Source organism: Liolophura sinensis, chromosome 3, assembly GCF_032854445.1.
Source record: "Liolophura sinensis isolate JHLJ2023 chromosome 3, CUHK_Ljap_v2, whole genome shotgun sequence".
Lineage (NCBI taxonomy): Eukaryota > Metazoa > Mollusca > Polyplacophora > Chitonida > Chitonidae > Liolophura > Liolophura sinensis.
This window is the reverse complement of record NC_088297.1, coordinates 17,566,266-17,638,354: the sequence shown is the minus strand read 5'-3', so window position 1 is coordinate 17,638,354 and position 72,089 is coordinate 17,566,266. Positions and strand designations below refer to the sequence as shown.

The 72,089-nt window shown below is 41.0% G+C and overlaps 3 protein-coding genes and 1 long non-coding RNA gene across 5 annotated transcripts; 2 read left to right on the top strand and 2 right to left on the bottom strand.

Moving 5' to 3' along the window:
• The first annotated feature begins 7,166 nt into the window (after positions 1-7,166).
• On the top strand, positions 7,167-9,968 carry LOC135463435 (uncharacterized). The gene is made up of 2 exons (XM_064740695.1): positions 7,167-7,602; positions 9,883-9,968. Exons 1-2 carry the CDS (start codon positions 7,167-7,169, stop codon positions 9,966-9,968), a joined length of 522 nt encoding a protein of 173 aa, XP_064596765.1.
• Positions 9,969-12,751: 2,783 nt separating this feature from the next.
• Positions 12,752-17,393, bottom strand: LOC135463434 (gigaxonin-like). Its single transcript, XM_064740694.1, has 3 exons — positions 17,260-17,393; positions 14,221-14,368; positions 12,752-13,553 (listed from the first exon to the last, which is right to left on the bottom strand). Exons 1-3 carry the CDS (start codon positions 17,391-17,393, stop codon positions 13,236-13,238), a joined length of 600 nt encoding a protein of 199 aa, XP_064596764.1. The 3' UTR covers positions 12,752-13,235.
• Positions 17,394-32,437: 15,044 nt separating this feature from the next.
• LOC135463660 (solute carrier organic anion transporter family member 4C1-like) lies at positions 32,438-71,068 on the bottom strand. 2 transcript variants are annotated; one of them, XM_064741027.1, is made up of 12 exons: positions 70,764-71,068; positions 44,804-45,032; positions 43,413-43,691; positions 42,721-42,885; positions 41,678-41,774; positions 39,431-39,552; positions 38,547-38,795; positions 37,321-37,516; positions 36,677-36,824; positions 34,873-35,042; positions 34,043-34,107; positions 32,438-33,613 (listed from the first exon to the last, which is right to left on the bottom strand). In XM_064741027.1, exons 2-12 carry the CDS (start codon positions 45,006-45,008, stop codon positions 33,252-33,254), a joined length of 2,058 nt encoding a protein of 685 aa, XP_064597097.1. In that variant the 5' UTR covers positions 45,009-45,032; positions 70,764-71,068; the 3' UTR covers positions 32,438-33,251. The 2 variants fall into 2 exon arrangements, with proteins under 2 accessions (XP_064597097.1, XP_064597098.1); XM_064741028.1 differs by lacking the exon at positions 70,764-71,068 and adding an exon at positions 47,596-47,986.
• Positions 57,949-63,524, top strand: LOC135464138 (uncharacterized). The gene is made up of 3 exons (XR_010443634.1): positions 57,949-58,685; positions 59,448-59,509; positions 62,367-63,524. It is a non-coding gene; the product is annotated as an uncharacterized LOC135464138 (long non-coding RNA).
• Positions 71,069-72,089: the final 1,021 nt, after the last annotated feature.

Below are 72,089 nucleotides of genomic sequence, written 5' to 3'. Positions count from 1 at the left end.
ACCGGGACTTACGCTCCATTGGCCTTCAGCATTTTACGTTAGCATCTGTTTTAAATCCTAAAGCCAACCGAAATAAGACTTTCCAGGCCCTGGCCAATTTTCTTAGCAGATGTCGTCGTTTTTAATAATCCGTTTTTTTTTTTAATGTTAACATGGTTGGATCGGCCTATCTGTTGCTTTTAAAGTGGTTGTTGTCGTTTTTCTACCCGAACAGAACTGATATGAGCTGACGCTTCTACTGTTTTTTTGTCCAGGTATTGTGTATGTATACTGTTCAGCTCTTCCTGTACTATACTCTGTGTTCCGTATATTTTATAACATCTTGAGTGTTCTAAGGCCCACCTTTCCCAAAATCTCTCTTTAACCCATGTACCTGCCCATCTTGTACTGTAAATATGGATTGTACATTAAGAAACGGTCATCATAGTGAATAATGACCCTCTGCAAACACTTTTTTTTTTTATTCTTTTAGTCATCAAGCCCAAAATTCGTCGGCTATAATGCTAAAATGTCCATAGCACTAGTAATGAAACTTCTTCTTGTCCTAAATAATATACTCTTCCTTTATATACTATCCAGCTTAAAAGCATTTTCAATGACGCCAAGTTTTGGCGCGCATCGGCCCTTTGGGCCGGAAAAGCGCCAGTGCAAATCAAAAACAACACCCCCCCCCCCTTTCACAAAGGTCCGCAGTACATGAAAACGTTAAATAGTCATACATAACACCCCCACCCTTCAGAGAAAGAAAGTTTTGCATAAAACTTTCTTTAACATATTCATAATCATGAATAATAATAATAACGTTTACCACAGTCTTTAAAAACAAAGCTGCAGAAAACCAACTAGACACGTGACAAACAATCAGCAATCACATTATCTTTCCCTTTTGTGTCTAATCTCTAGATTAAATTCTTGCAAAAGCAAACTCCACCGTAGCAATCTTCGGTTTTTACCTTTTAGCTTGTGCAAGAAGGATAAGGGATTGTGATCTGTATACACAACAATGGGGTAACTTGACGAAGTCACGTATACTTCAAAATGCTGTAATGCTAGAATCAAGGACAGACACTTCTTTTCTATTGTCGAATAATTTCTCTGGCACTTGTCAAATTTGCGAGAGAAAAAACATACAGGGTGATCAACGTGATCTGTTTCACTTTCTTGTAACAAAACTGCCCCAGCAGATATATCACTAGCATCAACAGCTAGCTTAAATGGTAAATTAAAATCAGGTGCTACAAGTATGGGGCCGCTGCTTAGCATGGCCTTTAATCTATCAAAAGATCTCTGACACTCAATGGACCACAAGAATTTAGCACCTTTCTTTAACAGCTGAGTTAATGGCTCACTAACAAATAAAAAGTTCCTACAGAACTTACGATAATAACCTGCCATGCCCAAAAAACGCTTTAATTCTCTCTTACAACTCTTATGGCGCTCTTACAACTTGGCACTGGAAAACAAGAGATAGCAACTCCACTAGGATGTACAACATTGAGATCAGTGCTATCTTTGTCTACATATGGCTTTAACATGTTAATGTGACAAAGTTGTCTAGATTTGCGCCGATCAGGAGTGAAAATAATATAATTAAGATCACTTAGCCTCTTGTCTACTACATAGGGTCCAAAATAACGAGCCTCAAGTGGCTTACCACTAACTGGAAGTAAGGCCAATACCTTCTGACCAACTTCAAATCTGCGTCTTACTGTCTTTGTCATACTTAGTTTTCATACTCTTCTGAGAAGCTGTAAGATTCTCTCTGGCTAACTCACATACTCTGTTGAGCTTAGTACGAAAACTTGACACATATTGTAATAGGTTAACATTGTCACTATCACCAGACACAAACTTTTCCTTGAACAACTGTAGTGGGCCACGCACAGTATGGCCAAACACAAGCTCAAATGGACTAAATCCAAGTGACTCTTGTAGACTCTCTTACAGCAAACATTAACAAAGGTACACCCTCATCCCAATCTTTCCCTGTCTCAAAGCAGTAAGTTCTTATCATACTTTTCAGTGTCTGATGGAATCTCTCTAGTGCTCCTTGACTTTGTGGGTGATAAGCTGAGGACTTATGCTGGCTAATACCTAGCTCATGCATAACTTGTTGGAACACACCAACTGACTGTACTGATTTAGGCAGACCAAACATGGTGAAGAACTTAACTAAAGCCTTAATTACAGTCTTGGCAGTATGTTACGGTATTGAAAACGGCAACAGAAAACAGACTCAGTGACTCAATATTACAATGTAAACAATGCTATATATATAAAATGAGACGTACAGTTTTACAGACAGTTCAACAACAACAACATAAAAAAACATACACATCAGTATTACCGGTCTTTAAAAGTTTCCAGTTCACCTTTGCATCCCAAGGAACGTGTTCCAGGAGCTCCAACGTAAAGACCATGGGATAAACACACAATTCACACAAGTTACAAATTGTCCCAGACAGGTACTTCGCCAGGTTAGCGAACGCGAACACAGTACACAGGTTACACAGAACTGGAACAGTCAAGCCTTTGAATGACGTCACACCCGCAGAGCACAACACAGGGTAAATACAGGCATGGAGGTATAATCCACTTCAGATCAGTCACAGCTCCCGCAGAAGCTCACAAACGAGCCGTTCAGAGACGTAGAGTAATGTCACCTTGTGGCAGAACGAACGTCCTTTGCAAAACTGAAAACTTCAGTTTAGAGTCCTTGACGACCTTGTCGGTCAGGTGCGGTCAGCGTGTTAAACAAATTACACAGTCCACACTGTATAGTCATAATAAAGATCCGAACACCAATAAACGTGACTTCCGCAGAAATTCACATAAACCAGACATCAGTACTACTGTGGTACACAAACGGTGCCGGCATAAAAATCTGTCCTCCCAAATGAAACTGGCATCACCAGCTCATATAAATATAATGGACTCGATACGAGAGCGTCGCACACTCTCCTGGCTCCCAGTGGATGCAGCAAAAAAATCTCCTCTCTGCACAGAAAACACGGCTTATATACGTGCCAGGTGGATTCAACTATTTTTAAACACAGAGTTTAACAGCCAATGAACAGCCAGTTAAATAAACAGAGCATTGAACAAGGTGCTTTCGGCCAGGTCCGCGCTGTACATATATAACACGGCCTGTTATGCTTTCAACATATAACACAAAGGTCCGCAGACTAACAGTACATGAAAACGTTAAATAGTCATACATAACAAGTAATATTCCTTAGTGGAATTGCCTCAGGGAAACGAGTTGAAGTACACATTATAGTTAACATATACTGATTTCCAGACTTTGTCTTAGGTAGCGGACCAACACAATCTATTAAGATTCTACTGAATGGCTCACCAATTGCAGGAATAGGCCTCAAGGCTGCCTTGGGGATTGTCTGGTTAGGTTTCCCCACTAACTGACATGCATGACAAGACCTGCAAAATTCAGTAACATCTTTCCTTATTCCTGGCCAATAAAAATGACTGAGAATCTTATGATAGGTCTTATTAACACCTAAATGACCTGCTAACGGCGTTTCATGCGCTATAGTCAGTATGTCTTTACGATAAGACTTGGGCACAACTACCTGATGCTTAACTGCCCATTCATCCTCCAACGAAACATCGGGAGGCCTCCACTGCCGCATCAATATGCCAGACTTGACATAGTAGTAGCATGGGTCAGGTAAAGACTCACCATCTTTAGCTGCATCATTAAACAAGCAAGAAATACTTGGATCACTGTGTTGTTCAGCAATCAACTCAGTCCTACAAAATGGCTGATCACCACTAACAAAATTAGTATCTACTTCCTGCTGGCTGTCTAATTTGGAAGAATCTCCATCCAACATGTTGTTGAGAAAAGTCTCGCTCAAATCAACAGTACTACCCTGGTCCGTACTGACTTTTCTAGACATAGCTCTTGTAACAACACAGGACGGATATAAACCCGCTATCTCGCTTTCAACTGGCTCTGTGACTGAATTCAGAGAAGGCTTATCAACCATTAAGAGATCAACAGTAACTTTATCATGCGCTAAGTCATTTCCCAACAACAAATGAATACCCTCAAAAGGTAATGAAGGCTTAATGCCTACCCTGACAGGTCCAGATATCAAATCTGATGACAAATAAATATCATGAAGGGGAACACTGACAAAGTCACTAGACTCTACACCTCTAATAAGGGCACGAACCCCAGAGTACGACTCTTCAGAAAAGGGCAGAGTATTCATCAACAACAGAGACTGAGATGCCCCAGTATCCCTTAATATCTTTATAGGGGTAGCACCAGACATGTCGCTTCTAAGCGACACTGAACCAGAATTGATAAACGGAGCGAAGCTATCCATAGAGCATTTGGGAATCTTATCCAATCCCATATCAGCTTACTCAGATCTGCTTTTAACTGCTGATGTAACTTCCGGCAATGTTTTGTGCATTGTAACACAAAGACCTGTGGGCTTAGGCTCATTCTGAGCTTCCCGTATCCTTTTCAACTTGTAACATTCACTCATCACGTGACCTACCCGCTTGCAAAAATTAAAAGTGACCCTATTTCGAGGACTACCATTCCAATCTGAACTACGTGAACCATGAGCTGTAGAACCATTGGAGCCTGGTGTAGAACTCTTCTGTATAGAGCTACCTCTACCTGTTGCATGTGACTGGGTATTTCTACGTATAAATGAATTAAATGGCTTACCCGTGTATGTAACCTTATGTGTCAAGGAATAATCATCAGCTAAACTGGCTGCCTCTTCAAGTGTACTAGCCTTCTGCTCATCAACAAACACCTTTACATCATTATGAATACAACGCTTGAACTCTTCTACCAGCACAAGCTGACGCAAACTTTCAAAATCCTTGCCTATTTTCTTGGCTGTACACCAGCGATCGAACAACTGCTCCTTAGCTCGACCGAACTCAACGTATGTCTGATCTCTACCTTTTTCATAGTTACGAAATTTCTGGCGGTAAGCTTCAGGCACCAATTCATAACCCTTCAAAATTACCTCTTTCACATAGTCATAATTGGAAGCATTCTCTACACTTAACTGAGTGTAAATTTCCCTAGCCTTTCCAATTAGCACACTCTGTAATAACATAGTCCAGACCTCTTTAGGCCACTTCAAACTATTTGCAATTTTCTCAAAATGCAGAAAATACTTATCCACCTCTTTTTCCTGAAAGGATGGAACTAACCGAATGTATTTGGTCACATCAAATCCTGAATCCTGTCTACCGGAAGGACCCGGTTTCTCACCTCTCTCTACCTCTAACTTTTTCATTTCGAACTCCAATTCTCTTTCCCTCTCTCTTTCTTGCCTCTCTCTCTCCTCTCTCTGCATTTTCAACTTCTCTAACTGTAACTCATGTTCCCTCTCTTTCTCTTTTTTCCTCATATTCCCTCTCTTTCTCTCTTTCCCTTTCCTCTTTCTCCAATCTCAACTTTTCTAACTCAAACTGTTTAAACTTAAGCTCGGCATCAGACTGACCCTCGAACTCATAATCAGATAATGCAGAACTATCAAACTTCCCTATGTCCACTAAATTTTTCAACAAAGTATACTGCATATCTCTTTTCCTCCATGAAGACTTTACGGACAAACCTAAAAATGTCCCTAACTTAACCAAGTCTTCCTTCTTTAAACTCTCAAAAACATCCTGATCGGGCGCATTAACAAACTGTTTAGGATCAAAATCTCCCATTGTAAATATTTAGCCACTGAATCATTCACCGTTAAAATTAAGCAATCGCTTCTCACTTGTTTTTAACTTCAAATATCCCCTTATTTCCATTATTCCAACAAAAGTAGTCGCCCCTGCTAAGCGTATTCCATCAGGAGTTAGCCCCCTTGTTTACATACATTTGACACCGCACACATTCGTGGATTTCTACTACGAAATAAATAAGGAAATATCCTCTAAGCTACTCAGGCTTTCTGTCTAGCTTTACTGGAGTTACAAACTATTAAAAGACACAACTATCCTTAAATATATTGAACTAAAACTACTGTTATTTCAATAAGAAATCTAACGATCTCAGCTGTGGATAGTAAATTATCCAGTAAAAAAGTTTTTCATACTTTTTCATATACTGTTACAAACATGTAACATGAGATAGCTCTTACTGTCTTAAATTAACTTTCAAGAAGCAAAGCGGGTTCAGGGAAGAAAAGAAGACATCTAAGCCTACAATGACCACTTATTTAATTGACACTTATACACGTAGAAATCACAACCACCAGCCGATGCAGTATTAGACATATTGCATATATATAAGATATATACATAGCAGGCGAGTTGAACACAACCCCGGCTGACAACAATGTAGCGTCACGCGCACAGCTCTGCCGGGCTGATGATTCTGTATGAAACGGGCGGGAGAAAACATAAAAGCCCGCTCGCACTCATCATCCAATCAGTGGGCTGATAATTCCTTTTGTCGTGCTTTCGCCCAGGCCAGGGTTAGAAGTATATATCGCATAACCGCGGATTTGAGTTGGTCAGACTGAGTACAAATTATCGACAGCTTGTATCGACAGTTTATTATTATGGCTCTTTTTTTGGGAGATCTCGACGATGAGTGGGCCACAACCTCAGAGAGTGAGGAATCACCATGGGATAGTGACGACGAAGAAGCTTGGGTTTGGTCTCCCCCGTCCGACCCAACAATCGTCATACCAGAGTCACCAGAGTCACCAGAACAGCAACAACAACCTACTACCCAAAATGTCGAACCGACAACCGAACAACAACACCACCAGCTGGAAAATACAGAACGACCCGAGCAACAGCCCCAGCTGGAATTGAACCCCAACCGGGGAAGACGAGCTGAGCCCTGCACCTGCGCCGGGTGCGGTCGAGTGAGGGAGGGAGTTATGGTGACATCTCCCAGCACCACCACCACCGAACCACCATCACCAAACACCCAGGGCGGGCGTGGGCGAGGTAGATTAGCCGAATTAATAACCCTCGTCCGGGAGGGGCGTTTAACCCAACCGAATATTAATCGGTTCTTCAGACCGAGGAGTTCCCGGGGGCGAGGCGTCGGGCGGCGGCTACCCCGGCGGCTTGACCTGGACGATATAACCGAATGGGAGGATGAATAACGACTACGTGGGAGTCCAAATCCAGACCACGGCGAGAGTGAGCGGTTGATGGAAGTAACACCAACTCCACCACCACCTGGCTGGCTATCCGCTCGTCGGGGTCGGCCCCGAGCTCACGTCCCACCCCAGCCTCGGGGTGGTGACACCCGCCGTGGGGTTGAAGAACCAACAGCGACAGCTCCACAGCCACAGATACCAGTCGAGCAAGCGGGGGAGGTGAGGCCTGTCAATTCCCAAAATTATATCAGCCTAGAGGATAGGCGAGCCTTAGTTCGCCACACTGAGGCTCGATTGCGAGTCGACCCTCCTCTGCAGTGGTTTTTAATCCCCTCGGCGGTGGGAGCGATACCATTGACGCCAGCTCCGGGGTCGATCCCACCACCACCACCACCAACCGCACCACCCACACCAGCACCAGCACCAGCGTCATCAACAACAGCCGACCCACCACCAACCAACCCACCATCACCTGAGAGCGGTGCAGGTGAGGCACTTGCTGCCTCCCCACAGGGGAGGAGGAGGAGACACACATCCGACGGTTTTCCGACACGTGAGTGTCGGATTTGTTATGTAAGAGTGTCCGATGCGTGTCTCTTACCCTGTGGGCATGCAGCGATCTGCCTTACCTGTGCTCGTCGTCTCGCACCCCAGCGGTGCCCATTTTGTAATTTGTACATTTTACGTATTATTCCTCTCTTTTTTTTAATTGTTTGTCAGTCTTGTTTTAATCGTTTTTTATTCGTATTTGTTGTTTAAAAAAAAAAAATGGCTGTTTAAAAAAAGAAAAAAAGAAAAAAATGGCTGTTTAAAAAAAGAAAAAAATGGCTGTTTAAAAAAAAGAAAAAAAAAAGAAAGAAAACAGCAGCACTGTCCAACGGCCCTTTTCAGGGCCACCCAACTCTCCCCGAAAGAGTACTTTCTCAATCTAAGCACTAAAAAAAGAAAAGAAAAAAGAAGCCCCACACCAGACACAGTCTCCCTTTTTATTTTTTTAATCCCAAATCCTCAAAGTCTTCCTAACCTTCTACTCCACCTAAAACTCTGCCTAATTCATACCCGCCTGAAACAAACAAACCACTGTTTTCTCTATTTATCTATCTATATCTACATCCCCTTGTCTTGTGTATTTACGTAATGTATTGGTGTTACTTAAAACTCTGCCTAATTTATACCCAGCCTGAAACAAACAAACCACTGTTTTCTCTATTTATCTATCTATATCTATATTCCATATACTGTTATACTGTACTCTAGTCTACTACACGCTATATCACGCTAGTATATACACATACATCCCGCGGCGTGGAAAACACCCACCAAAATTTCTTGTGTGTGTATAACGTATTGCTGTTACTTATGTATTTCCAATGCAGGCTGGTGGGAGGTAGGCAGGCAGGTCAGTCGGTGCAGCCGGTGCAGGGTAGGGTTGTCAGTATTAGACATATATACATATATTACATATATACATAGCAGGCGAGGTGAACACAACCCCGGCTGACAACAATGTAGCGTCACGCGCACAGCTCTGCCAGGCGGAGGATTCTGTATGAAACGCGCGGGAAAATGTAGCCGAGATGGATATATGAAAACATGCCCGCCAATGATACATCACTTTTAGTGCTCTCACTTAGGCCCGCGCCCTGCGTTTCCCTCCAACTTTACAAGCCGGGGTTGTCCTATAAAAGGTCGATCACCTCGGTGGTACGTCACTCTACAGCGCTATCTTTTCTAAGACTCAGGTTTTGATGTATAGACAGTGGATCCAAAACTGAAGTCAAACAAACTCCGTATCAGTCTGATGTATACACTCGCCTTGTCTACACGGACAATAAACCAGGATTATAATGCTCTACTGGTTTTGTTAGTTCTTTGTGGGTTCTTTCATATAATCAACCCGTCTATAAGGTCGAATATTCCAGCCTAGAGGTACGCGAATAAACGGCCCAGAAAATAAATAACATTCTTGATGAGAATCAATTTTTATTTTAATTTATTTAAAAATTATCTTTTTAAAACACGGAGACCTGATCTTCCGCTGCCTGATATACGTATACAGCAGGCGCTGCTTGATTATGGAGATTGAAAAGCCACCGTATTGCACGAATGGCCGGTTGGCTCAATCGGCAGAGCGAATGACGCGAATGGGCTAATAACGCGAATGTCACGGGTTCGAGCCCCATACCGGCCAGTTGACATTTTTCATTTTTGTTGGTAGGCATTGAGTTTTTTTCATTTTCGTTTCTTTGCATACTATTTCGTTTTAAATAACGACGAGTATGTTGACTTTGGGGATAGTCTTTGAAGTCCAAATGTTGAATCATGTGCATGTATGAGTAGTTGCTTTCCGCATTCAGCGTTGGTCATCTCAGGGTCCGTTTCCAAAAAAATCATGCGCACAATAAATGTACATATATAAATCATGTACATGTACACAGGCCTGCACGTACAACGTATTCAGTATATACATGTATGTAGTTATGAGCGAGTGTATTAATATCCATTAAGAAATGTCAACAGTTCCAGGTAATCGTTCAACCAGCTTTCAATCAGCTTATTTTTTACCTATATGTTGCCTTACACGTTTCTGTGGTCCTATTCTCTGGATTTGGTGCCTTTTCTATGTAAATTGGAATAAAACAATAATTATTGGACATCATAGATCATGATCGTCGGCCTGGCTGAGCCGTGCGCGTGACGCTACATTGTTCCCAGCCGCGGTTATGTTCAACACACCTGCTATGTATATATGTCTAATACTGACAAGCCTACCCTGCATCCGTCGACCCCATCGACGAGACCACTTTTGAAGTGACGAGTAGCAAGAAGACCATTCGCTACAATCTCCCCTAGCAAATAGGGTGCATGGTCTACCAGTATGCCAAACTCCGCATGCTGGAATTTTATTACGATTTCATGGCTCGTTTTTTCGACAAGGCGGATTGGCAGTACTGTGAGATGGACACAGACTCTGCGTACATGGCTTGGTCTGATCCAGACTGGGAATCCCTCGTCAAACCCGAGCTGCGAGCCCTGTACGAGACCGAGCGGGATGCGTGGTTACCCCGTCGCGACCATTACGACCACGATAAGCGCACACCGGGGCTTTTCAAAGTCGAGTGGACCGGTGATGCCATCGTCAGTTTGTGTTCCAAGACTTATTATTGTTACGACGGGGCATCCAACACATCCAACAAGACAAACTCTCCTGCAAAGGTGTGAGCGCACGAGGTGTGGACAAGGCTCTGTACCTCTCTGGGTTGCGCGACCACCAATGCGCGAGTGGTGTGAATCGGGGAATGCGGATGCGGGGCAATACGATGTACTCGTATACCCAACACAAAGACGCATTCACATACTTTTACGGGAAGCGAAAAGTGCTCCCCGACGGGGTGAGCACCACCTATTTAGATCTATAGAACGGTGCTATGGATACTCTACACACCCGGCTCCTGTGCTCTTGTGCTCTTGTGACACTTCCAACGGCCCTTTTCAGGGCCAACCAACTCTTCCCGAAAGAGTACTTTCTCAATCTAAGCACTAAAAAAAAAGAAAGAAAGAAAGAAGCCCCACACCAGACACAGTCTTCCCATTTTTTTTAATTGTACAATTTTTTTTCATGTGTTTTATCATTCGCAGTGGTACATACGTTAAAAAGTTAAAAACGCCTAGCGGGGGGCGGCGGGCCGGCAGCCGTAATAGCCTGACACACTGACCCGACTTGCCGTGCCTGCTACATCGTCATACATTGTTGCCGAGCGGTGCCTTGCCGGTATACCGCAGACGGCCTGGTAACAATGTATGACGCAACAATGTATGACGATGTAACAGGCGGTGACTGGGTCAGTGTGTCAGTGTGCTATAGCTGGCCTGCATGCTGTTGTGGTAGTCCTCATAATAAAAAAAGAAAGAAGTCAAACCACCACGGTATGTGAGTCTCATAGTCTCTTTTTTAATTTTATACAAACTCATGTCACAATTCATTTAAACACATTGTATTACTTTATTTCACTTAATTTACAATATCCCATGAAAATTAATTATGATTTGTTGTTATTTAAATCGGGTACTCATTTACCATCCTTGAGACGATCGCCAATAGTATGGGTCAGTGTGTCATGCTAGGGTTGATATCTATCGGAATGGGTCCTATGTATTATATGTATTATATAAATTTTTAGCGGAACATATGTACATATGCACATATGTAAAAAGATGTGATTGTAAGTGATGGAGAGCCCTAAATGACTGAGAGCACTTATTGGCTGTTCCTATTCAGTCATACGTAACCTGACGAATGGACAGCTCAGTATTGCCCTGGATGTTATGTGCCTCCCTGACATGATGGCGGAGGGCATCAAGGCAAATGTAGCGTTTGTAGCAGGTGTTACAAATGTAGTGATTACAGTGCAGCTTCTGATGAGCCTCCATGTCCGTGTCATTGTTCAGTAACAGCTCGCAAGCCTCACAGTACGGCTCTATCATGTTCTTGAGAATGGGCACCTCATGTTGGTAGAATCTGTGGAGGTGGATAAAACCTCTCATTGTGGGTGACATACCAGCAACAAGAGCAGAGAAACATCACTTTTTTATCTTCAGGAGTGTTCTTTTCCAGCTCGACTTTTTCTTGTCCTTCCTTAGTGTCTGCAAAGATCAGCTCACCTGGGAAATGTTTACGAAGAATGTGCTTCTCACAACTTTCCACAGAACTAAACAAAAAATGACAGAGGATACAGGAGATATGAAATCCCCCTTTGCAACCATTTCTCACAACAGATGATGGTAGTATCAGTTTTTTCCCATCCTTGTTTGCTATTTTGTCCATTGCATCTTTTCCCAGGCTAACATCCCTGTATTTTGAGTTGGGGGCATCATAATTTCTCAATGAATGCGGTGTGCTGTACGAACTTTTGTAATTTTTTATGCCCCGTGCCCGTACAAAGCACGACGCCAAAGCTTCAGTACTTCCCTGGTGATCTGTGTCAGAGGTTGACGGGACAGCAGTTATAGCTGCCGCAGCTGCTGGTGCTGCAGGTATCGTGGTTTTGATCACGCCCTTGCTGATAAGAGTGGCAGGATCTTTAGACTGTTTCACTTCTGTGGTCGTTGTAGCTTGCTGCTTTACAACTTGAACATAGGTCTTGAGCTGGGCGTCGCCGCTGGTAGAAGGAAAGGAGGGGTACTTTGGTAGAGTCTCCTCTTCTGTGTTTCTTACGTCAATAGACTTCTCTACTGCTGTTGTTGTCTTGCCATTCGAGGTGACAGCAAATGGTTTGACGAGAGTAGCACCTGTTGGTAGAGGCGCATGTACAATTCTCACAGACTGGTTATTAGTCTGCTCTGTATCTCTCTTCTGCTTTTTGACAGGCTCAGAATCCACAGGCTCTATGGTTTGAGGTTTAACATAGTGAGTTCTTCCTCGCCTTTGCTTCCTTCGCTTATATTTGTAGTACACAGGAGGCGTGTGCGGTTTAGTTGCTGCTGCACCGAATGCAGCGACCTGCTTAACAAGGCAAGGTAGCGGATTAACTGTGGTGGCCTTCTCCTTGTTACTCAAATCAGCAGTGTCACCTCCCAAGCCTATGGAATCTGAGTCACTGACATCACCAATGTCAGCCAAGAAGCTGGGATCTACCTTTGGAATGACTGAGTTCATGTCTGTGACCTGTTGTACGATGTTGGGACTTGTTCCACTTTTACCAGCAGACTCATTAGACTGGGTGACACTGGCAGCTGGGGACATGTCTGGAAAATCGTCAACAGGCTCTTCTTTAACTTTTACCATTTTGAAATCCTGGGTAGGTTTTACCGCGGTGGAATTCTTACCTGGTTTAGCCCCAGCAAAGTTCTCGGAAGATTCATCAGCTGGCTCTATCTTGTTGGGAACGGGTAGAGGCCTGGCATCAGCCATCCACTTCTGTTTGTGACTTGTCAGTTCTCTGTATAGCTCCACTTTATCCACAGGGGGTGAGATCTTACTTTCTGTCAGGCTTGTGACCGTGGACTGGTCAATGACCGGCGGTGCGGGTACAAAGCTGGGGCCAGGCTTAGGGCTGGACTTGGTACTTGATGCATGTGTTGTAGCTACTTCCTTTGTCTGCCCTACTTTCCACATGTCATTTAAAATGGAGTCTGACTGGTCACACCTATCTGAGAGTCTGCTAGTGGAGTTCCTGGCATGAATGTGGCTTTGAAAAGTGCACAGAGAGCCACCACCTGAGGGATGTGAAGGGTTTTGGCTGCCTTGGCTACACCCTGACACGTCTGTGGGTTTAACTGCATCTTACCACAGTAAAGATAGTTAAGAAGTTCCTTGAGGTCTGCCATAGTAATACCTGATCTGTTCAGATCCAGCACAGCATGTTTTGTGGTTTTCCGGATCTGACTGAGGGCATCACAGAGATCGTTACTCGCCGCTGCCAGAACCAGCTGATGTGCCTGCAACAGAAAACACACTTCTTAAAAATCATCAATGTTACATCTTATCTATTTATTTGACTGGTATTTTATGCTGTTCAATGTTATGACTTATGTTAACATTACCGTGTACTACCAATGCTCAAAGAATAAAGGAGGCGCGGAAGTACAACAAAACAGTTCCCTGTCTGAAATTAGCCAAAAATTTATGTGAAACTTAAACACACCTATCTTGTAATTAAACAGGTGGCCATGTCCTATCATCTCACTGCTGATCTCACATGCGCATTATTTATGTGGCAATGGGATATCAATGGCTGTTTCTATCACAGAAGGGGTGATGCAGTCAATCAGGACTTGTAGATTTATACCGCACAATGTCAAACATGTTGCATGCTACAGTTCTATTTATGACCTGCATAGTCAGCTCATACAGTAAAATGTTTACATCACTAGAACGATGTAATACGTCCCATTTCAAAATTCCCACTGACCAACGCATGATTCACAAAGCAAACTTAGTGTTATGAACACTAAAAATTACCTTGATTACAAATACAGAATGCATTATACTGGCGCAGTATTATAAAAAGTTTAGAATGCTAGGAGTGATTTTGTGAAGCAAGCTATTATAGGTTTACTACTAAATACCACTGGTCGATAAGTTAGAAAGCCTCTAAAAGCTTACTTGCACTTCCTGACCATCGGCCCGGAATGTTATGTCCAGCATCTGTTTGTTATTCCATAGTTTCTGTACATTGGTCGGCAAAATATTCTGGTACTGCTGATTCTCAACACCAGTTGAGGTCAATACCAGCCATGTTGCCGCTAGACTTCTGTCAACAATAAAAACAGTCAATGATTTTACAGTAGACCAGATCTGTAACAGCTTAAGAAAATGGAACATATTGCGCTGTCTAAATCTGTCTAAACCATACATACATAATGACACTAAACACACTGTATTCTGAATTTCCTTAAAATTTTTGGTTATATACCCAGTATGACACACAAATAATGAGTTTCAATCTTTGTTACAATCTCATATTGCGAATATGAATTAGCCCGACCCACCCTCCACCGTTTTTGATAATCATATTACAGCAAAAAATATGCAAATCAAATCTAAGGGTTCCCAAAATGAAGCAACATACAAAATTAAATAAAATTAGACTATATAATGAGCAGTACAAAAACCAATATCCAGTCAGAATCATGGAATGCATACAAGAGGCAAAGCTTGAGGATTAAATTGCTTTTGAAGTCTCCATCTTTTTATACAGCTGATCGAAAAACTATACTTTCACTCAAAACATGACCACATTTTGGTAATAATGTACAGGATGCCACTGAATTACCTCCCCTGAGTTTACCAACATGGAGTCTACCTTAGAAGTTATTTAAGGATTGAATGTAATTTTTTTGTTATGAACAAAAATAATGCTGTGTGAACTGTATGAATGTACTTATGGTCATCAAATTTATTTGCACAAATGAGGTATGAAGATTGCTGGTGGTTTGAATTATTTTTGAAAAGTTTGTATACGACAGATTGAAAATACATGTTTTACATGGGCCTGGTCCTGTATATTTTTAGTAAAAGTAATCTGGACGTGGCAGAGCATAAATATTTTTTGGGGTTCATCATGGTAGGAATGCAAAAAAATAACCAATCAGAAAGCTCGCTATCACCTGAATACAAATGAAAGTTCATTATTTAACGATAAACTTTTATTAGTTATGTTTTTTGTGTGTAGGCATGTGAATCTCTTGGCGTGGCTTTCAATGGATGTCCTGTTTTGTTTTGTTTTTTCCATTCTGTTGCCTAGAAGAGAGTTGTTACAGTAGCAACACAACTGATTGCATCCATCATTAGGGACGGAAATTCAAGGTAGGTACACCTGCACCCACTTGCACAGTCTGGTTCAAGACTACTTGTTGGGTCACACTTCAGAGCAGGTAACTTACACAGTGTCCATAAATACATTCATAAATAATTCCAGGTGCTGATGTGTGTGATAATGGGACTTTGTACTTTGAGTCGTGAAAAAATCAATAGTGAAGGCTGTGACCCTGGTCTGTCCACATCCTCTTACATAAATCTGATGACCAGAAACAAGGACTTAATATTCATGTACACATCTACTAAACAGATTTGTAGGGATTGTCTTAATACAATCAGATGGACTTCATGCTATTACTACTTTGTTCGGCTCATCTGTCGCTTTTACAGCACCCTAGTCCATCTGGTATGTTTTTTTCAAATTTAACTTCATCTTTCCATTACTCTCAAGAAATGTGCTGCACACTTCTGAACGTCAAACTGATGGCACCATGAGGTCCATGCTGATGCCACTCGTTCTTTTTACGCCCTTCTGGGTTGGATTATGAAGACTGAAGTTGTGCCTGCAGACAGCAGTGAAAATATGACAGTTTTCTGGAGGATTTCAATGCCAGAGCTTGGTTACAATTCAAACCCATATGCAAATCATTTGACATTTCAAAATGGCTGTCGATGGTGAGGCCCTCAGTTCCACATAAGTTCTAGCAGTTTATGCAACCAATGTAAGAGTCGAGTAGTCTTATCAATACTCCTAATCATTAGCGTTCTCCTTGACTGGTCAAAACTCACTAGTTCACTTTTGTAAAATTTTAAACAGAATCGAATGGTATGAATTAGTATGTAAGGCATTGGTCAAATACAGGGCATGGTCGCCATTAAAGGTTGGTTTCATTTCAACATGTGGAGATGATCCTCGAGACTGGAAGGCTGCTAATAAATATGTCAGGCTATCAAAATCGTTGCGCGCATATTTGTTGAGGTCTGTCTTTCAGACTCACTGGGAGACACCCTGTAAGTGCCTCAGGTGTGCATCGACAGAAAACACAAGGATGCATGATTGTATAATAGTGACCATGAAATAATATCGGAGTGAAGGTGCCATCATGCAGCACTACATCCATTCGCAGTGATTGTGGCAAAGCTAATTCAAAAGACCACAATCCGCTAACAAAACTTTTTAAATCATATTCATCTAGCCTTTTATGGACATTCCTTGCCTTGAACTTGTTATTCAGTTTTTTTAAATTGCAAAAAATTGTTACAGTAGCTGATGGTTGAAAGACCTCAACCATATTCAAAAGTTTCTGATAAATCTTGTATGTAAATGCTTGACACAGAATACATAGGGTAAAAAAGCGCCACCTCGTGGCGGAAGTCTTTTTTCAGACAACTCAGAGACGCCCAGTGTAAGTGCCGCAACTCTTGAATCTACTCGCATAGACCGTTAAATTCCATTGCGCTTGAACAACGTAATATTAAAGGCGCAGTCGTCAATGTGAAATACACTACCGTATCGGTCAAATCTGTATCCAAACCACCGCACAATTTTTTTCCACGCCGAGCAGAGGGCGCTGTTTCAGTGTTCGAACGCCCTCTTCAGTTTCTTCAGGGGAAGTTACTCTACCAGAAACGTGTACGAGATTCCAGTTCTTCCAGCCAGCTGGTGCGTCCATACATAATACATAGGAGCTATCGGGATAGATACCAGCCCTAGCCTGACACACTGACACACTGACCCAGTCCATATAAAAAAAAAGAAAACACAAAAACAGGGGATGGATTCCATAGTAAGGTAACAGTATTATTATTTACAGCAATGTACAGGTATGTAACACGGAGCGTTGATAGACCTCTGTGTGGTTGGGAGGGAGTCGCACTTCGTACATTAACGTGGGACGAACAATCTCTACGTAATACGCTTGAATAGGTCGGGAATCCTCGACATGCTGACAGACGTCTTCAGTGTACGCTCGCAGCACCTGCAGTCGGCTCTCGTTCACCCTACCATCCGCAAACATACTACGAAGTACCCTGGTGTAGCTTTGCAGGTCGGTGACGACAGCTACCCAGTCTTTCCATTGCGGTGTTGTACGGAGCTTCGCCAGGCTAGAAAAGACATAAAGGAAGACACCGTCGTCATTCTAATGCCGTCACCGACCGAACCCTAGCCACATCAATCAAAACGATAGATGGATAGATAGATAGATAGACTATCCCTTCACCAACAGTTAAAGACAATAACCAACACAAAGACCAGGGTCGTCAACCTGAAAACTTTTTTTATTTATTTTTTTCGAACTCGAACAGTGAACACATCAACGAATGAACGAATAAATACATGCTGTAAGTGTCCATTATTTTGGTGTCACGGTGAGATATGTCTCGTGATGACGATTGTATCGCCAATATGAAAGTCCCGACATTGGTCAATGTTTATAACGCGCACCACCCTAGTCATCTCCCTGTAAAAAACACACATAGGTAAAAACAAAACGAGAATGTATGAAGGGAAAAACAAAACAAAAAAAAAAAAAAAAAAAAAAGCAATCTCCATCTCCAACCATTCTCGCGCGCGGATAGGTCCGTTTTGGGGGCCATCCATTGGTCCGTTTTGGGGCAAATCCCGCTCACCCATTGGTTCGTTTTTGGCGACAAAGAGCTCTTTTCGAGCTGTCCCACTCAACTTTACAAGCCGACGTTTTGCCTCTTTTTTTCACTCCCACTACCACCACTGCCCCTATACTATACTCTATTATACTACACTCTACTCTAGTATACACACCCCGTCGTGGAAAAAACCCACCACCACCACTACCTGACACACACCTGACACGTCACAAGTGTGACTTCACTCCCAGCCATGCGCAAATAAGGCAAACACAGCAGAGCAGATTAAAATGACTGCATCTTGGGAAGGGCAGCCCAAATTACCGAAAAGCTCCTGATTAACCTTTGAATGACGAAGGCAATTCAAGAATGAATAACCATTTATGCGCGTGTCTCATAAATTCTTGAATAATGTTGAGTCGTACATGTAGCGATAAGACCATATGTGATATAGGGGACAACAAAAATAAATCTGTACTTCCACTTCACTGCCAAATGTTAACAAGAATGTGGAATAACCCACCTTCCAGCTACAGGTTTTCAAATGACTTAATGCTTGAATTAAAAAGTATACATATGCAAAAATAAAACAAGCATCATTACGTTGTCTGAGACACGCGTAGTGATATCACCCATGACCTAACCACTCCCATCACCATCCGCCCACGCTAAATAGTCCTCCTTACATAACTCGTTCTCGCACGCTTATCTACATGAAGTGGAAAAAAACCTATCCACTTTTTTTTAGTGCTTAGATTGAGAAAGTACTCTTTCGGGAAGAGTTGGTTGGCCCTGAAAAGGGCCGTCGGAAGTGTCACAAGAGCACAGGAGCACAGGAGCACAGGAGCAGGGTGTGTAGAGTATCCATAGCACCGTTCTACAGATCTAAATAGGTGGTCGTCGAATGGCGTCGGTGCACGTTTGACCGTGCCGTCGTAACTCCCACAGTGTCCGAAAACTCTTCTGGCACACCTGGCAGGTGAAAGATCGAGCATAACGCCCCATGTCTTTGATATAGCTGAAATGCCGCTGGTACAGGTTTAACCGCAGGGTAGGGGGAGAATAGCGCTCGGCACTACGGTGAATGAGTTGTGCTGAGTACGACCTATCCATGGGGATGAGCTGGTAGACTTGAATGTTCACTTGAAACTGGCTTTCCACCGTGTCCAGCGTACTGAGGGGTACTCCGCGGAAATACCTCGGCTCCATCTCCATTTCCTCCAGATACCTGCGGTAATACACCTCAGCCTGGGCGTCGCAGTTTTTGGGGTCGGCCTGGTCTAGATGGACGGCCAGACACCGAAACAAACACAAATAGTCCCTTTAAGGACCATGAGCTCCACCCACCAACGTGTGTAGCCCCTTGTTTCCAGTCAGGTGAGAGGGTAACGTTACCCCATCTTTACCGATAGGCTGATGTGGCAGTTTGTGGACGAAAAACAGCACGTTGGTGATGAGGTCGACGGTCCATTTCGTATTGGGGCGTTGTTTTTGGGCCCAGGTAAGCGGGTCTTGGGTGAGGAGATGCTGGGTGTGGAATCCTCGCAGGTCAGCCCGACTCGCCACGCGATACGGTGGGTCGAGTACTCCTGTGTTGTTGGTGCTCGGGTAATAATACCGCACCTGGCCTGTCTCTTTGTGGCGGAGGATATATCCAAAACTGTAATTGATAGTGAAAGTAGTCGGCTGGTCTTCGTAAATCTCGTCTACATAGGCTGGGATAGCACCGAGATCACTCAGTCGGTAATTATAGCAGTCTTGAATTGGTTTGTGGCGATGGAAACGCGTCCTGATCGATTGCCAATGTCGCTGGTACAACTCCCGCACGTCACTGTCACCGCTCGGCAAGACAGCCTCGTGAGGCTGTACCGGGTCGGGCTCGAACTGGCTCGTTGGACTTTTTTTTTTTGTTTTTTCTTTTCTTCTTCTTCTTTCAGCGAGGCAGCCCCCGCTAAACTCACTTGAGCTTTACTCGTGCTGGGTTTGTTGTCGTCGGTGGTGGCGATGGTGGTGGTGGTAGATGAAACAGGTCTCTGTAACATAGAAGGGTGTAGACGTTATAACCCAGGTAAACCCTAGACATACTCTATATACATACTATTGTACATATGTGCATATGTACATATGTTCCGCTAAAAATTTATATAATACATATAATACATAGGAGCCATTCCGATAGATATCAACCCTAGCATGACACACTGACCCATACTATTGGCGGTCGTCTCAAGGATGGTAAATGAGTGCCCGATTTAAATAACAACAAATCATAATTAATTTTCATGGGATATTGTAAATTAAGTGAAATAAAGTAATACAATGTGTTTAAATGAATTGTGACATGAGTTTGCTCTACACAAATATGAACTAAATGAAATAAATCTATATATATACTGATACAATTGTTAACTCTGCAAAACCCCTATACAGTTTTGGAACAAAAAAATAAAGAAAGTTAGGCCTACTATATATTACTCTTTCCAGACACGTATTGTCGTTTGACATTTAGAGTTATGCCCCTTATTTCCATTATTCCAACAAAAGTAGTCGCCCCTGCTAAGCGTATTCCATCAGGAGTTACCCCCCTTGTTTACATACATTTGACATCGCACACATTCGTGAATTTCTACTACGAAATACATAAGGAAATATCCTCTAAGCTACTCAGGCTTTCTATCTAGCTTTACTAGAGTTACAAACTATTAAAAGACACAACTATCCTTAAATATATTGAACTAAAACTGTTATTTCAATAAGAAATCTAGCGAATACGAAGCGTAATATTACGTAATATTAATTAATTGGAAACAACAACAACGTCTGAAGGTGACCGATAGACAACTACTTTATACGGTAATCTACTAATTAAAATGAAGCGTCAATCCGCTAAAAAAAATTTGTTTTTAATACATAATGCATAGGAACCATTCCGATAGATAGCAGCCCTAGCATGACACACTGACACACTAAACCAGTCCGTTTTTTTAATACATAAAACATAGGAACCATCCAGATAGGTATTCCCGTTCACCATTGTTCAGGAAACATATCGTTGTCAGCTGTGCTTTGTTTTGACACGTGGTTTTTGTTTGGACACGTGGTTTTTGTTTTGATCGGCTGCATAGTAATTTTCAGCAATGAAATGCAGCATGTCTTATTGCATATTATCCAGTAAAGAAGTTTTTTTTATACTTTTTTCATATACTGTTACAAACATGTAACATGAGATAGCTCTTACTGTCTTAAATTAACTTTCAAGAAGCAAATTACTCCCCCTAATTGATCCCCAGCGTGAAACAAACAAATCATGTATATTTATTGTGCACATGATTTTTTTTGGAAACGGACCCTGTTTGTCACCAAGTCTGAGATGACCAACGCTGAATGCGGAAAGCAACTACTCATACATGCACATGATTCAACATTTGGGCTTCAAAGGCTATCCCCAAATTCAACATACTCGTCGTTATTTAAAACGAAATAGTATGCAAAGAAACGAAAATGAAAAAAAATCAATGCCCACCAACAAAAAAAATGTCAACTGGGTGATGTGGAGCTCGAACCCGTGACATTCGCGTTAGTAGCCCGATGCTCTGCCGACTGAGCTAACCGGCCATTCATACAATACGGTGGCTTTTCAACCTCCATAATCAAGCGGCGTCTGCTGTATCGCGTCTTTTTCTCTTTTTTTTCGACACACCGACATTTAAACAATTGATCAGCGTTGACCTAGTTTTCGCTGAGGATTAAAATCGCGCATGCTATGTTACTCCGCCATAATTCCTTCAAGAACAGGAACTACATCCCCACATACGTATATCAGGCAGCGGAAGATCAGGTCTCCGTGTTTTGTTTTTTTTTCAAAGATAATTTTTAAATAAATTAAAATAAAAAATAAAAAAAGAACTTACCGGGCCGTGTTTCCCACGTTGATGGGTCCACCAATCCCACAACCTGTAGAAAGACTTCTCGCAGTCTTCGCAATGCCACACACGTTCTCGTTTGTTACCATGTCGCTGTTGATGCCGGATCAAATTCACCCGGCGAAAAAACGCCCGGTCACAGGTCGGACAGGTGAATCTTTTGTTTGTCTGGGGCTGGTGGTGCGTCCGCTGGTGCCGGAGCCAGTTATCCTCCCGGGTAAAATGCTTGGCACACACCCGGCAAAAATACTTAGGCCTACCATATTTGGTAATATTCAATGAATCCTTGCAGTTACAATCTATGTTATAATATCTGTAAGGTCTTGAAAAACGCCGTGGTCCAGTCAAAGTGAAACGCACTGTGTGCGCATGCATTGACCATAGTCTTTATATTGAGAAGTCATAAAATGATTGGACTTCATCAAATACAATGTATTTATTAAATACACTTGTATTTATCTATTTGGTTGGTGTTTTACGCCGGACTCAAGGAATATTTCACCTCTACGTCGGCTGCCAGCATGTTGGTGTGGGTGGGTGAAGCGGGGTTTGCGGAGGACAGAGCCCGTTGGAGATCCACGGTCGCAGGTTGGTAGCACATCTCCCCGCATACGACTTGATAGGACACCAACATTAGCGGGACGAACTCAAAGCAACCACATAGGTGAGAGGCATTGCGCTGAGCTAATAGGCCTATACGCTAACCACTCCACCGTAGATACCAGAATATAGACGCTTTGTAATTTATTCCTTTCGCCTGGCGAAGGATCTAATAAAATGTCACCAGATCTCAAAATGAGAGCAGAGTTTCGCTATTCTTACCGTATAAGGCTGAATATGACGGTCAAGCCGGCCAGAGCGAAGGTTGACGTTTTCATGGTTGTAATCTGATAAACAATGAGATGACTATCTGTTATTAATGTACTCGTCGGAAGACATCAACAGGGACCACTTCCCACCTAAAGAAGTCGGTTCAAAGCTGTATAAAACATACCATTCTGAGTTGTTACACTACATTTTACTTATATATTTACGCTCTACACTAAAGAATATTTCACTTATACGCAGGTGACATGTAATATGGCGGAAGAAAACCTCACACGACAATCCGCAGGTTGCTGTCAGACCTTCCGAAGTACGACCAGAGAGAAAGTCAGCAAGAGCTGGACTTGAACTCTGACATTGGTGAGAGGCTGGTGGGTCATTATGCGTGTAAAACAGTAAGCGACATGGCCTCCATCATTCCTACTGTGCACGAAATAAAATCCAAAAAAAAGTTTGATCCAATGAACAATGTTTATCAAATGAAGGATCCTAAATTTGCTCTTTCTAGATTTGCCTTAAAGTGACATTAGGTGTAGAATAGTTCTTCAGTAACTTGCCAAAGGTTGGTGGTTTATTTCCTACACCTATAAGACTGACCGCCATCCTTTGTAAGTCTTGGGTACGGGGTTAATGAATCGATGAATCACTCAAGCAAATAATCAATCTCAATTTTCTATCACCGCTAACGGGAGAAGAAACTGTAATCACCAGCTTCAACTGACCGTCAAGGAGCCGAAGTCAAACTTCCTGCAAAGTGCAACATTAGCCCATTAACTGTATAAATTAAGATGACAAAATATGACGTGTACACTAATTTCCATACCTTTTCTGTCCTCTTAAGGCCTTTCTTGATTCGTAGATGTGATGTCAATAATTCTTGGTAACATTTCACTATTTATATAGTCTGCATCTCGGCATACACTTTTTTAAATCCACAAAACATGATTTGCATATGGAAAGAAAAATAATAATGAAAAGAGCTGAATCATGTGCATACAGGTCAGTCATTGGCTACACCTAAAATCCTTAGCCGGGAAAGTTGCGAAATTCCTCATATTTTTGGTTCATTTTTTAAAACTTTGCTGAACTTGAAAAGTCTGAAAACCTGAAGCAAGGCAAGTGTGGAACTTTCGAAATTTCGAAATCATTTTGCCCATCCTACTATAAAATACTTTGGTAACAGACTCTATGTGTTGTTTGCGTGACTTTGCTTATGACCTTGTTCAGGGTTCACTACACACAATGAGGTTTCAGTCGTTTACACAGACACTCCCGTGTGTGTGATCGCAGAAGCGTTACTATATAGTGTGTTGTATAACTTAGCTTGTCTCTGTACGCTATGGCTTAAACATCGTCACCCCAATCCTCCCGAACCCATCTCCAGACCAATTTAAAATAAATTAAAAAAAAACACCAAACTATAAATGTATGCATATATGACTACGCCGTACTTAATAAATTTTTCAGTCATATGACGAAGAGAAGTCATCAGATGTGTGTACATATACTGTGTCTTCTTATGGCAGGGCGAATCCATGACGCCAAAGTGCTGAAGTATCCAGGCTGAATACACCAGATGACAGGACACCCTGAAGTATTCATGCCGAATACACCGGATGACTTGACAGCCTGAGGTATCCATGCCCAATACACCAGATGACCGATTATCTCCTGTGGCGTGTGTTGTACACATAGAGAAGTCTCAAATGCCTGCATGGAATACACCAGATGACATGACACCCCGCCAAGTCACATTGTACACACACCATGCCAACCAGTCCTGTTTCCTTGATCCAACCTCTCAGTACTGAGCGCCTAGCAAGGTAGCAAGGTAGCAACAACAATTTAAAGCAAGTAAAAGTTGTTTTAAAACCCGGTCTGGGTTTGCCCCCCTGTCTCCCGACGTCGAGATGGATGCTCTAAACATTAGGCCACCGAAGCGGTCTGTATGATCCATAAAGGAAACCAGGACATTTCAATTATCTATTAAACTGCTGTATACTATTTTCTATGTTACATTTTTTTTTATAAACTATTGATATTATATGCTCTCTTTTTTATGTAACAAAAAAAATAATAATGGCATTCTCCGTTATTAGGCTATCAAACTGAAGGCAGGAAGCTTACTGTTATTGCCAGGACGATTAAACATCTTTTCTCTGTACCCACTTTTTACTGATTCTCCGAAAAACTCTTCGTCGAAACTGAGCCAAACTGCTGGTGAGTACTCGAGCACAGAAGTGCTACGTTATCGTAAACGAATATCCCATATGATGCCCTTTTTATGCTATATTGTTAGGTGGCATGGAATAATCTGGAAATTAGTTGTAAATCAAGACCGATTATCTCCTGTGGCGTGTGTTGTACACATAGAGAAGTCTCAAATGCCTGCATGGAATGTACCACCGTAACGTCACCAGGACAACGCTGGCGTGATCGTAGTGGAGTAGATTTCCTGATGTTTGGTCACCAGATTCTACCGTTTTTCTTCCGTTTTCGACTCTTCCAATGGTCGAAATCGATTTAGGGGACATTAAACTATCTATCTGCTGTTTGACAGTCCCAGATCTGGAGATCGACTTTAATAATATTGACAGAATCTCCCTCTCCACTACATGACTCATTTGTGTGTGCCCAGCATTGGTGTGCTGTTACAGCATTGGCATTGGTTACTTAGTTTGCTAAGGGCATTGAATTTTAGTGAAAACGGTAAAAACTTGTCAGAGCTCAAAGCGTTGAGCATTGAGGCACTGTTTGGCTCATTGAAGTTGAATCTGGCGTGACTTGTTTTCTTCGATGTATGCTTCTCCTGTAAAAGGCCAAGTGACCGGATTACTGAGGTGAAAGTGAAAATTGGTCAGCAGATATATCAAGCATTGCTCTTCGTTAGTCATAGATAGTTTTGTCACAAATTAATTGCGTTTGAAATCTTCTTATATTCTGTGACACATTACATCAAGTATATAAAAGCTACCTAGCAGATGTCTGTAACACAAGCCTATATAGTACTGAGGATATTGTGCATAGCTCTTCCAAGTCTCCTAAGCACACTATGTCATTACCTCCACCCTTTTCCCGTTTGGCCTGTCAATCACGCAGGAATTACGAATCCAGTTTATGCCGCATTTGCGGTTTGTTTCTCTTCTGTAGTTTTTGTTAATGTCATATCTGAAATGATTGACCGATCGACCTCTACCCTTCCCATGTTATATCTGGCCAATCGAAAAGTGTGACAATACTACCTCATATAGTTAGTGCCGACATCTTGTCCGCATGACAGTGCAGGTTACAATATAAGAAGTGATAAAACAAAATAGAGTAACTCGATAATAAGTACATAAACCCTGACAAAATCCGAAAAATCTGTAGTTGGATTGTCGAGAATTTGCACACAGCAGTCATCATATCTTTATCCACACACCAGTCGTCATATCTTTACGCACACAACAGTCGTTATATCTTCATGCACACACCAGTCGTCATATCTTTACGTACACAGCAGTCATCATATCTTTATCCACACACCAGTCCTCATATCTTTACGCACACAGCATACATCATATCTTTACACACACACCAGCCGTCATATCTTTACGCACACACCAGTCGTCATATCTTTACACACACACCAGTCGTCATGTCTTTACGCACACACCAGTGGTCATATCTTTAAGCAGACACCTATCCTCATATCTTTAGGCACACACCAGTCGTCATATCTTTACGCACACACCAATCTTCATATCTTTACGCACACGCCAATTGTTATATTTTTATGCACACACTAGTGGTCATATCTTTAAGCAGACACCTATCCTCATATCTTTACGCACACACAAGTCGTCATATCTTTACGCACACACCAGTCGTTATATATTTACGCACACACCAGTCGTCATATCCTTACGCACACACCAGTCGTCATATCTTTACGAACACACCAGTCGTCATATCTTTACGTACACACCAGTCGTCATATCTTTACGCACACAGCAGTCGTTATATATTTACGCACACACCAGTCGTCATATCTTTACGAACACACCAGTCGTCATATCTTCATGCACACACCAGTCGTCATATCTTTACGCACACACTAGTGGTCATATCTTTACGCACACACTAGTGGTCATATCTTGAAGCAGACACCTATCGTCAGATCTTTCCATACACACCAGTCGTCATATCCTTACGCACACACCAATCGTCATATCTTTACGCACACACCCGTCGCCATATCTTTACGTACACACCAATCGTCATATTTTTACGCACACTCCAGTCTTTATATCTTTACGTACACACCAGTCGTCATATCCTTACGCACACACCCGTCGTCATATCTTTACGTACACACCCGTCGTCATATCTTTACGTATACACCCGTCGTCATATCTTTACATACACACCAGTCGTTATATCTTCACGCACACACCAGTCGTCATATTTTTACGTACACACCAATCGTCATATCTTTATGCTCACACTAGTGGCCATATCTTTACGTACACAGCAGTCGTTATATCTTTACGCACGCACTAGTAGTCATATCTTTACGTACACACCAGTCGTTATATCTTCACGCACTCACCAGTTGCCATATCTTTACGTACAAACCAGTCGTCATATCCTTACGCACACACCAGTCGTCATATCTTTTCGCACACACCAGTCGTCATATCCTTACGCACACAACAGTGGTCATATCTTTATGCACACACCAGTCGTCATATCTTTATGCACACACTAGTGATCATATCTTTACGTACACACAAGTCGTTATATCTTTACTCACGCACTAGTAGTCATATCTTTACGCTCACACCAGTCGTCATATCCTTACGCTCACACCAGTTATATCTTCACGCACTCACCAGTTGTCATATCTTTGCGTACAAACCAGTCGTTATATCCTTACGCACACACCAGTCGTCATATCTTTACGCACAAACCAGTCGTCATATCCTTACGCACACACCTGTCGTCATATCTTTACGCACACAGCAGTCGTTATATATTTACGCACACACCAGTCGTCATATCTTTACGAACACACCAGTGGTCATATCTTAATGCACACACCAGTCATTATATCTTTATGCACACACCAATCGTCATTATATCTTTACGCACACACTAGTCATATCGTTGTGGGTTTCCCCATGTGACGTGTGAAAATGCTCACCATATTGGTGGAAAGCAAGTGGTCCTCAGTGGCTTCAAAGGCATCTTCTCCGGCGTTACGTGAGACGGCCTGCCAGTAGCCTGCGGATGGTGGAGCGTTTCCCCCGGGTTCTGCCCGGTTTCCACCCACCATAATGCTGGCCGCCGTCGTATAAGTGAAATATTCTTGAGTACGGCGTAAAACACCAATCAAATAAATAAATAAATATCGTCACATCTTTATGCACACACCAGTCGTTATATCTTTACGCACACAGTACAGTTTACGTGTGAATGGATAAAACCGGAGTAACCATTAACTCAGACCATTGGCTTCATACCAAACAAACCTACGGATTTAAACACGCAACAGAACCATGCAGCGAGAGTTGGATTCGAATCGGAGGCCTCATCAATAAATGAGATCGCTTTTAAACGCCCCAACAACTGAGCAAGCGATGGCTCTAATTGCTGATAAAGACAAATGAGATTTTACGATGACTCTAACGACCCATATCATACACCCAAGACAACTACATTTTTAGTTGCAAAAAAATTATATCTTTGTCGTATATTCATACTGTCGTATACCCCTTATTGTGCAAACGTATTCTCTAATTTTGAAATGCTATACAACGAATTTGACTACGTGCAGTGCCAGTGGCAAGAAAAGATTTTTATCATATACACAAAACATATATTTGTTAAATTTTCGATTGTTTAACTTAATGTTTTTCTTAATTTATGTCAGTTAGTTTCCTATACAACATTGGGGAGAAAGGCTGAAATGCTGCGTTTGTGTTTTGGCCGTTCCTGAAAAAAATTTTGCATACGATTTTTTTGTTTAGACTGTATTACATTAGATGACAGCTCATGGCTATATTTGTTAAATAACACGCAGTCGTGTAAGTGAACAATACAAGAATCCTAAACAATTAGTGTCAGAAATCCTATCTCGTAAAACGAAAACGGCCTGAAGGTTTGCCTATAGGCTTACATTTTTCAGCTCTTTTTAATGTTTTTAATCCTGTGAGGTGGCGCTAGTGTGAAGTAGAACCTTGCAGTAATGTTGTACAGTCCATAATGTGAGGTCATCATCACGAACTGGGAAAGGAACATTTGACGTCGATGAAATGAATGAATGAATGAATGAATGATTATGGCTTAACGCCACATCGGCAATATTTCAGCCATATCGTGGCGAGAACAAGGTGAAAACGCGAGACGGTTAAGGTTTTCGATATTATAATATGAACATCAAAAGTAAAACAAAAAGTAGACATTTTTAAAATCGTATAAAAGAAAAATAGGAGTTAAAACTCTAATTGATTTATTTGATTGGTGTTTTTACGGCGTATTCAAGAATATTTCATTTATACAACGGCGGCCAGCATTATGATGGGAGGAAACCGGGCAGAACCCCGGGGAAACGCACCACCATCCGCAGGCTACTGGCAGGCCTTCCCACGTAACGCCGGAGAAGATGCCATTGAAGTCACTGAGGACCACTTGCCTTCCGCAATATGGTGAGCATTTTCACACGTCACATGTGGGAATGTTTGGCAGCAGCTCGCCAAATGTAAGCGCATGGTTTACCCCGGGAATTCCGGAAATTGCTCGCCATCATACAAGTAAAAAGTTGAATATGGCTTGAAAATGACACTAAGCAACAATCAAATCATTCTAGTTGCCAAAGCGTACACTGTTCTGGTAATGTTGATTTCCCATTTTCCCAACTCATTAACTTCACGCTTGTCGTATAAGTCAAACAATACTGAGTAGACAAACAAACAAATGAAGAAACTGCATGGTACAGGCACATATACAGGGATTTTTTTTTTTGATTCATAGTAAATAAAATAACTCTGTTAATGATTGTGTGCCATCTTTAAACGAAAAACATTTAATTTTCTTTCAATGACACTTAACAGCTGTTTTCAATAACATAGGATATATATGTATCACAACTTCTGTTTATTCAGTGAACAACGTTTCAGTATAGATAATCAAGCAAAAATCAACAACGTCACACTATCAGTTGGTAATATGTTGTAAGTTTCATCTATTGTTCATGTGTTGAAATCAACAACATCACCCTCTCCTTAATATCAGTTGTAAATATGTTGTACGTTTCATCTATTGTTTATGTGTTGAAATCAACGACGTCGCCCTCATCTTAACATCAGTTGTAAATATGTTGTATGTTTCATCTATTGTTCATGTGTTTAAATCAACATCTCCCTCTCCTTAATATCAGTTGTAAATATGTTGTATGTTTCATCTATTGTTCATGTGTTGAAATCAACATCTCCCTCTCCTTAATATCAGTTGTAAATATGTTGTATTTTTTATCTATTGTTCATGTGTTGAAATCAACAACGTCGCCCTCATCTTAATATCAGTTGTAAATATGTTGTATGTTTCATCTATTGTTCATGTATTGATCATTCTGCTTCTTTATGTATTATTATATACCGAAACATAGCTCACTGAATATATATATATATATATATATATATATATATATATATATATATATATATATATATATATATATATATATATATATATATATATATATATTATGTTATACGTAATCATTGCTTAAAACTTAAAGTCCAATAACTATCAAGTTTAAACTCGAAAACTAGCGATTGATTGCGGGCTTAAACTGTAGCTCTTGTCACTCAAACATCAAGTGCAGTCTACAAGCAAAATAAGTAGTAGTTTTGGTTTAAAAGGTACAATGACCTTCTCTCTCTTCTCCAGATCGTGCCCAGTGGGGAGTCTGGTCGCGAAAATGTTTAGTATAGTTGGTAAACAACCAGAACGCTCCGACCGCATCAACGTCATACAACTGAATTTAAGTCCAGGGGGCTGTTTCTCGGAGTGGTCGTAATGTTACACCGGTCGCGAATATTAAGGCAGCGTATGTTGTCAATATGCGACGTCATCGCGATTAGACTGACCTAACCTTACGATCCTTTTTAATCCAGCAGGCGTTCTAAGTGACTATCAAACCATGGTGCAGAGTGCGTATTTTCCCAAAATATCGTCCACATAAGGAAAGGAACAAGACACATTTTTGATTTATTTCTTAATTTATTTATTTGGTGTTCACGCCGTACTCAAGAACATTTCACTTATACGACGGCGGCCAGCATTATGGCGCAGAACCCGGGGAAACCCACGCCCACCTGCAAGCTGCTACCAGACCTTCCTTCGGCCGGAGAGGGAGTCAGCATGCACGAGCTGGACTTGAACTCAGCAAACGCATTGGTGGGAGGCTCCTGGGTCTTTGCACTATCAGTATCCGACGTCATGGTGATTAGAGCCGCCCGCCTTACGACCCATTTTAATCTAGCGGGCATTGTTCTAAATGGCATCACAGCAAATACGAACTATCAGACCATGAGTGTATTTGTCCCAAAATATCGTCCACATAAGGAAATGAACAAAATACATTTTTGTATAATGGCGGAGACGGGGCATGGACAGACGAACGGATTGGGCTGACAGGTACATGTTTGCGTGGCTGTCAGCTCAGCCCGATTCGCTTTTCTCCACAAGGCTTTATTTATTTATTTATTTGTTTGTTTATTTCTTTGATCGATGTTTTACTCCTTACTCAAGAACAGGGCTTTAAATGCGATAAAAGATCAAATAAAACCGAACAGTAAGTAACCCTGACCTCAGCAGTATGCTGTTGTATTTGGAACTTTTGGGGGTTTTGTTTTTACATGAATGTCAGTTGGCTCGTCAAAACAAATTGTTTCTTCCAAATCACAGCATTTTTTATTTTGTCTTTATACACCTATATACATTTTCCTGTACATATTTACGACAGTGAAATATTTTCAATGATGAACTCCAGTGGTGCAGTTGTGAACATCCAGTTGAATGTATATATCAGCCTGGGGCCGGTTTCATGAAGCTCACTAAGCTAAATATGCCTTTAACTACATGTACAATGACAACGTAAGGGCTTAGCCCCGTTTCAATCACCGATGAGTAATTCATGTAAGAAGACGTCAAGTGACAGGAAAGTCCAAAGCACAATCTTAAAACGCCCACTCGGTGTTGCCTGCCAAGTGATGGCCCATTTCTCTTCCAGAAGAATCCCGTGTCTGTGGTACTGCAGACAAAAATACTGTACACTTATTTGTGACACTTTTAAGCAGCATTTGGTGCGAATGTCCGTGGCACAGCAGACCACATGAGGTCGCTGTATTCGGTCAAAGCATCTGTCGCACACTAGACAATACGTGGCCTTTGCATACGTGGCACATCATACGGCATTCCATCTTAGCATCCAAAGCACATTAGGCCACATTCAATATTAGCACCCACGATAGGCCTTTGTTGAACAGCATTCAATTTTATCATCCTTGGCTCAGTTGGTAACATTCGGTGTGACCATCCGTTGTGCATTAGACAACATCCACATGTTACCATGTGTCCGTCGCAATTCGCCTATTTAGCATCCTTGATGCCTCTTAGCCTTAAATGTCACAACTACTGGACCATTTATAATGGATAAATATCACGTGACCCATGAATAACCTCAAACACTTTGGTTATCCATTAAAATCATTTGCTGGATTTCAAACCACTATTTACTGATATATGAATTCCCATTGTTTGCAGACTAACGCTTGTGATCCTGCACACGCGGCAACAAGTATGACTATCCTTTCTGGATGTCTTCTCGAAAAGCAAGGTGCAATGACTATGTAAGAGAGATAATCCCTCAGTCTCAGAGCACAATGAAAATGTATATTAATCCTGATCCCGCCTTTCACGCCTAACGCAAAGCATTCACCTTTACACTGATCAAAGGTTCGCGTCTTCGACGTCGTCGCGCGTAAACTGAGGTTCCTTCATACCTCGTCAACTAGGTAATTGTAAATATAGTAAATTAGCCAGATTAACAGTTTTATGCGCCCATTAAAAAGCGGATGAGACAAACGGGAGCAATTGGCGATCTTTACCGACGCTACAGCATCGCACACCTCCAGATTCAGCTCAGTTTCACATCTTCATGTGTATTTTTCTCAGTTTTGTACTTGAAACTACACATCTGACATTGTAAAGTTTCAGGTGTCTCATTAAAATTCATCAAATTTGGTGAATTTTTTGAGTCATTGTCGAACGTTACAACGCTCTCTGTGGGTCAGTCACATGGGTTTGCTTGTTCCGCTGCGAAAACATTACTGTCATGCGCACTAGGATATCTTGCTGATTGACATATAGGCAACATATTAAACTCAATGCCCACTGCCCACTGACTTGCAAGACTATGGATAGCTTTCACTGAATAGTGCATCCACACATTGTCGTTGAACGTTGCTTAAATAATTAAGGTTCCAACGCCGGATTATCTTGCCCTCTAGTTTCACTTTCACTCTTCAATTTCCGGTAAACACCGGTTTCAGTCAAAGGAATAGTTCCACGTGTACTTTGGTAATCTGCCTCTGTATTCTCAGTCTTAGTATCCTCCACTTTATGCGTGTAAGGCGCTTTGTACACAAAAGACGCAACGACAAAGAAGAAAGTCGATACGCTTTTCACCCCGATTGCGACAATAAAAAAGTTCCGACTCATGGCATAGTCGTCATAGATCCAGCAAGACTCGTTTTCGGCACTGCCGCAACTTCGTTTCCAGATCACACATGCGCTATCGATAATGACGCCAAAGAAAATGGGTCCCGGGACAGTGCCTGTGACGAATGGAAAAATAAGAACTGTTATTTAATTAATTTGTTAATTTATTTATTTAGCATACTTTACATTTGTACAGTAAGAAGAATGATCTCCAAGTAAAGTCTGAAAATATCGTACGGTGATGGGGAAGAGCAACCTCGTTTGACAACGGCTTGGAGACATCGGTCCTCGTAACACACTTGGCATCATAGCATAAAACTACCACAAGTCCTTGAATCAATAAGGCGCGAGTTCGAAACTAGCTCTCTCTTACGGTTTTTAGGGATGCATTTTTACGTCAGGAGGTGTGGCAGGTAGGCCTACCTGGCAAGGTGAGTCCACGCTCCTCCACATTCTCTTCAACGCGGCATAGTGAAATATTATTGAATATAAAACAGACCAAACATCAATTTAAAAAAATACACTATATGTAGTTTAAGCCTCACCTAAAAATCGCGCAAAAACCCACTGTACACCCAAAGCGAACGTTTTGTGTGAAAGAGGAACACACCTGAAAAAAGAGAAGAGAAATAATGTAGCAAAATAAAGTAGGTACAATAAAGTAATTCAAAGTAATGAATAAAAGTAATATATCGGGAGGTTCTGTTCAGAACGAATAACATTAGTGGATTTGCTTCAAGTTTAACATCGCTTTTAACTGTATTTTGGGTAATTTCACACTGATTCGATTCAGTTTTAACGTCGTGTAAAAAAAAAGAAAAAAATATCAAGATAAACGGAAAATTCTCCTCACACCAGAGTTAAAACAGCAGAAATTTAAAATGATAACAACAGCAACAATAAAGGAAAACGTCTCTCACCCAAGGAAGTCACATTGTGCCATAAATATGAACAACAACAAAGGAAAAAGCTTTCTGATCGCAATGATGGTCGTATCTTAAAATCAATAATGGAAAAAAACTCTTCCTATCCCCTAGTACACTCAAAAAATTACTTCGTTGCTTTTAACGGAAAGTCTGTTGTCTGGGTGATGCTGGAATGTATTCTGTTATAGCAGCAGATTGTTGTGTTAAATAAAACATACATATTCTTTTAGGCTAACAGGATATTCTGTTGAATATAACACAATATAATAAAACTATATAATAACATAATAGCATCATTCTGACAACAGACTTTCTATTAAAATTAACAGATTAAATTTTGAGTGAATAAAGTGTTACTGTGTCTTATAAATAAAGTATTTTTTATCCGCGGTAAGTGTCATTGTGTTGTGAAGAAAACATCACCCATAAATATGGACAACCTTCCTTACCGCAGTGTTGCCATCGTGGTGGGCGTGGCTGCAGCAAAAGTAACAACCATCAGTATGAAGAAGATGGGGAGGAAGACGTAGAGGAGGGGACAAGACGTGTCGCAGACTCCGCCCACGGCTGTCTCGTTGTATGTGGACGTCCGGTTCACACAGGCACACGAGGTGTAGTTCTATGGGCATATCACTGTATCATTTCTTGTTCTGAATTTATTTATTTATTCTTTTGCACTTGTAAATTATGATTAAATCTTAAGTTGCTTAATTACGAGCCCACATTAAAGACAGTTATGGCTTTCGGTGTAACAATTATAACTTTCAAAACCACGATTTTTAAAACTATTAAAGCTAAATAAAACACATCAAACACCGTATATAATATACTAATATAGTGAAAATTATCGTTTAAACATTAATTACGGCATCCCCAACAAATCTTTCAGCTATTTTAAATTTCACCAAACATCCGAAAGGACGACCATAAGACTAGCCGCAAACAACAATCAAATAAAATCGGAGGAGGTTGTGGAAGTAGGAGTGATGGAGACCTCACTTAAGGCAAAATACGTTTCAAGCAAAACACATTCTCTTTCACCAGTCCCACATGGAGAACTGTTAATATAGAGGGCTGCTGGCTGAGTCGTTTATTTGATTTATTTACTTGTTTGGTGTTTTACTCCGTACTCAAGAATATTTCACTTATACGACGGCTGCCCGCATTATGGTGGTTGGAAACCGGGCAGAGGCCGGGGGAAAACCACGACCATCCGCAGGTTGTTGCGCAGACTTTCCCACGTACGGCCGGAGAGGAATCCAGCATGAGCTTGAGCTCAAAGCGACCGCATTGGTGAGAGACTGCTGGGTCACCACGACGCTACCGCGCTAACCAACTGAGCCACAGAGGCCCCTCGTTTACTTGAAGTGGTAACTTTGAATATGAGACGGTCGTTTACTCTGTTGCAGATAAAAGCGTGGATGTCTCTGCAGACTAGACTGGTCTTTTAACGGTGAGGTCGCTGGTTCAAAACCAGGTTCTCGCTTGCCCAGCTACTGTACGGGCTCCAAGTCCTTGTCAGGTTTGTAGGTGAAGGAAACCGAGGAAACCCCGGAGGAACAAATACATCTCCCCATGTACCTGCCAACATACCCGCGCTAAACCACCGCGGTCTATCCAACGGTAGCGGGGAAATAATGAACTGATTGGTTAATTGGCCAGATTCCATGGTGCCGGATAGAATAGCGGTAGATCCAGGATCAAACCTGGGTTGAGTCAGTTTGGCGTTCAGTCGAGTTTGACGTTCAGCATGAAGGGGATAGTGCAACGACTGGTTGAGCCGTATCAGTATAATGGCTCGGGTGGGGCGGTTTACATCCCTTCGGTAAGGCGTCTCAATGAGCAGCACTAGATAAAAGAGTGGTGGAAATCCGTCCTACAACAAGGCATATTACATGCACTCTAAGGATTCCTTCGTCGTCAAATGATTGAAAAATTGTTGAGTACGACGTTAAACCCCAAGCAATCACTCATTCACTCCATGGTATCAGTATATTTATTGATTTGATTGGTGTTTTGCGCCGTACTCAAGAATATTTCACTTTTACGACGGCCACCAGCATTATGGTAGAAGGAAACCGGGCAGAACCCGGAGGAAAACCACGACCATCCGCAGGTTGTTGCAAGACCTTCCCATGGTATGAGTATAATATAAAACTCTAAAGTATGGAGAGTAAAATGAGAGCAGCGACGAAGGTGTGGTAGTTGACAAGTGATCACACACCCTGACCTATAACATTCTGACAGTCTTACCTCACCAATGCTCTCGGAGCATCCCGCGTGACAGGGCGAGAAGTACTGGAGTCCGTTAGCGCCACAAACCGGCGTGTAGCTCTCCTGGGTACACCCGCACTCAGTGTTGCAGGGGGAGTCTAAATTAGGTATGGACAATACAGCCTTACTGACAAACAAAAAAGATCAAAAGTTGTATTAATTTCAAAACAATAATTATATAACGGGATATTGTAAAATACATGGTATTCAATTTTCAAGACTATAACATGCGGAGACAAATCTAGGTGTCAAAATTGAAATTTGTATACCGGCCGCCAACTAAAATGGACGTTCTAGGTCAATAATCGTAAAGGCCAATTCGTAAATCAAAGCAGCGACGACACTGTGACAGTTTTATTTATTTAATTGATGTTTTACGCCGTACTCAAAAATATTTCACTTATAGGACGGCGGACAGCATTATGATGCTGAGGAAACCGGGCAGAGTCCGCGGGAAACCCACAACCGTTTTAGTGTCGGATTTCAGTTGCATGGTGGCGGTCTAGTGTATGGATGGAGTACACCAGGGAAAATCCTGAAGAAACCAACACATATTGCCAGTTACCTGGTCAGCCCTCTGATGAAAAAACACACAATTCATATAATGGTACATATGTGCATACCTGTAATCGTAGGAGGCGGTGACGCCGGCTATCTTGGTCTGTTCACAGCGTGCCCACATCGTGGCAGCTGCGATCACGGAGATCAGACAAGCCAAAGCACACAGCCGTAAAATAGCCCGAATTTTTAACTTGAACCTCCTACACAAATAACCCCCTAACAAGTACCCTCCGGCAGCGCCCGGAACCGCCATTACACCTGGAACAGAATAAAGAGAGTAAAGGCAATAAAACCTATAACTTATTAGAGGCGTCAATTCTGACGTTCGGTATTACACTTTGTTAGCTCTCGCTAGGTGATATTCAATGCCACCTTTCTTGTGTAGACAAATTGCAGTATTGCACGATTTAATATGTATTATCGTGGGCCTCCGTGACTGAGTGTTTGGCCAGCTGGCGTAGCACAATTGCGCCGAAGCCTCTAACCAGTGCGGTCGGTGTGGGTTTCCCCTCCAGCTTATGTTGTCTTCCTCTCTGGTCGTACGCGGGAATGTCTGCGAACAACCTGTGGATTGTCGGGATTTTCTCCCGAGCTCTGCCCAGTTTCCTCCCACCATGGCCGCCGTGGTATAATTTATAAACCAGAGTGGTACACACGATTCGGATGCTGTTTTAGTTAATCGCCTAGAACATTCCTTGAGCCATTTCCATCGCCAAAAAAAAAAAAAACGGTAACTGGTTCTCTGTGTATGAATCGTCCCAATTTGGTACTTCATATATATTTTCTTGGCCCTTTGGTCGTTTGTGTTGATTTTTTTTGGGTGTGCTTTGCTTAGAATTGGCCTTGCGATTATTGACCTAGAACGTCCATGTTGGTTGACAAATGGTTTATGGACATCTGTTTCCACCCATGAATCCTCTACCATTAGTAGACAAATTGTCCCGTTCGCCTACACTCTTTCTAGATTGAATTGTAAATGAACGTGGCGAAATCTTTACCATTTTGTGACAAGAATATTTCTAACAGTCAACAATGGCCGAAATAGCGGCCATCTGCCCAAACTGCTTCTGGCTTAATTTTGAATGAACGTGATGGATTTTTTTTACCATTTTCGGGAGAATACCTATACTGGCCAAAATGGGAGAGAAGCCGCTCGTCTGTCCAAACGGTTTTTGGGAAAATATTTGAATGAACGTGGCGAAATCCTTACTATTTTCGGGAGAAGTCGGCATATAACTAGCGAAATTATTTTTTAACATGTTGGTGACAAAGTGTAGCGCCTACCTACCAGTCAAAATGGCAGAGAATCCAGCCGTCTGTCCAAACTGATTTTGGATCAGTTTTGGAATGAATGTTGCGAATCCACTGACGAGGATGCCCTCCGACGAAGCCGCCAGTGATGTCAACATAAACGTCGGGTTCTTTAACAACATCAAGGTGACTTTGGGGAATTCTCTGAAAGATGCTCCTAGATGTTTTTCCTCGCTTCCATCTTGATGCGCCTCTGAGACACGACTGGCCTTGACCTGTTTAGTTCCTATGAGGATGAAGGATGACTGGATTTATCTATACAAGGATTTTACTTTGAAGAAATTACAAATAACAGACATAAAGTAATAATTAAGAGGTACTATAAGACAACTGCAAAGTCCTCAAGATCTGTGATTTAGTATCGCCATCAAAAACCTATTAAAAGCAGGAATATTACACTCAAAACTTTTTAACAGCAAACCTGTTGTCTGAGTGACGCTAGAATGTATTCTTCTACTGCAGCACAGCTATTCTATTAATTCAACATAAAGATTATAATAGTTTAACACGATATTATGTTGAATATGACACAATATTGTGTTTTATTATAACTCATAGGGTAATTCTCGGTTTCCATTGATCGAAAGACGGTCACATGATATTCGCGCGCGCCAAGGAATGTAACGTCACGGTTTACAGTTCTTAACAACCTCCAACAAAGTTGTTTGACAGCTATCACCAACTTTATTTCCAGACAGACCACTGGGGCCTTAAAATAGCTCAAAAAATAAGCCCTTTTTACGCTGCAAGAAGAAAGCTGAGAAGTTTATTTTCAGCATTATTTATTGCCCCATATCATCTACTTCATATTAAGAAATAAAAACTAAGTGTTTCATACGTCTAAACTAAAGCCTGACTTACCAGGAAGTTCACGAGGGAGACCCAAGAGCGGGAGGAACATCAGCCAGGCTAATGTCATGGAGAGGATAAAGCCTAACCACCAAGCCCCTACCCATCGGGGGTCCGATGACGTCAGCAGAGGACTGAAACATACAGGAAGGGTGGAATGGTTTTTAGATGAGACGAGCAGAAAAGTGGCGTTGTTGAGGTTCTCTCTGTTGTTCGTAGCCTAACAAAGTAATGTTGACCAACACCACTTTGCAGTGTAGACTTCTACACCATTCCGGTCCTACACCAAAATGTAGTCTGGAGCTTCAGCGAAAGCAGTGTAAGCATACACCGAAACGTAGTGTAAGCCCATTTGGCAAAGTAGCGTTGACCTGTACACGTCGAAAAGTGGTGTCGGGTATAGCAAAAAAAGTATCCGCTAAAATACGACGGCCACTGATGGGTGGAGGAAACCGTAGTGACCTAAGTAAAACCATCGGCATTTGGCATAATGCTGGCAAACTTTCTCGCATGTGACGTACAGACATATACACAGGTAATGTCAAAGGGAGTGTGATAATAACTGATTGATTGATTGGTCAGCAACCTGCGGATGGTCGTGGGTTTCCCCCGGGCTGTGCCCGGTTTCCACCCACCATAATGCTGGCCGCCGTCGTATAAGTGAAATATTCTTGAGTACGGCGTAAAACACCAATCAAATAAATAAATAAATATATTTGTAGGGGGAATACGACAACGCAGACTTTGGCGACAGCTCAGGATTTGGATTTGGTTGAGATTCTTGCGTGTATTTTTCCCAGCATTCCACTTAAAACTAAACTTAAACCCACGTGGAAAGTGTGAGAAGTTAAACACTTGCTGTGACGTCACTCTATTGTCTGCGGAGTTGAATATTTTTCAAGAATCCACATTTGGAAGTTAGTGATGTTAGTGGTGAAGGGTGACGACTTGTACCACTCGAGTACACGGTAGAGCGAGATTCGATTTCATGAATACAAGGCTCTAATATCCCACTGAGCTATCCGGGAAGACCACACAATCTTCTACTTTTAGACGACTTTAAACGTTTCTTGTGACGTCAACCCTTTGTCTGACCAATCATAAAACTGTTATATATGACGAGTTCATTCGTTTCTGATCAGAAAAAATTCATTTTCTAATAGTTTCGTTCTTCGCCTTCATTGCAAATGCACCAAATGTCGCCAGTATGAGAAAAAGCAGAGTGACGTCATCAATTCTCTTAGGTGCAAATATGAACAGCAAAACAGAGTTTGTACTAAGGTGAACTGGTGGGTCTAATTTGTGGCATTCTGATCATGAACATTTTTGATATATCCATACCTGGTTATGTCCATGTGACAGAAACTGTATAATCTACTATAAGACTTCATGTATGTCAGTCATGTATGTATTCTCATGTAGTAACCTATTTATGGAATATAACCGACTAGACACCCATTGGCTAACAGCTCTAACGCTCTTGGACTACAACGTCATGTAGCACAGTCACGAATGATCAAACCATGCTACGTATTATTTTCAACTGTGCAAATAATGCAACTCAGTCGGCACTATGAACATTCATTGACGCTATTTGTGATGTAACATTTTTTTATTATTCGTTTAAAATTACACCTCGCAATTTTTGAAAAAGAATCGATAGTTGTTACATTACTACAAACACGTTTAAGCAGGAGAAGCAACTTGCAATAGTTGATTCTTGAAATCTCCGCGCTGCGAGCCTTGTCGATTGTTTTTCAAGAATCAACTCTTGTTCCTCATTTCTCCACTACAAAAATTATACTGCATCATCGGACCAGTCAGAAATGTTGGGCAACTATTTGGGATCACACTTACTATAGCGTTGGTGTTACAATACAATGTTTTACAAAAACTAAATTAAAGAAAAAAAAAACAACTGAGAAAATTGAGGAGATGGACGTTTATCAATTTGAAAAGCTCATAAAGGAAAGCAGTGTCATTTATGCCTCTAACACTGTGAGACAGGTAGTCTTTAAAGTAATGTCAACTAAGGTTGCCTAATATTTTTCTCAAGTCAAATGCAGTCTGTTTTTACCTTTGACCACAAAAGATTTCGAATTCTCCTGCTGTGTGTGGATTTCCCTTAAGACCCGGATGTGTGATGCGCAGCTCAACCCGCTATCTGGCTTATTGGGCAAATGGGCAGATCTGTGGGTGCATTGTTTGCTTGACTGACTGCTTGTTGTACTTATTAAGCAATTTGATGAAGTGCCTTACCTGGGCACACTGGTGAAGTCTACATAAATGTCGAGGAGATATCCCCCTAGCATGTACCCTGCCGCAGGTCCTAGAGCACTGAAGGCGTACAATATACCTGGGAACAAAAATCAACACAAACATACTAACAAGGGGCCCGAGGTGTTCAAAAAACACACAGTCTTATTATGACCCCTCTCACTGTAGCTATGGGGAATACCCAGAAATATTCCCAAATAACCAAAATAATTAAAAACTTCCAACCACATCTCACGCTGGCTTCCTCTACAACTGTACGTTGGAAGGTCTTGCAGCAACCTGCAGATGGATATGGGCTTCCCCAGGGCTCTACCATATAACCTCACATCATAATGCTGGCTACCGTCTTATAACTGAAACATTCTTGAGTAGGACGTAAAATATCAATCAAAGATATAAATAATAATGTGGGAAAATTGCATCAGTAAAAACATCTGTTAAAATCTCGTGAAAAGTCGTGGAAATAAAGAAAGGAATGCACCATTCTTTAAAAAAAATTATAACAGCATGGGAATAATGGTTTAAAAAAATGTGTAAAATATTTAGATATCTTGCTCACAAAATTACGGGGGCACACTAACACACCCACACTTACAGACAGGTTCAAATCAAGATGCAGAAGGGTACGCCAAAAAAAAATCAGAAGGAAGATTTCATGCACACGTTTACCACCATTGAATGCTTTGTATTTGGTTAAAATACATCCTTTTAAAAACACCTCTGTACAAATTTTATGTTAGAGCCGAATTTATTATCAACATGAAGGAATGGCTCATGAAAAGCATAAAGGGAAACTGTTCTCAGAGAAACAAGAGTACCGATTTCAAAAAATTTCCCTTTTCCCAAACTCTCCGGTAGATACAAACTAATTTTCAAATGTATTGGACAAATATATGGACGGGCGAACGGATATACAGACAAATGAATAACATAACAAAATCTCGGCAAATAATAAGTATACGGATAATTTAGAACGACAAAGGCAATAGCGTATGGCGCGAAAGCTGTTCTTAGTGTATCCTTACCCACGTAAACAGGCGCACTTTTTGTCGGCACACAGTCGTCCATACAGGATATGCCTACGCTGTAAATTGTAGATCCGCCCACACCGTGCAGAAGCTGACCCGCGATGAGGAGGTACAGGTAATTGGATAGATCGCTGGGGACCTGGGGACAGGCTGTACTGTTGGCTAAGTAGAGAAAACAAAACAATTATTGTTAAGCTTTTTACTTATTTATTCGTTGACGGCCTCTTGTATCATTTATTCCTTTGGATATCTTTTCACGCAGAATGTAAAGGTAAACTGCAAAACTTTAAATTCTTGCAACAATGATTAACTTTTCTTCTCATCGAGTAGGTTTTTCTTTGTGAAATAATACATTAGGCAGAAAATATCTGAAATATTTGGCAAAAAATCAATCAACGCAAATCCAGTCGAATTCTTGCTATTATTTTAGAATAGCCCCAATAATAACCCTTGAAAATTAAACAACAGCCTCGCCAGAATGACGTATTATCCAAAGTCCACAATAAGGTTCGTTAACTTTATAATGCGGGTCACAAAGTATAAACGGATATGTCTGGGTTGATTTGTTTTATTTATTCATTTTTCACGAATTTGATCCACAACGTTGCCGGAAAAAGTTACATCGATGCTTATGTGTGAATTTCAGAAAGGATTAAATTTATATTAGTCACTACAACGTTGATTCTTACCTGTTGTGCACATGGCCGATGCCCCTTGACCCCATTCGTACGGTCCCGTTGAAATTTGAGGCAGTAACATCAGAAACGAACCAAGGCCCATAACTCCTACAGCTATAGCCAGTATGGTGTGTTTGTGACAAGTTAACGCCAGGTACGTGATTGGCAAGACTACAACACCTGCCGAGATGTCATAAGCACTTGAGATTATTCCGACTTGGGAGCTGCTCAGTCCAAACCGCCTCTCGTATGAAGTTGTGTTAACGTTATTAATTCCATTGACGACAAAACCTACAACGAGGAGGGCAAGTCGGGGATGAATTGAGTCAGTTTTAGAATTTATGTACCTTTTTTCATTTTTAATCGGTAAATTAACCCGCGCATGGTCGTGGGCATCCCCGGTTTCCTCCCACCATATTGCTGGTCGCCGTCGTATACGTGAAATATTCTGGAGTACTGCGTAAAACACTAGTCAAATAAATCAAAAATAGACATTTTTCTATGCTATAACATTATTTGGACAATATTTTCACACACGGTGTCTGTTACAAAGACCACCTTGTCTCTAGTTTCCGGACTTTCTTATTCTGTATGACTCGGGTAGTCAATTCATCGTGTTGAAATAGATCACCACATATACAGTTGCCATCAAAGCGCAGATAAGTTATATATTTCGATTATCGTCAACTTCTATACTGTTGTCTGTTTCATTCAACCAGTCGTCTGTATTCAGCTGTCTGTAAAATCAGTCACACTCGCTAACAAAATTGCCTGCAATAACCTTACAGTAACACAGACAACTGACTGTATACAGGCGACTGGTAAAAAGAAATAGACTATGGCATGGTAGACGGTTTTAGCACAGATTTCATTCCTTCGCCTAAAAAGATTCCAATGCGTCAAAACTATTTACTTCTTATATTTCCATGATGTTTTCCTTAATTTCGTGATTTATATGTTTTCTGAGTTTTTGGTGGTTTGTGTTAAAAGTTGTTTTGGGAATTAGCCTACGATTATTAACCCGGAACGTCCATTTTGGTTGACGGCTGGTATACGAATGTCTGTTTCAGAACCTGGCTTGTCTCAGGTTAAATGACACCCATTAGAGACTCTTAACCATTAAAAAGATTCAAACACACATGAAAAATACTCGGCGGTTCTAAGCCCCGATGTACTAGTGATTTTTTATTCTTTATATTTTTATTTTTTAGGCCTATTAGTGGTACTGGCGTCATATACATGTTTCAGGATCTTCCTCATTATTGCATTACAGAACTGTCCAAATGATGCCAAGTAACGCGGGAAAATGCGGGGTTTAGCGGGATTATATGTGTGTATATAAAAACTAATAAAACCCGCTTATTTTGTTAAATGAGTCGATAAATCTACATACACATACTCACTCTGTATGAAAGCAAACGCACTCAGCAGCACACACAGAAATTTGGGGTTATTAAAAACCTGCATCCAAGCTGGACGATAACCACAATATCCACAGCGATGATCCTCTTCGTCGTCCGTATCCGATTCTGAAGAATTCCGCTCTTTGTGGAACCCGTTTGGCGCCGCGCCCGTCCCATTGGTGACGATCTTCTCTGACGTCGACATCGTTGCTCACCTTAGTTTAATGTACTTGAAACAAAAAGAGAGCAATGCGCGTGGTGATAATGCTGATACTTAGCTGCAAAATTTACCATGCCGCATAAAATAATAGAAACTCGGAATACTTAATTCATAATAGTATGATATTCTATATTTTAAGGCGGCTTATTAGTGCCATCCAGATTAGAAAGCAGCACATGCGCTGTAAGGAGTATGGCATAAAACGTTGCTCTCATCGTATAGCCGACTGATATCTAACCAGTGTGTTAATACAGTGCTCTCCACGTAGACCACGGGCTTTAACAGAAAACACAACAAAAAATATAGCCACTGCTATTTCAGGAGAGCTAGGTGTCCATGCAGACCTAAAGGGGCATAGGCATTTTTGTGACGTGATTGGTAACCCTATAAAGGATACGCCACAGGATACGCCAGTTTAGAGAAACAGGAAACACGACGTCGCGTCATGCGTACCCTTTTAGTATTAGAGATGAGACACTCTTTGCACGAAGAACGGTGATACGCCAGTTTAGAGAAACAGGAAACACGACGTCGCTTCATGCGTACCTTTGCCCTTTAGTATTAGAGATGAGACACTCTTTGCACGAAGAACGGTGATACGCCAGTTTAGAGAAACAGGAAACACGACGTCGCTTCATGCGTACCCTTTGCCCTTTAGTATTAGAGATGAGACACTCTTTGCACGAAGAACGGTGATACGCCAGTTTAGAGAAACAGGAAACACGACGTCGCTTCATGCGTACCCTTTGCCCTTTAGTATTAGAGATGAGACACTCTTTGCACGAAGAACGGTGATACGCCAGTTTAGAGAAAAGGGAAACACGACGTCGCGTCATGCGTACCCTTTGCCCTTTAGTATTAGAGATGAGACACTCTTTGCACGAAGAACGGTGATACGTCAGTTTAGAGAAACAGGAAACACGACGTCGCGTCATGCGTACCCTTTGCCCTTTAGTATTAGAGATGAGACACTCTTTGCGCGAACGGTCCTCCTTGTTATTCCAAACGAGTTGAGACCTTGGGGAATAACGCCACACGTATTCCACTACCACTTTCTCGTTGAAAATATGAGAACTGCCTCGTAATCAGAAGGAAAACAGCTGATTCAGCACATCCTCTACATGGTAAAATGATGGACCATGAACAGGTGTGACGTAACAGATACCTTCTCGGGTGGTAGAAATATCTCGCTCTTGATTGCTTAAAACTGAGAGCATGGCAGCCCGTTCGATTTTCCATACCTGGGCGATTTGCTTAATTCGAACTGCGATATCTCGGTTATCCTACATCACAAAAATAAGGGATGATTTTTTAAAATATTAAGTGTGACTCTTTTTCGATATATACATCTATTTGGTCTGGTTTTGTCTTTTCTTTTAAATCAGCAGGTTTTGTTAAGTACTGGCGTAGGTCAGTGGTTCATTTCACGGGCACTTCCGTTTCCTCCACCCGCTTGACCGCCGTTTTATGAGAAAAAAAATAATTAAAATGGCGCTAAGCAACAATCAAACATATTTATAGATTTATAAATAAAAGTAATTGATGCCTTTTCACTACGTGGCACCAGCTACACTACACTGAAAAGATTTATCGGTTAAGACGGAGTCGTTTTATCAGAGAACCAGTCAACAGATTTCAATGATACGCCTACCGGAAAGGTGCAACGAATGTTCTAGGTGCGTTTAATCAACACATATACATATATATATATCATATGACTGAAAAATTGTTGAGTACGACGTTAAACCCCAAGCACTCACTCACTCACTCAATATATATATCGGGTGGGCATAAAAGAATGGCCATACTTTGACACTCAATATCTCCAAAACCCTCTTACGTCAGCTTCTAAAAATTTACACACTCCAAAGCCATTATGTCCTGTATACAGACCAAATTTCAATTTCATCCTTTAATATTTCTTTTCATGGGACCAAAATCAAAATAGAGTCAAAAACGCAAACAAGGCGCCCAAACATTTCTTCCATGAACTGATTGAGTCCCGAATCTCCTTAAGAGTAATTTTTTTCCAGACGATTAACGCGTGTCACACAGGTGCAGCTTTACTCATGACACCTGACAGGTCATGCAATGTGGGTCAGCCGAAAGTGCGTTTTTGAGGCTATCTTTTCTTTTTAACCCTGTGTACAAACTACTCAAGCTATGACCTTGAAAATTGGTCAGTATATTAACAAAATCATGCCATTTGAATGTCTGAAGTTTGAAAGAGTTTGAGCAAAGGATAATGGAGCAATGCAGCATCAAAGTACGGCCCTTTTCTTATGCCTACCCGATAAATACAACTAAGCCTGTTGCCTGAGTGAGACTAGCATGTATTCTGTTATTATAACACAACGTGTTATTTTCAACATAATATCCTATTAGTCTGACAGAATCTTTATGTTGAATTAATAGAATATGTGCGTGATATTTAACAGAATAATCTGCTGCAATAACAGAATACATTCCAACATCGCTTAGACAACAGACAATTTAACGGATTACTTTTTTGAGAGAAGCAGATGTCTGCGAGCAAGTTTTAACCAGATATATTGGGTGTATGTAAGCCTACCTGACGCGTGGAGACTGATCAGCTCTCCCTTACAAGGAACATGACGCTAAAGGCGATCTTATAGGCCTGTGAAGGGATATGGTTACAAACAGGCATGTATGTATATGACGAACTTCAGCCGACCGTGTGATCTTGCATCTTCATAGATAGGTGTTGTCACTAACAAAGAACAAGGAAGATGGTTTTAACACCGTGAATACGCAGTATAAGAATGGCCAGCACCATCACTCCCGGACGTTGCTGTAATTACGTTGTGCTCAACAATACACACATATATACTTATGCATATACATACACTCTGGAGATCAAAGAAGTGTAATAGGACAGGTAAAAGTGTCACACCGGGTAAATACACACCTGGAACGGTCTGGTTCTGTTTTTGTTTGGAAGCGATCACGTGCTTTCAGAAGCCGTATAGGTCAATGTCACACGAACGCGATTGCCTACACGCGTTAACAATGCGAGGCTTAGTGCAATATTCAGCTATTCTTAACATTGTAAGAACGATTTTCTTCACATCACCTGGATTTGAGAGGGCTGGGGCACGAAATTGTTAGTTCCGTGTAGAAGTAACAGACTATACCGCTGTAACTTGTGAGTCTGTGAGTTGTTGGAGATTAACATGAAGTAATTAGTATCCAAGCAAAAATCGCGTCAGTAAAAGTGATTCTGCAAAGTGTGTACATCTATAGATACAAAATCCTTTAGTAGAAGTCAGTAGAGCCTCTACACGTGTGTGAATTGCTCAAGCTAGGTCAAGTATACACGCACACATACATATATTAATTTATTTGATTCGTGTTTTAGGCCGTACTGAAAAGTATTTCACATATACGACGGCCTCCATCATTATGGTGGGAGAAAACAGGGCAGAGTCCGAGAGAAACCCATGACAACCCGCAGATTGCTGGGAGATCTTCCCAAGTACGACCGGAGAGGAGGCCAACATGGTATGGAATTGAACTCACAAGAAGAGAGGCACCTGGGTTATTGTGCTGCCCTAGCACCCCCAACCGCTTGGAATGGCAATGGGAAGGTAGCGTGTCGGTGCAGAAAACTAAGGGAATCTTCATCCTTCACAGAAGAATGTTACTTGAACGGTAGTGAAATGCTAGAAATGAACAAATTTATGATTGTGTGTTAAGGCCATTTTTGCATTTTTTGCAGCTATATACACACACAGTGGCGACTGTGCAATGCTGGAAGCCTTCGTGAGCTACGCGCTTGCCTTAAGGAACATTTGTTTGTTTTCTGTAGTCTTACCACAATCCCTCTACCACTCGTCATCCCTCACCCACCTGCCGTTTCATCTTTACCCTCCTTCTGTATATATGTTGGTGCTTACGCTAGCGTACAGAAATCTGGACTCCTTCATTCCAACAGAGAAAACATTAATAGCCTCAGTTGCGCTAGTAAAAACCGGTGGTTAGAGGCCGGCTCGGACGTTTATATACCAGCGAGAAAAGGTGACTGAGTCGATTCCATTCAGGACGGCTTTTTCTGACCGCAAAGTTTGGTGGCCTCAACTAGAACGTCTTGGATTAGTCCATCGTTTTCGACACCATTTGTCGTGAATTTAGTCGAAGGAACTAGGCGGAATCATTCGGACAGTTTCACCAGTCGTGCCTACGAAACAAGAGGGCGACTGCGAACGTACTTCGTGCTTCTGTCCTGCTGGTAGCGAGAAGCTTGTAGCTGTTGTTTACCACAGTGACATTAAGATAATGCATGGACAGAGGATGAGAGGGTTTATAAATTTTTAACCGACATCTTTGTATACTTTTCACGGGCCTGTTCCTCGCCCGCCATCTTTGCTAAACTTCTTAAGATCAAGGTCATAAACTCGACCCTTCTGATAACTTTCGAGTTCACAAGTGCTATTTACGAGTCGTGAGGTCGAAGGAACAGGATTCACATGCCGTGAAGTCGAAAATATGACTGGTAGGCATGCTTCCGAACCTAGCAGAATTCCCGATGTGACGTTCAATCTACAGATCTGACTGTGAAAGTAGTGTAAACGCCAAAAGTTATACATTAGTGAACTGAAGGGAGACGGCTCCAAAGCTACCCGTTTTAAAATTTACACTAGTGTAACCGCGGCTCCAAGAACAACAAAATATAATTTCAAAAACTAACACTTCTTAATAACGCATATAGGCTTACTGTCACTGAGAAGGCTAACTGTCAACGACAATGCTTACCAGAGGTGTGAATGTTGATCTAGCAACGAAATACACGTCTGTCTCGGGCGAAGAACGTGCATGCGATGGTGTTTATAAATATATCAAAATATTGTCTGTGGCCCTATATATATATATATATATATATATATATATATATATATATATATATATATATATAAACCCCAGTTTTAGCGCACTCCGCTCTAGTTGTAAATTACATTCTATATCTATATAGGTCTTATATCTGGATCGTATTGACGTATTCAGTATTAGTATGTGGGGCCTAACTTCGTTTATCACTGAATCTGTGTCATTTTATCAGTTAACAGTGTGCCTTCTCTCCCATGAAGGGTCAGAAACGAATCGTCTTATTTATGACCAATAAATTCTATTGAAGACATTCACTGCAGACAAAACTAGGTTGGGGGCCATTGCTAAAGAAGTTTAATACAGCTTGACTTAAACAAGAACGGGACGAGGAGCATCGAGTGAACAGAAAGCTAGGCTGTACAAATATGAAGAAAAGAACGGAAAGGCGATTTTCAGATCCAAGAAAATAATGTCCCAGACCTGAGTTCTACTATTTGTGGAACACATTCTGTTAAAATGTCGAAGAAACAGTAAAGATTACAATAAAGATAACATATCAGACCCATGAAGTTATACGCTGAATTACGATTACCACAGGGAATCGTCAGGATACTCATATCATAGATGGATTGAAATTAAAGTGCTATTATGATGATGGATTTGACCTACTTTTTTTATCAACCTCAGACCTATGACGCCGAGTAGTCATTAGATGTGTGTAGACCTACATATACTGTGTCTTCTAGTGGTTGTGCGAGTCCATGCCGCCAATGTGCCCCCGCCACTGACGTATCATGTCGAAGACACTTGACAAGACACCCCATTCAGCCACATTATACTGATACTTTGGCCTTCTCGATGCGAATGTTTCTTTTCAGGCGCGGTTGGAGATCACGCGTGGTTGCACTCGTCTTCCATATCTGCCTGTACCTCACCCGTTGTAAGTGATCATGTCTAATTGTCACCACTGTTCGCTGGAGCTTCGTTTAACTCACCTGGGCAGCTATTTTTTTGTGCGTGTATTCAACGTTTACCTGTGGATAAGTGGACTTTTCATTTACCGGTAAAGTAACTTAAGCATAGTTATTGTAAACATATGGGCCCCATAATTTATATGAAAAAACATGTAAGTGTACATTAAATAAAAATGCAAGGGTACTTTAAGTGCATCCTAATACCCGAAAAGACTGGTTAATGGTATAAAAGTTTTGATGTGTACCGCTCAGTTAATAGTGTACGTCATTTCAAATAGTGGTTATAGTATGAAGTACAGTACTTTTCTACCAGGAAGTTTTAAAGTTTACAGTCAACTAAAGTATACATCAACAAAAAATAATAATAGTGCCAGTATTTTTCAAATAACCTGAATTCAGGAAGGCTGGAATATAACACAAGTATCATAGTGCTGGGGATTTGTGGAGGTTTGTTTATAAACAACGTTAGTGCTAGGCAACTAATGATACGCAATACGTGTCAACAGTCCATATCATCCCTCAAACAAAATTCGGACGAAACTAGATCAATAGACTGTACAGCGGAAGATATATGATATACAAAAGGATTATGGCTGGAAGACACCCAAGAGCCTAGAATAAACTTCCACTCTTTTCCTTGTACCTTCCGTTTATTTATTTATTTATTTATTTATTTGATTGGTGTTTTACGCCGTACTCAAGAACATTTCACTTATAAGACAGCGGCCATCATCATGGTGGAAGGATTCCAGGCAGAGCCCGGGGAAAACCCAGGACCACCCGCAGGTTGCTGCAGACCTTCCCACGTACGGCCGAAGAGGAATCCAGCATGAGTTGGACTTGAACTCGCATTGGTGAGAAGCTACTGGGTATTACGCCGCGCTGAGAGATTAACAACCGCCACGGAGGCCTCGGATGACACGACTGAAGGTCCTACTGCTGTTATTAGAGGTGTTAAGGTATTATACTTTTCCAAAATATTTCATTTACACAAAAAATTACAGGTGATATTCACAAGTGACTTGAACGGCGACCCCACTACCAGGATACGAAAATTGCAGTAATTGAGATTTGCCCTGTGAAGATTATGGAAGTGTGGGCGAAATTTCAGATCGCTGAAGCCTGCTAAGTGAGGAGTGTGGAAGTAGGGCCGAAATTTCATATAGCTGAAGCCTGCTAAGTGAGGAGTATGGCAGTATGACCGAAAACTCGGATCGTTAAAGCTTGTGCTGTGAGGAATATGGAAGTATGGCCGAAATTCCAGATTGTTGAAGCTTGTGCTGTGAGGAATATGGGAAGTATGGCCAAAATTCCAGATTGTTGAAATTAATCTGTACTATGAGAAGTATGGGAATGTGGCCGACAAATGCCGTTGGAGAAGCCTGAACAGGGAAAGGGACGACAGGGGAGGGTAATTTGAGACAAAAATCGGTACAAAGTTGACAGTAAAAAGAGAAACCTACATATATGTATGTAAAAGAGTTATGAGTGAAAGAAATTCAAATCTGTCATATCTACCAGTATATACAAGAACTTTGCATAATTAACTCCGTTCTGTTCTCAAAGAGATGTTAGCAGAAAGATCTTAAATAAAAATTGAGAGATCAAGTAGACCATGACTGAATGGTTTATAGCTGTAGGATATTTTTTTACATGCTTTATGATATAAAAGGCTGGGGAGTAAAACCAGAGCAGTGAAGAGAGTGTGATAGCAACAACTTTTCACATGTAACCGATGAAATACGGCCTGTTGTCAGATCATCACAGTTATGGTTGTGTTTGTTAACTGTTAATGCAAATGCTCTAAAAGCAGTAACTTATTCGCCCACTGGTAATTAGCAAATGGTCACACGCAACCGATGAAATCCAGCCTCTTGTCAGTTTACCTCGGATAGAGTTTTATTCTACCTGTTCACGTAAATGTAAAAGTAACCCGTTACACGCCCCTTAGTCACGCTCTAATGACCACGCGGTAACATTGCACTATTTTAAGATCGAGGTCGAGTGATTTGAGCGAAACAAACACTTCCTTGAATTTTAAATCCTCTGAATACTATGGGTTAATCTGCATGCATTGTGCTTGATGACAACGCAGGAATTTCCGGCACCTACAAGCATTATCAAATACAACAATTAAAGAAAAAAAAAAACATTAACGATAACTAAACGAAAGTCACCCTCGGGCTTTGAAAGCAAAACGCTTTTTAATAGCGGACATGAAATAGAGACGTAAATAAGTGGCACAAAGACGGTGTGCTCTGGAGCATAATATGTAGACAGATAAACTACGCTTTAATGAATTCTCCGCTTTCAAACATAATTGCCCTTTTGTTATCTCTTTTGTAATTTAACCTGGATTGAAAATACATTCCAGAACTTTTAAAAAACTGTTAAAAACTTATTATGTATACTCCTACAGGACGATTATCGCTTTAAATTTATATGTTCCAGTCAAACAACATGCATTTAGATGTTCCAGTCAAAGATGTACTCATATGTTTCAGGCAATCAATAACATGTATTTATATGTTCCAGTCAAACAACATGTATGCATAGGTTGCAGTCACAGAACATGTGTTCATATGTTAAACATGTATTTATATGTTTCAGCCAAACATGTATTTTATTTCCTGTACTTCAGGTATAATCATATTGTACTCACGCCGGTCTTTATGTACTATATAATCATATTGTACTCACGCCGGTCTTTATGTACCATACAATCATATTGTATTCACGTCGGTCATTATATACAATACAATCATATTGTACTCACGCCGGTCTTTATATAGCATACAATCATACTGTACTCACGCCGGTCTTTATGTACCATACAATCATATTGTACTCGCGGGTTTTTATGTACCATACAATCATATTGTACTCACGCCGGTCATTATGTATCATACAATCATTTTTTTACAAAATAATAATAATAATAATGACACCATTACTGACAAAAATAGAACACCTTTACAGGGAGCATCAAGGTATGATCAATTACAGGTATGTCTGTCATCTGACAACTTCTCGTACACGCTTGACCCGTCTTACACCTTTTACATTCACAGAGGGGCATATCATATACCTGTGAGAGTTAACGAGTTCATTTACTTTGTTCGGTATACAGGTGTATGTCGTCTGTCAGTGGGAAATTCAGTTCACAAGCTGCTAAACGGGGCAGGTTTTAATGAAGCGCACGTGATTACTATGGCAATCAAAGTACCGTTAGATTTGTTTAGTTATTTTAATGTTGTTCAACACAACATTCACGACATATGTGTAGAGAAAACAAGGGAAAAAAGGTGGAATGCGCTAACTGACCTTTGGCAAGTTACTGACGGATTTTTCCATGTGTGACATTCAGACTTACCTGTCATATATGTCAGTGTTACGTGCAGATAACGTTACGTGCTGTCAGCGTTACTTGGACATGTACTCCGCGTTACTTGCACTCAGCGTTATATTTGCACTCGGCTTTACGTTTACTCAGTGTTACCTACATTTAGTGTTATGCGCACTGACCGCGTTATATATATACTGTAGGCGCGCAGATGCCATAGAAAGCATTCACAAAACTTCACCTAAAGCCTATATTGGTTGTAATCGTAAACGATACTGTCTACGTTACATTAAACGAAATGCTGAGAAAATGGTGCCGGTATATTGAAGGTAAACATATTACCCTCACCATGCATGTACATTGGCTTGGTCTATCATAGAAAGAGTTGAACTATCATCAAGTCGCGATAACAGTACAAATTCTTTTCAAATTACTTTTTTTCCGCGCCGTTTGATCTCATTTCCAGCAGGTTAACGAATGCGTCAGTGGAAACAAGTCAGCTGTGGTGCGTGTACTTAAAGCATTAACTGTAAAGATTTTTATCTCTCCTTGTGTCCTGAGCATGAACTAGATCAAGATCCTTTTCAAACGTCGCGTTATAGGGTTGATTATGTCGAATTCTGCGAATCGTATGGGATAGCGTTTGTTATATTTTCCTTCAATTTTTCGAATATCGAGAACTCGATGGACAAATCGCACCGTTTGAACGTAGCTAAAGTAGCGAAGTTTTCAATCAATAACAGTGTTTCGCTTTAAATACCTGGGCCCGGTTTCACGAAACCAGTAAATTGCTTAATTGCTTGAGTCGGAGCCAGGAAGTCCAGGATGGAGTGTTTCTCGACCAAACCTTAGTCAAACGCTTCCCAAGTATAGTATTACGTTGCTTAAGCAAAACACTTTTCCTTAAACAAAGTAACTTAAGAAGTTTCGAGAAACCGGAGCCTGTAGCGTAGGCTATATGCTTTCCACACCTTCTCTATATTTATTAAAGCCATCAATCAAATAAATAAATAAATAAATAAATTATTAAAGCCGCATTCAAACGAATTCGACACTTGCAGTCGGTAAAATTTGTAGAATGCTAAAAATTGCATGAAATTATTTATTCATATGATTGTTGATTAAGGCTATTGACGAATTTTTCACATACACGATGGCGGTCAGTTCATTGAGTAGAGGAAACCGGAGTACACTGCGTAAACCACCGACCTTGGTATAGCACTGACGAAAAGTCCCACAAGTGACGTAGACGTATTCTAACCGTATTCGTGAAAGACAAGTGGCTTTCAACGAGAGTTATAGACTTCTCAAACGACTTCACGAGCGAAGTCAATCGTTCAGCGTCACGAAGACGTTTATTTAGACGTTTATGACTAGTTGAATTTGACGAGTCAAAACGCACTTTGCCACAAACAGCTGTATGTGAGGGTCCGTTGATTGGTCCGTCGGTCTGTCGATCGGTTAGATTTTTGACATCCTTTATATATATCTTATAACTATAGCCATTCACTTTACGAAGTGGCCTGCGTGCAAGGCGACATGGACTTTATATGCAGAATGTCGCAGCTATTGCGAATGTTTGCTCGTTTTGTAACTCGTCTTACGACATCGGAGAGACATTTTTCATAGCTGGCACATATAACAGACACAAACTGAATAAGACGGATGTCTGTTTTGAGTGGTGTCTCAGTACGCATGTGCATAACGTGTCATAAGTGGGATAAAGAAAAGCAGATAATCATGCCTACGGTACAGCATTACAGTCTCCAACGACAGCCCAAAATTCAACTCCAATCCATTTTCTTGAAATGTATTTCTCTAAATTTTCGAGTTGAAACTGTCTTCAAACCGATGTAAAGAATCAAATGTCGCAAACTGTGGAGTAAAATACACGGATTTTCACTTAACTGAACGGTCGAGGGTCCTAATGTTTTAACCCGTCACGTGAATTTGTTTATCTCGCAGCCATGAATTCTCGATCATGCCGACTGGAAACAGTTATTCAGCTTATAAACTCACGGACGGTCCGCCATATTGATTGTGCTGCCTCACTAAAACACATATGCATCGCATATCAAGGTGTCGTATAACAGGCATTTGTATGATGTCAGCCGTCAACCACAATGGACATACCCGGTTAGTAATTTGAGGACCAATTTCCAAAACAACGTTCAAAGCACAAACCATCAAATAACGTCGTAATATACTACAACGATAGTATATAACGACGTTATAGGACGGAGTTGTTATGTAAGAAAATCATTTAACAGATTTCAATGAAAATGTCGAGTTCAAAGTCATAATATGATAAAGACGTACAGCACAGAGAGAAAACCCAGTGCAGCGACGACTGTGTGGTAGCTGCCAAATGGTCACACGTAACCGGTGAAATACGGCCCCCTATAAGTCAGAGTAGCGACGACAGTGTGGTAGCTACCAAATGGTCACACGTAACCGGTGAAATAAGGCCCCCTATAAGTCAGAGTGGCGACGACAGTGTGGTAGCTGCCAAATGGTCACACGTAACCGGTGAAATAAGGCCCCCTATAAGTCAGGGTAGCCACGACAGTGTGGTTGCTGCCAAATGGTCACACGTAACCGGTGAAATAAGGCCCCCTATAAGTCAGAGTGGCGACGACAGTCTGGTAGCTGCCAAATGGCCACAAGTAACCGGTGAAATAAGGCCCCCTATAAGTCAGGGTGGCGACGACAGTGTTGTAGCTGCCAAATGGCCACACGTAACCGGTGAAATAAGGCCCCCTATAAGTCAGGGTGGCGACGACAGTGTTGTAGCTGCCAAATGGCCACACGTAACCGGTGAAATACGGCCTCAGTCTGATTTTATTGTAAGTGTTCATGCAAATGCATAAATAGTAGCAAATCACACTCTCCTTAGCTCCACGACTTAAGCAGAATTATGTAAAAATTGTAGTGATGTTCTTTGTAATTAAATTAGACGCTGCTGGTCTAGAATTACTCCAAATGCTGTGTTGGCATCAAATTTAACATACAATCACATTAAAAACAATGCAAAAGGATCAGGATGCTTAGACCACCAGCAGAATAGTGGTTTATGCAGGACTGACCCAACACTGGCTTTACAACTGGGTATCCCGACATCGTGCTGCACAGTAAAGGAAAGGCCAATGCTTGGGTAACATTTACAATATAAACAAAACACACTTCCTGAAAACACGTTTAACGGGATACAGATCTCAGTTAGCATTTCCTTGTTAATTCGGATAAATGGAGTTTCAGTGATTTTTAGCCACTAATTTTTCGAATGTTTTTTTTTTGGGTGGGGTTGGCGGGGGGCCTGATTTCTACGCTATTTTTCTGCGTGCCTTTTGATACATGGGAGTCATTTTGTAGGGGGAGCTTTGAAGTTAGCCCGATATACGTACTGGGGAGGATATTAGTTGGGCGAATTTATACACTCGGAAAAGGGGTGACAAGTTGTTGTCAAGCTGACACTTCGCACCCATATAATATCGGAGAGGATGTAGCTAAAACATTGGACCATCATGGTCTCTCGAAATTTTAAGTAAAACAAGTGTTTAGTTTTTAAACACATTCTGTTACAGTTAGGAACGCTTCCTGGTGTATATTGTAGTAAGCATGTCAGATGTTTACATAAAGACACAATAAACACAAACAGTCCAGTAAGCTTGACCTGTTGTGCTTATTGTGACAGGGTCATTTGGGTTTTTTTGTTTATACTCGTCATCCATGTAATGGACATCCCCTTTCCCTGGTCGCCCCCGGTACAGGTCAGATACGCGCTTGGGGTACGTCATGTTATGATGCTGTTTGTATGACGTCACTCCTCGCCACTCTACCGTCTGCAGCTATTCTGACAGGAGCGCTTTATGTAATTTTACTGCCGAGTTCTAAGCGATACCTAGAAACCATATTGCTTACATGATTCTGACCATGTAATAATGAGCTTTAGTTAGTGTTCGTTAGCGTTTATATATAGTCCTAATAAGCTGCATTTGTGGGTAATTTATAACAGTTAGTGTGACAACGTTTCGCTTGTGCTAGATAAGATGGCTGCCACCAAATAATATGGCTACAGCTAGCGGACAGTTCAAACCGGTGCGCGAGTTGTATGGTTGATCACCACATGTTCAATGTCATTTACCTATTTCTGCATCATAACGTTATGTCATTCTGTCGACTTTTCTGTTGCTTTCAGCGAGATAAATGGTTCGTTCTATGCTGAATTTTGGTATGACGTGGTATTACCACATTTGCACATGTAGTTTTCAATGCAGCTACGTGACGACGTTTCACTGAATTGTCGTACAATTGTACCAGACTTCGATATATCAGTTAATTCAGCTGTCGTGATTCATACCAAATTTGCCCGATTAGGATTTCTAGTCTCTAGTACTAATTAATGGTTACTTTGCTTTACACAGATGTTTTGACTGTGATGTAACGGTATTCTGGGCTGGATACACCGTGTATCTCCTGGTGTGTTCCTGGTCAACAGGGGTAATTAAGTTTAGCATGATTTGTCTGATAATTTCTTTATCATATCGTTTGCAACAATATTGTTATACTTTGATGTGTTCGGCTTTGTAGTTTGCATTGAGTAAATATAATGGTGCGCACTCTTTACCAAGGGTTTACTGTGTATACGATGATAACTAATGAACCATCTCTCTGGACTAAAGATACTTAAATATGCATTATTCTCTAATCTACACGAATTGTGTATTGCATATGTTTGAAATGAACATATCTTTGTAACATTACTTATGTCACATTCTGTGTTTATGTTCATAGGGTTATTCACGGGACCAGTGAATAAAATTGCACATATGAAGATCTCGCCACCACAAGTTGTGTGTTATATTAAATGTAAAGCCGATAAACATGTAAACGTATTCATTATAACGCACATGTTTATATCTTAGACATATGACAATTACCATATATTTCACATGTCACATGTTCACTTAAATAAACATTTTTACGTATTTATCGGAGGGGCGTGTTTCTAAAACCGTAACAGAAATGTGTTTAACCGAAACACTTATTTTAGTGTGTATTGCTTACACGATGGTTATCAAAAAGCTACACAGTTTTGGGTCTCGCAGATGTAGGGACTGCTCAGTCGCACTGAACGTTAACATGTAAAGCAAATGGAAAATGAAGTGCAGTCAAACTCCGAGGCCAGCCTACCGCACAGAAGTCACCCCGAGTACGCGTGTAACGATAAGTTCTTAGCGTGACGTCATTTTCTATTTACAGGAAATCTCGCCGGCGTGTGCGAGAGCAATCTTGGTGTACACACAGCTATATAACGGAAACAGGTAAATGTATGCATGCACAGTATAAATATCTGGAAGTAAGAGGCGTATGTGTGTAAATCTGCGCAAGTTTATTCATTATTTGTATAACCGTGAAATATCAGCATGACCTTTAACAAAACAATCTGCGAATAATTTCTCACATGCATGCATGCACTAAGAATAATGCTATTGCTTTCGAAAACATCTTTTGTTGTAGGGGAGCCTAACATGCACGACGAGATACATTTGCATTTGACTCACATTTACTTTTATATTCAGAAAAAACCATTAATATCAATAATAAATAGAATTTTACAGAATAAAGTATGACTACAGTAAATATTGTACGCGCCAAAGATCAGTGTGGCGGGAATTTGCCGATGGGTGGGTAATTTTGTCTCTCATTCGAACGATATATGTGTAGTCTTTATTTAACAGCCATGCATTCATTTACTTACTCTAACGTGAACAGGGGTGACACGAGAGGAACACACCTAAGAATCGTATCACATGTCTGGGACACGAAAGGAACATATAAAACAATCGTATTTCATGACTGGGACACGAGAGGAACATATTCAACAATCGCACCACATGACTGGGACACGAGAGGTACATATACAACCATCGTATTACGTGACTGGGACACGAAAGGAACATATATAGCAATCGTATCATATGATTAGGACACGAACGTATACAACAATCGTACCACATGATTGGGACACGAGAGGAACATACACAACAATCGTATTACATGACTGGAACGCGAGAGAAACAAATACAACAATCGTATCACATGATTGGGACACGAGAGGAACATATATAACAATCGTATCACATGAATCGGACACGCGAGGAACACCCATAACAATCGTATATATCACCTGATTGAGACAGGAGAGGAAAGTATTCAACAATACTATCACATGACTGGGATACAAAAGGGACATATATAACAATCGTATCACATGATTGAGAGACGAGAGGAACATATATAAGAATAATATCACATGACTGGGACACGAGAGGAATATATATAACAATCGTATATCACATAACTGGGGCACGAGAGGAACATATACAACAATCGTATCACATGATTGGGGGATGAGAGGAAATATATGGTATCACATGATTGGGATACGAGAGGAACATTTACAACAATCGTATCACATCACTGAGACACGAGAGGAACATACACAACAATCGTATTACATGACTGGAACGCGAGAGAAACAAATACAACAATCGTATCACATGATTGGGAAACGAGAGGAACATATATAACAATCGTATCACATCATTAGGACACGAGAGGAACATAACAACAATCGTATCACATGACCGAGACGCGAGAGAAACGTATACAACAATCGTATCACATGGCCAAGACGCGAGAGGAACGTAAACAACAATCATATCACATGATTGGGAAACGAGGGGAACATATACAATAACTGCATCATATGATTGGGATACGAGATGAACATATACAACAATTGTATCACATGATTTGGGCACCATAACACTGATATCATCAATTGACATACCCACGGCTTCATTCAACAATTTAGGTAATCTGTTTAATATATTTGCCTTGTTTCGCTTAGAACAACAATTTTGCATTACTCTTGTAGAGGCTACACTTATTTGCATAAGTACTGGTATCGTCGACTGTTCAACGTGGATCAGACAGGAATACACAATATTTGATTTATTTATTTGATTGGTGTTTTACGCCGTACTCAAGAATATTTCACTTATACGACGGCGTCAAGCATTATGGTGGGAGGAAACCTACGACCATCCGCAGGTTGCTGAGAGACCTTCCCACGTACGGCCGGAGAAGAAGCCAGCATGAGGTGGACTTGAACTTACAGCGACTCCATTGGTGGGAGGCTCCTGGGTCATTACGCTTCGCTAGCGCGCTAACCAACTGAACCACGGAGGTCCCGAATACACAATAAGCACGACGTTCGTCACAAATGATGTTGTTTCCAGCATTACGGTGGGAAAAAAACGGGGAGAGCCCGGACGAAACCCACGACCATCCGTTGGCTGCTGGAAGACTTTCCCACGTACGGCCGGAGAAGCTGAAAGATTTTCGATGAAATCTGTACTGAGCATTTATATAATTATTAGTTGTTTTGAAGTGAAGCTGAAAGTTGCACTGAGAGAAAGTTTAACTGTATTAGAGTGATGCTGAAAGTTGCACTGAGAATAAGTATAACTGTATTAGAGTTAGGCTGAAAGTTGCACTGAGAATAAGTATAACTGTATTAGAGTGAGGCTGAAAGTTGCACTGAGAGAAAGTTTAACTGTATTACAGTGAAGCTGAAAGTTGCACTGAGAATAAGTATAACTGTATTAGAGTGATGCTGAAAGTTGCACTGAGAATAAGTATAACTGTATTAGAGTGAGGCTGAAAGTTGCACTGAGAATAAGTATAACTGTATTAGAGTGAGGCTGAAAGTTGCACTGAGAATAAGTATAACTGTATTAGAGTGAGGCTGAAAGTTGCACTGAGAATAAGTATATGTTCAATAAAATGTTCGATAAAAACTGCACATGCTGCATATATAATTTTATTGAAGTGAAATCAAATAAAAGAAAACCGAAACGTTACTCGGAAAGGACAGACAGTTTCTAACAGTAAGATTTCCAAAGATTTCCAAAACCGCAATATTGTGTGTGTATGTGATCTTTTAATGTCCGTCTCGGAAACGTTGGACTTGAGTCCAATCCCGACTCTGGTCATTTTACTTTTACATTTGCGTCATTCAGTTTATGCATCAGTTTATTTACTATTGAAATTATTTATCCATGAATTCATATAATTTCAATGTATGTAAGATTTTTTTTCTCTTTTTTCCAGCTACAAGCATGTACATCCGCAATTATTCAGATGGAAAAAACAGATTTCAACCAACACACGTAGGGAAATTCAATTGATTCACTGAGCGTGCCAAGCTTGGAAGAGCCCGAGTTCATTCAATGTTTCCCGTGGGTGAATCAAAATTCATTGTTTCCGACTGCTAAAGCTCTCATTCAATGGTTATTCATCTCAGTAAACGCACGAATGCTTGTTTTCACTGGACCGAGATGACAACGAGCTTGAGGACTTGACTGACAAAAGCAGATATAATCCTTTGATCGTGAAAAGAACTAATAGGTGAAGTATTTAGAAGCGATCAACGTCTGTCCTATGTCTTTTGTTTACGTGCAGACACAAGGCGTAGTGTGTATGAAGGTTGTGCCTGCTAAGCCACTGATCATTCATTCGGAAGACTTATTCTCTTTGGAACAAAGCTTCCGTCCATTGAATAGTTACGTACGTGACATAACAAACTTGGAAGATCCGATTACTGAAAGACAAAGGAATATGGCAACACAAGAACGGAATGGATACTAAGGAAATGAAAGGAAAGAATACTAAGGAAATAAAAGGAAAGGATACTAAGGAAATAAAAGGAAAGGATACTAAGGAAATAAATGGAAAGGATACTAAGGAATGGAAGGAAAAGATACTAAGGGAATTGAAGGAAAGGGTACGAAGGGAATTTGAAGGAAAGGGTGCTAAGGGAACGGAAGGAAAGGGTACTTAGGGAATAGATACTAAGGAAATGGAAGGAAAGGAATGGGACAGAAAGTGATTAGAAAGGAAAGGATATGGACTTAAAGGTAAGGTTGGATATATAAAGAAAATGATAAAAAAGGAATGGAATGGAAAGGAAAGTACACCACAGGACACAATAAAGGACAGAAAAGGCAGGGAAAAATACAAGCAAGGAGAGAAAAGAAAAATAAACAGCCGACCCCTAAAACACGAAAGTAGATCCTTCGCATTTTGTAAATGTATAAAGAAACTGCGTGGGGTTATTAGGGTTAAAATAAAGGCTTGTGTAGATATATCTGCTTACCTTTTATATGTGTAATAAAACACATTTTGACAAGATCGATCCTTTAATAGTTTCAGCGTAAAACACAAAATAAATAGATAAATAAATAATTGTTACAGCCAAAGCTTGAAGCAAACCGGTAGGGCTTTGCACCGATTCAGTTACGTAATGAGTTATGTTTTTATTATTTGCAACACGACTGCTATTTATGAACTCATTCGTGCAGGTCAAAATATGTGTACCTAACCTACAATAAACTGTTTCGCCTTCTATTTCCCCCCCCCCTTCCCCCCTCCGACCAAAAGAAAAAAATAATAAAGAAGCATGTTAAGGCCTCGTTTTTCGATTTGGCATTTTGACCACGAAAGAAGAGAGTATGTAAATGCCCATTTGAAATCCCTGTTAGACATCTAGGTAGACATATCGTGTTTTGGTCACACTAGCCTCGGGTTCAAACCCGGTCTTGGACAGGAAATTTGTAGATGCCTTGGTAGATTTGTAGACTTGCCTTCGACCAATATGGTGAGTATACGTATACGTCACTAGTGAAGTTCACTAGTAGCTTGCCACAGGCGTCTCTCTCTCCCACAGTATAGTGAAAACCAGACATGGCGTCTCTCGCTCCCACAGTATACTGACACCAGACAAGACGCCTCTCATGTCCACGATATACTGACACCAGACACGTCTCTCATGGACACGGAATGCTGACACCGGACTTGACGTCTCTCACCGCCATAGTATATTGATACCGGACATGACGTCTCTTACAGCCTCAGTATACTGACACTACAGATGACGTCTCTTACCGCCACAGTATGCTGATGTCAGACATGACGTCTTTCAACGCCACAGTATACTGACACTGGAAATGACGTCTCTTACCGCCAACAGTATACTGACGCCAGACATGACGTCTCTTACGGCCATAGTATACTGACACCAGACATGATGTCTCCCTTGACCACCGTGTACTGACACCACGCATGACGTTTCTCCCGGTCACAGTATATACTGACACTAGAGATGACATCTCTTACGGCCATGGTACACCGACAACAGGCATGACATCACCGCCATAGTACACTGACATCTGACATGACGTTTCTCACGGACACAGTACAGTGACACCGTGCAGACCAGCTATTTGAAATGTCTCGTGTGTCACTATTTCAACCTTCATGAAATCAATATTTTCTTGTAAATCAAGCAAATACTAGAAAATAACGTGTGGCGCAAATATCAATGCAGCAATCCCTGTAAAATTAATACAGCAATCCCTGTATAATCAATGCAGCAATCCCAGTATAATCAATGCAACAATCCCTGTATAATTAATGAAGCAAAAGTACCGTAACAAATGTTTTCCCCCGACAATGACAGTGTTAAATTTCACTATTAATGAATAATCGAATGATTTCAGCTTCACATAAATAACAAGACTGAAAATATGAACGTCATTGCTGCAATTTGCTTGAAACACCTCATATCTACCATACACTGTCGTGTTTACACTCACTGTGTTTGATATCATAAATAAATCAATTGTTCAGATGAGCCAACGTTGGCAGAACGGCTATTGTTATCAATAATATATTTGGAGGTATAAAGTGAAACACATGGACAAATCAGCCGATCTGTCAAATTAGACTGATTGTACTTTCCACCAAGCAAATAGAAACTATGCTGTCACACTGTGGTTCATGAAGGTGGTTTACAAACGTTTGCAAGGGAAAAGCGGCTGTGTGGTGTCTACGAGGTTACACCCTAAGAAAATAAGGTGCCAGATAGAACCAATAAAACTTCCTGCCATTGGATCGCACAACGGGTGTATGCCTTTATGATTTCTTAACAGAACCAGTTAGGGTTCTACTAAAAAAATAACGTCCACCTTCCGGTAACAAAAAAGTGTTTTATCAAGTATACCGTAACTGAGAATCCAACTTCTTTAGAACATGTTTCTTAACTGAAATTATATTTCCTCATACTCCAGGCTTTTAGACTTATGCAATGACAAACTTGCGAATGGAGGAAATCCGGTTGCCCTGGGTAACTGAATGATCTATTTACTGACGAGCTTTAACGAACCACATGTGACGTAAAGTTGTACGTAATGTGGTAGAACAATAGTGGTCGTCAACTAAGAAGCGCTTGACAGCGCCTTCCGCCACACAAGACTCATCGACCCCTTATTGTCACGAACAGCGCCAGCGGGAAGATTTACAAATTTCTTGTCCAATACCGGGTTTTGAATTTGCACCTCGAATGTTCGAGCAATTAGTGTGGAATCGTATTTCCTTATAGCATGCATTAAGCCTACGTAGGATATTTACAAATGCAGTAGGTGTTAACATCGATTACGAACGCATCCTCTTCTACCCCAATTAATGATTTAGTCTATTCTCGCCAATCAGTTTAAGCGCTATACGGATATTGCTATCACTGAATACATTTATAACACTCAGTGCTTGTTCGTGCCAGTTTTGTCTATGGCTTAACCAAGCAAGCGAAAATGCATTAGTTCATAGACGAACAGAAAAAAAGCCTCGCAAAACCTTTACTCTCTCGCGTTACATCTGATATCAAATGGGTGGTAAGAGAAATGAACACCCGCGCGTGTGGCTAGCCATAGCTCTATATTTGTAATAAAATCTCCAAATGTTTACAAACGTAGAGACTGCAATCAGCAAGTAATTTCCCCTGTGTGATGCCAACAGCTGTTGTGCAGGGTTATATGTAGCGATGCCTGTGCTCGACACAGGCTTTAGGCTAGGCAACTGAATACGTTATAAACTAACTGTTCCGTGCAACACATGTCAGTATTACAACAGAGGTAAATGACCGGCCACATCTGGCAAACGTAAGCAAAATGTTCGTTAAAAGAACGGGATTGGATTCATTTGATTGATTGTTGTGTAACGCCATAAGATTGTTTCACTTATAGTATGGCGTCCAGTTTCATGAGTGGAGAAAACCAGAAGCCCCCCAGCGTAAAAAAACGACCTTTGGCAAGTTTCTAACAAGGTTTTCCACCTGTGACATTGATATTTTTGGACGACCAGTGATGTTTTTAAGGAACGCTAGTCTGCATTTTAAGGTCACCATTTTGACAGCCGATCTGTCAAATTAGAACGAAGGTCATTAGAAAAGTGAAAATACACAACTTTACCACAACTTCTTAACCCTCCTCCCCTGTTTAATTATTTATTGATCTCATTGGAATTTCACTACCACACGGCATTTGAAGATTGACAATGGACGCTTGCTGGCTCAGTCGAACTGAAGGGCTGGTTTTTGCCGTAGACTTTCAAGCCTTTTGATCAGTCAGGTCGTGGGCTCGAATCTAGCTCTCGCTGTTTCGACTGAAGCTACAAAGTCAGGAGGCTTGTCATGTATTTATCGAAGACAGTGGTTTATTCTAGGTAAACCGATTTTATAGTCCGCCAACGTTACGCTGATCGCCGCCGTATTTACAAGTAGAAATTAAGGAGTAGTCCGTTAAATATCACTTAACTGATTAAATAAATCACACATTCCGAGATGAGCATCGTGGCTGGGCTATAAAAGCAAGCATTGACTTCAGTTCATTATTGTATTGATTGTTCTGGTGTTTTGCTTTCAGACATCGCTAAAAGATTAATTACATCTTCAGGTTCACTTTTGCAAATAATAAGCCGCCCTCATTTATATCACTGCACTAGCTGCGAACGTATTGGAGGAGTTGAGAGGTGTTAATGGACATGTCGGAAATGGGCCCAGTGTCGGAAATGAGCCTGGCGATAATCAATTTTTGAACTCCATTTTGTTCTCAGTTGACAAGTGATATGTGAATGAGCAACCTAACGATTACACAAGACATTTGGGTCTATCATTACCCTTACCTGATTCCATGTGTAAACTGGTGCCCAGATTATAACTTTTAATCATCATCGAATCAATGCCTAAGCTTCCCTCTTTGCTCACACATTTTTTTGCCCTGACGATTTGTTAGTAAACTGGTAACGTAGAACTCCCATGTATTACAGGAGAAGAGCGGCAAGTCCAGCTTGGACCAGAGTTCCCACCGCGGGAGGAAAACTGTACTCCATTGATTATGTCGCAAAAGGGAAAATATTTTTAAGCTATTCCAAAAAACAAAACATTAACAAATCCAGAATTTGTGTAGAACAGCGATTTAATAAGTTTTTCTTTGAATTCCATACCGCGTACACTCTTTGAATAACTTAAACATTTTAACTATCAGACATTCGTATATAAGCCGTCAACCATAAGCCACGCCTCGAGCCAATAGGCACCAAAAGAACTAACAAATTAAATTTCATTCAAAACAAATCACCGAATCAAGAGTTACGCTTGTATATAAGAAATTAGGACGTAAACATGCATGTAGAGAGAATAAAGCGGTCGACAGTTTTCAGTGAAGCCGGAAAGACGCACGGAATGTTGTATTCGTGTAAAATTAATCAGTTTTTAAATTGATAGTAAAAGTTGTCCTTAACCAAAAGCATGAAAATCAGTGGCGCTTAGTTAAATAGTAAATAATCCTAATGTAACGCCGCCACAGTCGTATGCCCGGTTCAGAAATACGCAGATCGATACAGCCTTCGTTTCCATTTTGTTTTTCACCCCGGTTTTCCAAATTTATTTATTTATTTGATTTGCTGCACTTGAACTCACAGCCACCACATTGGTGGTGGTGGGGGGGGGGGGGCGCTCCTAGGCCATTGCGCCGTGTTGGTGTGCTAACCCCCTCGGGCACGGAGGCAAACGACTGTATTCTAGCTTCCAGTTAGGCCACGTGTTCGAATACAACTGTCGCTGGCTCCACCGTGTAATTTTTCAAAATGACCGCTATCAGATATCCCTATTTGTTGAACTCAGCGAATTATGTCCTACTGAATACGTGGGGTATATAACGGATTTCCGTTTTTTTTTTTTTCACGAAAGACGAATAAACACGTTCCTCACTAAACTAGTTGGAGAATGAAATAGTACAGTTACAGCACACTGGAAGAAGTCACTTCAGGATTATTCTCCGTTACTGAAACCGGTCTGCGAACTTTTTTTCTTACAAGGTCTACATTACATACAGGCACTTTTTACAGTGGCCATGGACTTGTATCAACGTCCAATGTAAACAGGTGGATTTGGGGCAAGTCGTTGACTAGTTACACAAACCTATACACACGTGTACAAGCATATTCACACAAGCGGTTCACATGTGATGGAGCGTGAGTTACTGAGGAGTGCGGCATGCTCTGGTCTATAAGCCCGCTTTCCACCCATGCCATCATTAATAAGGTTTGGACAGAAATCTTAAATAACGCCAGGGTCCCTGAAATCACGGTGATGAAGCAGGAAGTTATGTCTAAAAGGCCTCAACTTTTTTTATTTCTGTTAATTCTCTGTGTTTAGGCTATGTGTTTCCATTTACCCCAAATTCTACACAATATTATTAGAACGCACATTTTCCACAAAAAAATGAAGAATATTACCCACCCCTGAGGTTATCATGGCGACAAAAAGCTATCGAAAGCTGAAAAAAAAAACGTTTTCATGTGAAGGATGAATTTTTGTTCCTGTCAGAAATGGTGGTTGTTAAATTTACGACATAAGCAGAAAGGCAAATCACGCCCTGTATAGGGCAATGAGTGTGCTCATATTCAGAAGTTATTCAGCCGGTACATCCGGGTTATCACATGAATAAACGTGAACACTCCTCATGCACGAATAATGACATACGGGTTGACAAAGAACTGTCAAAAGCGTCAAATACCTGCATGTGCCCTACCCAATATTATCACTCTAAATCTAGGCGTCAAAACAGACATTCGAAAACCAGCCGGCAACCAAAATGGGTGTTTCTGGTAAATAACCGCATGGTCAATTCCCAAAACAACATGCACTACAAACCACCCAGCAAAGAATTCTATAAAGCCTCTCCGTCATCGTATATACCGGTATATATAGGTGAGAAATTCTTGATTTCATATAAAACCAAACCAATAAATAAAATTGTAACAATTTATAGAAATTTTAAGGTCAAATGTTTCCTTTGTGTCTGTAATGCTAAAGTTAACATATCATCTAGCAACACTCAAATTGGCAGGGGGCGAGGGTTATAAGATAACGCGTGTGAATACGGAATGACCCTTGACATTTAAGTACCACTACACCCAAACACACTAACTGATATATGCAACTTCATATATGTAATGATATATGTAATTATTTTTTTTCAAAATTTTTCCAAACCTACAACGACTATAACTCGACGAGTATGACGAGATAGGACGCGGGTGTCATGAGCGTACAAAGGTATATATACTGCTCTTGCGCATCACATCCCTGAGATAACATTACACATTCCTCTGCCATATACTTCAAATGTCAAATTTGTCTCAGACTATTCAAAGTAAGTAACTACAACACAAACAGAATTCCCACATACATGGGTTTTTGCTTATGTACATGTTAGTCAGGAGAATCCGAAACATCAAACGTGAACGAATTCCACACATGTTGTACACTGGCCGCAATGCAGTAAAGAAAATTCACGATAATGAAGTCTGACGTGCTCAGGTTATCTGCAGATACGCACACGGCTAAATCACAGAGGTATATTTATATGGTACCTATCTCCACATTTGAATACATTCCAATATGCGAGTGATGTAGAACACAACAATATATGGAGAGTAAAACCATCGAAGACGGTGTGATACTTGGCAAATGGTCACACGTCACCGGTAAAATCCGGCCGCTTATCAGATTTCATCAGTTGGGGATTTTTCTAACTGCTCATGTATGCGAAAAGAGTGAGGAGCCAAAAGAGTGAGGAGTGAAAAGAGTGAGGAGTGAAACCAGGGCAGCAACGACAATTTGCTGACATGTATCTGACAAATGGTTAGAAGTAACCGGCGAAATGCCATCTCTTGTCAATTTTACCTCAGTTTTATCCTAGATTAACTGTTCATGTATATGCTTTAATAGTGTACGCAGCAACAGAGGCAGCCCCCTGTACCACCATTACGTGAGGAGTATCAAGCAAAATAAAATAATGATGTCCATTTCAATTTATTAAAAGGTCTCAGAATTATTCAAAATGATGTGTTGTTATCGCATTTCACAGAGTTCGACCTTCTCGTGTTATCTGATAATACATGTATGCAGGCAGTATATATTTTGTAGGGTATAGCTCCATATCATTAAATGCGATAGGCGGTTGTTAGCTCAGTCCAGCTGTAAGATGTGTTTACCCAGACGTGAACGATACACTTGAGCATACGGAACGGTATATTCACATCTACCTAAATAACAACATCAAAAACCCGTTACTAATACTCCAAAAGGTATATAACGCCAAGTCTTACCTGTTAGAGGGCCCGCGGGGTGCGCTGCATACACGTGTAGGCAATATATATCCAGGCGAAAATGTCAGACAGCAATCAATTACCACTGAAAGGCCAAACACCAAATCGCTCTCACAGCATAGGGTATATCATGTACGACTGACAAGCCGGTAAATATTTATCCTGTTTGTAAGTACGTCAGTGTGCACGGGTACGCCTGGGCTATGGAGCGAGACATTGCACGAGGAGAATCGGAACAGTGAACCTGTAAGATACTATCTGTTATTGCGCGGAGGTTACGCCAACACCGTGTCGACATGACGTTCATGCCGATATAGCTGTCACACACGCTCATGCCAGTCGTTGTACAAGGGTTTAGCGTGTACGCCGAGACGGCCCCGGAACATGGAGAGTGAAAACACAATAGGTGTCCTCGAGCTTTGTACAATGCAACCCCGCGTGTAACCTATTTAGGTAGGATGTAGTTTGCATCATTGAAGAAAAATGCATTATTGAAACGGAGGTAAGGTTTAACAACCGCACCTACAACCTGTATATTTAGAGGTAGGCCTAAGCCGAATTTTGCCGAAGATTTTAGACGAATGTTACTTTTGAAACGGATGAAAGTTTTACATAGTTAATTTTTGCACAGAACAACTGAAAAATTGCGATGTTTCGTGAATTTCTATGAGTTGGCCTAATGCAGCACTAAAACATATATTTACATTATTTCGTTGGTATTTCACAAGTCGGACTCACGTATTTGTTCGTGGTCATATGGATGCTAGTTCAAGCCCAACCATAGACAGGGAATATGTAAATTCCTCCGCTGTCACTGTTCGTGGGGTCATGGTGCCAATATAAGCAGTCGACGACGCTCGTGTGGCCGTTTGCAAACTTTAACCTTTGGCTGAAGACCACTGGTGTGATTCCCACCAGTATGGTGTGAAGTATCTGTACGTGACATGTAAGAAAGCTCGTGAGTAACTTACCAAAAGAGTATGCATGGCGTTAAAACAACAATCGAATAAATAAATAAATAAATCTAACGTTTTCCGGGAATCTATCCTTACCGCGTGGTTAGGTGATAAACTTTCAGGACGTGGGCTCTTACTCATTCCCAGAATTTTCAAGACTCACTCATGTGATCTTACATGCAGGTCATCGAAGACCTCTTGCATTCCACCACTATGGCGCATGTCCCACGAGGAAATCAACCAAAGAAGCTTCATTACCAAAGCTTGTTGTTTTTTTTCCAATCACACCGATCAATTTAATTCATATATTTACTTATTTATTCATTTTATTGGTGTTTTATGCCGTATTCAAGAATGCTTCACTTATAAG

Bases quoted from the DNA above. Each gene is read 5' to 3' on its own strand.
- LOC135463434 (XM_064740694.1), bottom strand. From the start codon at position 17,393: ATGTTTGCGGATGGTAGGGTGAACGAGAGCCGACTGCAGGTGCTGCGA. The intron at 14,369-17,259 runs GTACGAAGTGCG...TATTGTTGACAG, and splicing joins ATTGTTCGTCCCACGTTAAT to AAGTCTAGCGGCAACATGGC. The intron at 13,554-14,220 runs GTAAGCTTTTAG...TTTCTGTTGCAG, and splicing joins CCGATGGTCAGGAAGTGCAA to GCACATCAGCTGGTTCTGGC.
- LOC135463660 (XM_064741027.1), bottom strand. From the start codon at position 45,008: ATGTCGACGTCAGAGAAGATCGTCACCAATGGGACGGGCGCGGCGCCA. The intron at 43,692-44,803 runs GTGAGTATGTGT...TCCTCGTTGTAG, and splicing joins TGCGTTTGCTTTCATACAGA to GTTTTGTCGTCAATGGAATT. The intron at 36,825-37,320 runs GTATGCACATAT...TTTGTTTGTCAG, and splicing joins ACCGCCTCCTACGATTACAG to TAAGGCTGTATTGTCCATAC.
- LOC135463435 (XM_064740695.1), top strand. From the start codon at position 7,167: ATGGAAGTAACACCAACTCCACCACCACCTGGCTGGCTATCCGCTCGT. The intron at 7,603-9,882 runs GTGAGGCACTTG...AATACTGACAAG, and splicing joins ATCACCTGAGAGCGGTGCAG to CCTACCCTGCATCCGTCGAC.